The sequence below is a fragment of the Ochotona princeps genome, chromosome 17, assembly GCF_030435755.1.
Source record: "Ochotona princeps isolate mOchPri1 chromosome 17, mOchPri1.hap1, whole genome shotgun sequence".
In the NCBI taxonomy this organism is placed as follows: Eukaryota; Metazoa; Chordata; class Mammalia; order Lagomorpha; family Ochotonidae; genus Ochotona; species Ochotona princeps.
Window position 1 is genome coordinate 4,306,854 of NC_080848.1, and position 60,948 is coordinate 4,367,801.

The 60,948-nt window shown below is 56.8% G+C and overlaps 3 protein-coding genes across 5 annotated transcripts; 1 reads left to right on the forward strand and 2 right to left on the reverse strand.

The window, feature by feature from the left end:
* The first annotated feature begins 357 nt into the window (after positions 1 to 357).
* CD300LB (CD300 molecule like family member b) lies at positions 358 to 5,861 on the forward strand. Its single transcript, XM_058676480.1, is given in 5 exon segments — positions 358 to 630; positions 3,863 to 4,033; positions 4,036 to 4,191; positions 4,749 to 4,836; positions 5,455 to 5,861. Coding segments are annotated over 5 exon segments (759 nt in total). The 5' UTR covers positions 358 to 590; the 3' UTR covers positions 5,759 to 5,861.
* Positions 5,862 to 17,444: 11,583 nt separating this feature from the next.
* On the reverse strand, positions 17,445 to 27,928 carry LOC101527410 (CMRF35-like molecule 8). The gene is made up of 8 exons (XM_058675745.1): positions 27,809 to 27,928; positions 25,751 to 25,976; positions 23,627 to 23,983; positions 22,965 to 23,115; positions 21,610 to 21,704; positions 18,937 to 18,974; positions 18,506 to 18,604; positions 17,445 to 17,728 (listed from the first exon to the last, which is right to left on the reverse strand). Exons 1-8 carry the CDS (start codon positions 27,926 to 27,928, stop codon positions 17,579 to 17,581), a joined length of 1,236 nt encoding a protein of 411 aa, XP_058531728.1. The 3' UTR covers positions 17,445 to 17,578.
* An 11,771-nt stretch (positions 27,929 to 39,699) lies between these two features.
* Positions 39,700 to 58,990, reverse strand: GPRC5C (G protein-coupled receptor class C group 5 member C). 3 transcript variants are annotated; one of them, XM_058676266.1, is made up of 4 exons: positions 58,879 to 58,990; positions 45,908 to 46,993; positions 42,179 to 42,273; positions 39,700 to 40,528 (listed from the first exon to the last, which is right to left on the reverse strand). In XM_058676266.1, exons 2-4 carry the CDS (start codon positions 46,959 to 46,961, stop codon positions 40,346 to 40,348), a joined length of 1,332 nt encoding a protein of 443 aa, XP_058532249.1. In that variant the 5' UTR covers positions 46,962 to 46,993; positions 58,879 to 58,990; the 3' UTR covers positions 39,700 to 40,345. The 3 variants fall into 3 exon arrangements, with proteins under 3 accessions (XP_058532249.1, XP_058532248.1, XP_058532250.1); XM_058676265.1 differs by lacking the exon at positions 58,879 to 58,990 and adding an exon at positions 53,129 to 53,721; XM_058676267.1 differs by lacking the exon at positions 58,879 to 58,990 and adding an exon at positions 52,744 to 52,998.
* Between the last annotated feature and the right edge of the window lie 1,958 nt (positions 58,991 to 60,948).

Genomic DNA, 60,948 nt, shown 5'->3' on the forward strand with positions numbered 1-60,948 from the left:
GCTCTTCTCACTTAAATCTCAAAACAGTTGTTACAAGCAGATGGAAACAGTGAGATTCCAAAGTTAGGTTAAGCTGTCCCCCTCACATAGCTTATAAGGAAGACTTGTGGGGGTAGTGGCCATTTAGTGGTGAATCTGACCAAGTGGACACATGATCCCTTGCACTTTCTGAACTTGACAATGGCACCTGATAAAATACATGTCCGGGTATGCCAAGCACCTGACAGCCAAGTGCAGGACTCTTTGCTTCTGAGAGCCAGCCACTGATGGAGTTGGAGTCCTCAGGGTTGTACCTCTTATGACTGAAGGCCTCCTAGCCTGTCTGCAGAAATCCCCTCCCCCTTGCATAGTCCCCTCTGCAGAGGATGCTCCTGACTAGCAATCCAAGCTTACAAAGACATGACGCCCCTTTTGCTGAATAATTAGAAGAGGAAACACTCACTTTCTAAGAGGAAGTGAGTGAGAAGCTCCAGGGCAGGTCAGCCTGCAGAAGGTGTGAGCCTGGGTGCAGGTCCTGCTCTCAGGGTCAGCTGGGATCTGTGCTGGCTGCTGTTGATAGGTCAGGGGGCCAGGAGAGAGGAGCGAGGACCATGCAGCTGCTTCCAGCTCTGCTCCTCTTCGGCCTCCCCGGTGAGTACCACGGGGACGTGGTAGCTGTGGGCATTCGGGGGAAAGAAGTTATGGGAGAAGGTTTACTGTGTGCTGCAGAGGCTGGTCAGGAGGCAGAGGTGTCTGTCTTAGCCAGGTCTAGGCAAATAACCGATGACTTTGAAGACTGATTCAGCAAAGGCACACTGGGGTCCTGCACTGCCCCACGCATGCATGCACCAGGCCCTGGGGACATGAGAGACCTCAGCTATCTGGCTGCCATTGCCAAAGACACCTGGATGCTTTGTGGTGAAGGGTACACACATGGGTAACAAGGGCAGTAGCACATGCAGGGTGCTGTGATCCCACAGGCCAATGCAGCTGTGGCTGAGGGGAGCCAAGGGAAGCCTCCTGCAGGTGTTCACCGAGGGGCCTTGTGGTAAAGGGGACAGCGCCCCCAACAGAGCAGAGAGAACATTCCAGGGAGAGGGTACTGCCTTGCGAAGCTCCCTAAGGTGTCCCCACTCTGAGTTTGGAAATGCAGAAGGCAAAATTGCACAGGGTTTCAGAGCTGGCCTTTGCTTTCAAAGGGGACATTGAGGGCCTGGAAGATCTCCAGGAGAAATCTTTGTGGACGGACAGAGGCATCATGCAACACTCTAGAAGTTTGCACAATGTGTGCACTGGTTTGTGGGTCTCTCTGGGTTGGCTCCTGGCTGAATGACACAGCAGACGGGTCCACAGAGACAGGAACAGGGGTATCTCAGGCCCAAGTTCTAATCCTCTCTGGGTCACCTGGTCCCAGCCACGCCCTGTTATCCTAGCACCTGAGTTTCGATGGAATTTCTGGATTCCTGGGTCTGATGTCATAGTTTCTGATCCTGGGTTAGGATTCACATGAGCTCTGAGGCTGTGGACATTCCACAAAGAGCCCAGGGAGGGGACAGGAGGAGATGGACAGTGTAGTGAAGCTGCATTCCATGCTGTCTGTGTGAACCAGGGGCCCTTGGCCTTGGGGAACTGGATGTTGGCATTCACAGAGGAACCAATGGGTTGCTGAGTTCACGTGCAACCTGAGGCCAAAGTCAAATGCCCCAGGCAACCTTCTTTCAGCCCAATAGTAACATATGTTGGGCATCTTTCCTCTCTATCTGCAGATTTGTCTTTTTCTTTAGAATGATGTCATGGCTGGATCAGAATTTGTTAGCCTAATCCCGTGTCCATGGCATTTGAGTTTGTTGTCAATGTTTACTGTTCCGTCAGCATCGCAGCTAGCATCCTTACGTTTGTTTGTTGTGGGTGTGGAGATTACAGCCAAACCTAGAACTGATCAAGTCCAAGATCACGACTGAGCAAGTCACGCAGGCTGGGGCTGGAGCAGGGGGCAGGAGGGGCCTGACTCTGGGTCTCTGTTCTTAACAATGAGCATCCTAGCCAGGGCCATGGAAGAGGCAGCTGATAGCCATGAACTCCCAGTGTGGCATCTGGGCTCAGGGCTCAGGGCCAGGGCAGCAACTGGGGAAGCAGGGCTGGCTGGGAAATTGGAAGGAAGACTTTGCAAGAGACCGGAAGCCTTAATGGTCTTGAGCAGGTGGCCAGCACTAGGATAGGCATTGGAAGTGGGTCACCAGGGGAAGGGTGTGAACAAGCCTGGGAGGGCTCTGTCAGGTCACAGGGCACACATGGGTGCTTTTCTGGGAAAAACCGCTGGTTCCCTGCTGCTTGGAAGTGGTTGTAGGGGGAACAGAAAGCCCCAAGAGACGCCTCCGTTGACCTTCTCTTGACCTCAGCCTTGGACCCAGGTCACAGGGCTCTGTGGGCTGGAGGGGGTCTACAGGGCTCTGTGGAGGCCCAGGCAGGGTCTGTTTCCTGGTGTCTTCTGCTTGCCTGGGCTTGGGGACCCTTCCTTCATCTTGGAAACCAACAGTGTGGCACATCCTCAAATCCAAACCAGATCTGGAGTGGGGAGCAAGGAGGGCCAGGGTCTGACAGAGGAAGGGGGCGTAGTTGAGTGAAGCAATAGACATCAAATGAGAGCGTTTGGAGTCGCTGGGGTGGCCAGGATGGAGGTGTTCAGGGTGCAGAAGTGTCCCTGGAGAGCTGGTTGGCAGCGGTCGGGAGATAGAGAGCGGCGTTGAGGAGGGGATGCCGAGGAGTGAGCTCTCCATGTGCCCCTGCTGTTACCCAGGCAGCGGCCGAGGTCCCGACCCCTTGGGCTGCTGTGACACACATAGAAGCCACAAAGAGAGCATGATCATCTTGGAGTCCGTGAGACCATGCGTGCCTCCAGCTGCCCAGCTCCCACCCAGCCCTGCCCAACCAAGTCCCCACAGAGACAGCAAACACTGAAGCAAGGCCAGGCTGGGAGAACTGGGCACTGGAGTTCAAGGCCATTGAATTGGGAGTAGGGACATCCAGTGTGCGCTTGTAAGTGTAGGGCTAGAACCTGAGCTACAAAGAAACACTTGGTAGCAACCGAAGCCACTGGTTGTGGAGGAAATGGGCCAGGGTGAAGGCTGGAGAGGGAGCCTCATGGGGCCCCCGGGGAGTGCAGCTCAGAAGAGCTGGTTTTGATACCTCTTCCCAGCTCTGTCCAGTGACAACCCACCAACAACGTGATGTCCACCACGGTGGGAGGACTCGTGCTACAGAAAGTGGCACCTGTATAGCCAATGCTGCTAACTATTTACCCACACAGCACTGCTTACACCAGACTTAGAGAGAAGGCAGGGGGTGGTGCTGTGGTATAGTAGGCTAAGCTTCTGCCTACAGCACCAGCATCCCATATGGGTGCAGATTCGAGTCCTGGATGCTTTGCTTCCCATCCAGCTCTCTGCTAATGGTCTGGGAACGCAGCTTTGGATGGCTCAAGTTCTTGAGCCCCTGTACCCACATGGGACACCTGGAAGAAGCTCCTAGAGCCTGGCTTCATGTCAGCTCATCTCCAGCCACTACGGCCATTAGGGAGTGAATCAGCAAATTGAAGACTCTCTTCCCAACCCCACCTTTCACTATGACTCTACTTTTCAAATAAAATAAAATGAATCTTTTTTTAAAAGGAGAGCAGTCAAAGGGAGAGAAGTTGAGACCTTGGGGCCAGGATAGTCCAAGAAGAGGATGAGATGAGAATGGCATTTGAGAACAGGGAAGAGGGTGACACAAAGGAGTGCCACGTGCTCGGAGCAGGCCAGCGTGGAAGAGGCAGGGTGGGGGGCAAGGGGTCGGGTTTCACAGTACCTGCCTCCCAGCCATATCCAGGGGTTGTGTTTTCCAGGGTACTGCTTCATTCAGGGTCCCAGGACGGCGACAGGTGGAAAGCAGGAGTCAACATTCGTGCGGTGTCACTACAGCTCTGGGTTGGAGACTTACAACAAGTGGTGGTGCCGAGGAAGGATCTGGACCGTTTGCCGTGTGCTTGTCCAAACCAGTGGGACAGAGCAAGAAGTGACCGTGACCGCGTGTCCATCAGGGACAACCAAAAAGACCGTGTGTTCACAGTGACCCTGAAGGGACTTAGGCGAGAGGACGCAGGTACTTACTGGTGTGGGATTGAGACACCTGGAGTCGACCACGGAGCACGAGTGAAAGTGAACGTTGACCCAGGTGAGAATTCTGTCCTCAGTTGCAGGGCCAGGACCCCCATGGGCTGAAGCGCAATGGCCGAGAGCACAGCAGACAGAGGGAAGGGTGCACAGATGCACAGGGAGGGACATGAGGAACTGAGGAGAGAAACAGCAGCCATCGCCACTGCCACCCTGGGGTCTCTCTGAGATGTCCGACCCGACCAGGGCTGGGCTGGCAGGGTGGGAGCAGGTCAGTGCTAGTCACCCATGGCCCAGCCTGCTCTCCTGGAGCTGGGCAGCCCTGCAGCCTCACCCATCTCAGTGGAGCCCCAGGTGGGCCCCAGACACCTGCAGAGGGTACAAGACAGGATGCTGGGAAGTGGCTGATCCTCTGGATTTCATGCTGGGGACCTGCCCTGGGGCCTGACTTGCATGACCATGGGCACCTGCGGCAGCCCCAAAGGTCCCCGGCGCTGAGTCCTAGCACAGAGGGATCTCTTGGTGAGTGTGGGCATGGCAGGGTTGGTGGTGCGAGCTGGGCATGAACCCTCAGCCTGTGCCCATGATCTGTGGCCGACTTTAGCCTCTGCTCAGCAGGAAGCAGCCACACAGCGATATCCAGCAACTCCCCTGCCAGGCCAAACGTCACCAGCAACATGGGGATGTCCTCAGGCTCCCAACGCCGGTGAGTCCCAAGGGTCCTTCCTCCTCCTGTCTCTTATGGGATTCCTGCTGTGGGGAAGCCAAGCTTGAGCACCCCTCCTGCCTGCAGCCTGACACTAAATGTCAGTGCTTGTTTCCCCCATAGCCAAGGCCCCTGGCTCACCTTCAGCCTTGCTGCTGCCCCCGGTACTCCTTGCCCACCATTCCCCACATTGCAGCCCTCCCCAGGGGGCCTTCTCCAACCCTTCCTGCACTCACTTCATTGGTCAATCAGTATAGCTGACTATGTGGGTGTAAGAGATGAGGGTTGTAGAGCAGGGCCAGTGGTCGCTAGCATGGAGCTGGCATCCCTGGGAGCAGCAGCTTCTTGGGTGGGCTCCAAGTGCTTCTTGGGCTGGAGGCTGCTTGGGGCTAAGGGGAGCCCCAGAGGGCAACCAGGACAAGGCCAGCAGTGGAAACTGCTCAAGGAGCCCTTGTGATTGAATCCAGGAATGGCTTCATGAAGCTCTACAGAGAGGAGTTGCAGGGCCCAAGGTCTTGAACTTTGCTGAACTGGTTGGTGGCGTGGTAATGTCAGGGGGTAGGAAGTGGCAGGGCCCAGAGGGTCCCGGGGCTCTGACAGCCGTGTCCCCTCTTACAGGACCCACTACGTGCTCCTGGTGTTTGTGAAGGTGCCCATCCTTCTTGTCTTGGTCAGTGTGGTCCTCTGGCTGAGGGGCACCCGCAGGTCCCAGAGGAGCAGTGGATTTTGGTTGCCCATGGGAATGCGTCCTTTCCACGGTCCGCTGATGACGTGGGCCCTTAGTGGGATACACAGCAAGGGCCTGCCCAGCTTGAGCCCCTATTCCAGCCAGTCATCCCAAGTCCTGGGGGGTGGGATGACCCAGGCCAGCTGTGGAGACCCAGCGTTGGCCTTTCCCATAGTGCAAGCACCTGCACTGTGATCCCCCTATCACCACCAAGGGCGGGGCTCAGGGCCAGGAGCTGCTGGAGGGGTGCCCAAGCGGCAACCAGCAGGGCAAGGGGGCTGCCACACATACGGACAGAAGGATGGTCAGACAACTGGACAGCTGGACAGCCCACGAGCTGTGTTCTCCCTGCTGGACTGATGCTGCAGAGCTGGGCTGGAAGCTCTGGGAGGCAGAGAAGGATACCTGCCCAGTGTGCTTCCCGTCATTCCTGAGGCCAGGCCAGCACCATCTACCGGTGCGCCTGCTGTTCGACTTGGGCTTGATGCTCGTGTCCAGCCAAGTGTGAAGCTCTCCTGCTAGAAGTGAGTCCCTGGTTTGGGGACACAAGCCAGGCCCAGGTGTCTGCTCTCCCCAGGGGAGTCCACTGTGAGCCCACAGACCACCAACCCTCCCAGGCCACCAGCAGGGACCTGGATTAACGATGAAAGATGCCCTAAGTGCTTGGACCCTTGCATCCATGAAGGAAGTGCAGAAAAAGCTCCTGGCTCCTGGCATTGCACAAGCCCATCTCATCACTGTGGCCATCTGAAGAGTAAACTAACAGAAAGAAGATCTCTCTCTCCTCCCTGTAACCCTGCCTTTCAAAAAGGCACAAACAAATAAACAAATGAAATATTTGCAACAAATGTTCTGTTCCCCGTGGAGGTTTTGTGGCTGGGCTGTCATTCTGGCGACTTCCCTAGAAGAGGCATCCGTTGACTTACCAGTCCGGCCCCCACTCTTGCTACATTTCTGGGGAACAGTCCCAAGGGGCTCTAATGTGCACAGAGGAGCACAGCTTGCCTGACACACCCCCTCTCTGGGACAGAAAGATGAAGAAGCTGTATGTGAACGCCTAGAGCCGGGCAGCTGGGTGCTTGTAAAGGGTGGTAGACCAGAAGGACTTGCTATGTACTAACCACAGCGTTGATGTCAGGCAACCCAAAGTGAGTCAATGTTGAGAAGTGACGAGAGCAAGTGCGATGCTATTTGAAGAGGAGAGCTAGACTTCCTCCCAGAGCAGGGGACTCCCCTTATGATGGGGAAATGGCCGTGTTCTTGTGAGAGCAGATGCAGGGCAGAGGGAAGCCGGTTAGGGGCAGGAGCCAGCAATAGCCCAGGACAGAGAAAGAGGACAGTGAGAGGGGACCCGTCACCAGGGCCTGGGACATGAGCTCTTCACATGAACTTATAATCTATGATTGTAATATAGCCAATATAACACAAACAGCAGATTTATAGAATGTTCTTGAATTTGCCCTCTGCCTATCCTACAGCCCTGGCTCCTCCCATTTTGCATCATACCTCTCTGAGTTTGATGCCCCCCTGGAAAGCAGAGTCACGTGGGGTTTGTCCTTCTGAGACAGGTCTATTTTGCCCAGCAGGAGGCTCATCCATCCTGCAGCTTACGGTAATTACCTTTCTGGCTCAAGGCCAGGCAGAATCGCAGTTTGCACCAAGGCCTTTGCATCCATGCATTCATCCACCAGGGGGCGCGTGGCTGGCTTCTGGGGGTTACACTGACTGGGGAATGGGGTGGACCAGCACGTCGCCCCCACAGATGCCCCGACGTGGGACTGCGGAGCCAGGGAATCCTTCTCAGCCTTTGATAGCTGTGCCATTTTGCATCCCTCAGAGCAATTTCTCCAGAGCCTCCATAGCATGGGCTGTTTTCAGCTTTGCCAGCTGCCCCAGCTTGTGTGAGGTGAAGCCTTATTGGGATTTTAGTTTGCGTCTCCCTGACCATTAAGGACATTGAGCAGCCTTTCCTGTATTAATTGTTTCTTCTCAAGTCCTTCTCCCATTTTCAGACCCCCGCCTCCCCCCACCCCGTGACCTAGCCCTTCCTGGTGAGAACCATGGGCACCCAGGCTGCGGGGAAAAGCCTAGACGTCTGCCCTAACCCCCGTTAGGGTGAACCACGAGTCAGATGCCCCCAAACTTCTCCTTTTTAAAAAAGATTTATTTATTTTTATTGGAAAGGCAGATATACAGAGAAAAGGAGATACAGAGAGAAAGATCTTCCATCTGTTAATTCACTCCCGAAGCAGCCGCAACGGCTAGAGCTGAGCCGATCCGAAGCCAGGAACCAGGAGCTTCTTCCAGGTCTCCCACGCAGGTGCAGGGTCCCAGAGCTTTGGGCTGTCCTCGATTGCTCTCCCAGGCCACAAGCAGAGAGGTGGATGGGGAGTGGATTAGAACAGGTGCCCATATGGGATCCCGACGCATATAAGGTGAGGACTTTAGCCACTAGGATACTGCGCTGGGCCCACTTAAAATAGTTATTACTAACTTGAAAGGCAGAGTTATGGGGGGCGGGGAGAATCTGTACTTCCCCAAAGGCCTCAAAACAAGGGCTGGGGCAGACCAAAGCCAGGAGCCAGGGGCTTCATCTGGGTCTCCTACATGGGTAAGTTCAGGACCCAAGCTCTTGGACCATCTTCTGCTGCTTTCCCAGGTGCATTTACAGGGAGCTGAAAGGGGAGGGGAGCACCTGGGGTTCAAGCCGACTTCCATATGGGATGCTAGCGGCTTTACGTGCTATGCCACAGTACCAACTCCCGCCTCTCGCCCTGGCACTTTTCAAGAGCAAAGTCACAAAGCCCTACTCCGGACTAGCGACTTCCTTTTCCCCGAAGCTGGTCCTGAGGCTGCTTTAGGCCACTGGGCCCAGCCCCAGAGCTCCCAGGTTCCCCCAGAGGAGCAGGGAGTGGTGAGGTCTGAGGACCCAGGGGAGGGGCACAGGTGGGCAGGGAGGTCCTGGGCTCTGCGGTTTCCCAAAACTCTGGGAGAGCCCTGAGCAGCAGCTACTGCCCCCTAGTGGCCATGTCCTGCAGCCATCTGCTGGGAGCCAGGAGAACCCTTGGGTTAAAGTGCAGGGGCAGCTGGTCCCAGCTGGAGTCCACGTCGACCCATCCTGTGCGGTGTAGACCTTACTGACTTGCTGTCCCTTCATACGTATAAGAACAGACCTTCCCCAGCAAGCCCAGGGGTCTGGCTCTGCGACTGATTTGAATAAGTAACAGGAAGGAAGGTGGACTTCATGTTTGGATATCCAGCAAGCCCCTGCCCCTCGTCCCGGTTCCTGGTGGAGTGAAGCTTGGTACAAGGTAGGCGTGGGGATGGAAAAGCTTGTTCATCAAGTGGAGAGAACTGACCAAGTCTTCGGAGAAAGGATTTTCCACCCATCCTTCCCTTTATAAGCCAAAATAACCCGCAGATGGGTCGAAGACTTTAACAGAACACGAGCAGCAGGTGTTTAGACCAGTCATTGGGAAGCCCACGTCCCACATCAGAGAGCTTGGGCGGGGTGCCCGCTCCAGCTCCTGACCCTAGTGCCAACCCTAGGAGGCATCCGTGTTGGCTTGAGCAGCTGGATTCCTGCCACCCCGTGGGAGACGTGGATTGAGTTCCCACCTGGCCCCCAGGCTAGTCCTGGCTTTTGTGGACATGTGTGGAAGCTGTCGGCCTGCTTCAGACTGTCTGCTTCTCGAACAAACCAAAAATGAACAGAAAATGAAGTGAATCTGACTTCACAAAGTTACAAAACCTCTGGATGAAGGCAGTCAGAGGCCAGTGTCAAGGTGCGGTGAGTTAAACCACCACTTGAGATGTCCATACTTCACATCAGAGCGCTAGTTCAAGTCCCAGCTTCTCTGCCTCTGCTCCAGCTCCCTGCTAAGGCATCCTGGCAGGCAGCAGATGCTGACTTGGGTAGCTCAGCCACCCACATGGGGGACCTGGACAGACATCAGGACTCCTGGCTTCAGCCTGGTTCAGCTGTGACAACTTCAAGCTCTTAGCAGGGGGACTGGTACACAGAAGTTTTCTGTCTCTGTCTTTTTCTCTGTTGCTCTGTCTTTCCAGTTGATGAAAATCAATAAATATTTTTCTAAAATTAAAGTAAGGATCAATAATAACAGTTTCAAACATCATTTTTAAAAGCTTTTAAAGTTCTGGGAAAGAAAAAAACCACCACAGAGGAAATGTTGCAGGCATTTGACTAAAAGCTGATTTTGCTGGTTGACAAAGAACTTAGAGGGAAATTTGATACGAAAATGATGAATAATTCAGCTGCTACAAGAGCAAGAGTAGTTCAGCAGAAAGAAATCAAAATCGCAACTAAAGGAATGCAGATTCTTAACATAATACTATTTTTTCCCTTAGGTTGAAAAAAAAAGATCCAAAAATATCTATGCCTGGCAGGAGTACAGTTGTTGATGGCGTGTGTGATTGCTGAGAAGTGGGCCGGACCCCGTGGAAGGGAAAGCTGCTGACCGAAGTTCCAAATGCCTGTGCCTGTTAACTAATAGCCCTGTGGGAAATCTTCATGCAGAAACACTCCCAGCTTCACACCAAGATACAGGTACAAACGGCTGGTGTGTAACAGCACAAGGAGAGAGAGGAAAGAAGAAAGGAAGGAAAAAAAAGAGGGAGGAATGAAGGAAGGTGGGTCGAAGAATAGAGTGAAGGCGCACAGAGGGAAGGAACATTATCGGGTTAGGATGTCACAGGTGCTTCCGGGATGCTCTGCACAGTGCTGGAAACTTAGGTTTGGCCACGCCCATTCACCACGCCCCTTTCTGGTCACAGCCTGGGTGTCAGGCTTTTGCTGTGTGTCCAACCACACCAGATGGCCCAGATTGGCACAATGGGAGTCAGAGGGTCCAATTCAAAGGGACTAGAGTGAAGCATAAAGGAGAGGACCAGAACAAAGGCCTCGCAGACAGTGAGGTCCAGTGTCCCAGAGACAAGGGGTGGGGCAGGATAGTGGGATGGGCCACAAGGGAGAGCAGCAGGTGCTCTTAGCCAAGAGTCTGCCTCTAGGCTGGGCCATTGTTCATTTCAAATGGGGAAACTGAGGCTTTGGTGGCCCAGAATGATGGCAGGAGCATGGGTGAGGTTTGAGACCTGACCCAAGAATTCAGGGATATGACTTCTCACCCCGACCCACGGCAGCTCCAGGCTGGGGAGAAAGCAAGTTCTCCTTTGGCACAGGTGTGCCCTGGGGGCAGGTTGGGGGAGGGGGGGATGCTACAGAGCTGAGCAGTCTTCTGTCCCTCCCCTGATTTCCAGCTGGAGCTCAGGGGCCCAGTGAGGTCTATTCCAGAGGTGGCCATGGGGTGGAGACATACAGTTGTACAGTGGTCAAGTTTTGGTTCCAAACCTGCAGCTGCTGTTTGCCCAGACAGTAAAGGTGTGGAGTGCAGGGTTTGTGAGAACAAAGCATTCATTTTTCTAGACGCAGGCCAGCTTCGCCTGGGTCCCGTCTCTGAAAACCTCAGCAGCCCCCCAAGCCACCAATGCACTGATGTGTGACTTAACTCTGCGAAGATTTCCCCCGTGTTACTCAGTGCCGGACAGGTATTGTGCTTGGAAGGAAAACAAAGACCAAGCACTATGAGGGAGGCCTTTTCCTGATGCCCCCTAGAAGGAGACACCCCACAGTGACACCTCAGCATGACTAGCTCATCAACAGAGACCACGGCAGGGGCTGGCGCTGTACTGCAGCAGGTTAAGCTGCTGCCTATGGTGCCGGCATCCATAGGAGCATCTCAGCTGCTTCACTGCCCATCTGGGTGCCTACCAACGCACCTGGAAAGGCAGCAGAAGATGGCCCGAGAGCATGCGTCCCTTCATCTGTGCTGGCTTAGGCTGAAGGACACACATGGTTCAGCTCCACACCCTACATGATCTGTTGTTGTCTGGCAGACCTTGGGCAGTCAAGCCACCTTGGTTCTCTCAGCCTGGCTCGAGCACATGTCTCAACACCCCCATAGGACAGCGCCTATGGCATCCAGCTTGGGGTCTTAATCCGGTGGTCTGGTCCCCCAAGAAACCTCACCTGTGATGACCTCAGACTTGACTCTTGTATGTTCCAACCAGTGTAGGGTCAGGTTCAGTCTACCATCTGCAACAGCCAATGCACATACTGGTGGATGCAGCTGCCTGATCAGTTCCACCGAAGTGTGGAACTGCTGGGTGCTGCAGCCCAGCCCAGCCCAACCACCACAGACCTGGTCCACATGCATGCCAGCGCATGCTGCAGCCTAGCTGGAGAGACCCGCAGTAACTCCACCAGGCCTGCCCCAAGCTCCAGTTTTCACACGTGCTGGCATATGCTGTAGCCCCGCCTGGCCCAGCCCACATGCTATATGGCTCCTGTGCACACCCATGAGTGTTGTGGCTTAGCTCAGCCTGACCCACCCCCAGACCTGGCCTTCACATATACTGATAGGTATTGCTGCCCTGTCCAGCCTGGCTTGCGCCCAGCCCTAGCTCTCATGCTCACCAGCAGTAGGTAAGCCTAGCAGGGGGGTGTGCACAGTTCCATTATAGGCATGCTCTCAGTCTTGGATCTTGCCCCTGCCTCTTATACTCATGGGCAGGCACTATGAACTAGCCCAGCCAGGCATGCCTCCCAGCCAGTTTTTGCATGTACCAGCAGGCAGCAGTATTATTTAGCCCAATCCAGGTCTCCTACTTGGCCAAGTACTTTGGCCTGACCTAGGCATGCCCTTGGGGCCTCCTACACCAAGCCATTTTGCCTCAGCTCCCTTACCTATCTGTGATTACAGTGCCTGGCCCATGGAAGGCCCCAAAAGTTGCCTACAGCTGGGGAACAAGTTTCTCTTATGTCTGATTTAATATTGTACTCTTCTGCTGAGTATGGCTCAAGGAGCTACAGGCAATGCCCTGTTCACCTCCACTTAGCCCAGAGCTATAACTGACTATGGCATCCAGCCTGGGTAAGTGTGGGAAGCCATGCAGTTGGGTCGGATGGCACGGGTGTGTGATGAGCACTGCTCCTCAGTTAGCAAGGCTACAGGGGGTTTCTGGCTGCGTGGCAAGGCCCGGCAGAATGTCTCTGGTCACCTCATTGCTGCCTCACCCCATTGTGTGGACACTCAATCACCTCTGTGATGTTTCACAGAATTCTCCTGAGGGTGTTGTTGCTTTTCTGCAAATGTGAGATGATTCCTGTAACTGGTGTAACACCTCAAACTGATGAGTCATGTTATGACAAAAACATCTTTAGTGACATAAGGCAATGACACAGTTAAAAGCATACAATGGTACAATTGAGCCCACAGTGTCCCCAAACATCCTATTATGTGCCCACCTCTGTCCTGGAGCTTGCCCTAATATAAGTGAAGCTTTCCTTAAGAGATGGCTTTATATTATCTTGGAACAGATGGCAATCATGGAGGTGCAAAGAGTTTGCACACCATGCGCCTCAAACTGTTACAACACAACACATGAAATGACACATTTTGGTTTCTCACCGCGAAGAGCAGAAAGTATATGAGGCATCTTCTAAAGGAAGACAAATATGAACCCCCCAAAAATGGCTTAAAATTTCTACCTTATATTGACACTTACAGTTAGGGAAAGAAAACAGTTTATAAAAACTTCTACCTTATATTGGCACTCATATTTAGGGAAAGAAAACAGTTTATAAAGATAAAAGGAAGTTTCTCATAAAGGCCCTCTGTAGATTGGCTGAGTTGCCTCGATCCCTTTCACTGCCCTTTAACAAAAGAACAAAAAACAATTGAATCAGCACTAGGTGAAGGTGATGGTAATTAATGCATGATTGATTATAAGATTTAATAAAGAACCTATGATATGCCTTTATAAATTCCTTTCATTTATGAGCTTTCCTTTTAATTCTGTACTCTTGATATTTTAAGTAATATTAGTTCATGTTGAGTGAAAATTGATTTTGGATGTAAGTAAACCACTTGTCACTATGTAACTGCATGTGCTGCCAACTGTGGAGTTCCTGGCTTCAGCCAGGTGACTGCAGGCTTGAATGAGTAATAGCTTGCTGGAAATATTTTCTCTGATGTAAAATAACAATAATGGTTTTTAGGATTGATTTTATAATCATTCTTTTATAATGAAGTAAAAATGAAACAATTGGATGTTGTGCAAAAGCCTGTGATATTTGTGTATAAATAAAGAAGGCAACTTTTCTGAGTTGTCCATTATGAGCATCATGCCGTAGTGGTCCACACCTCCTCTGCCTCTTTGTGTCTTCTCGCCGATCCACGCATCCTTCCAAGCTCTCGAGTCAGCCGGACATCGGCACAAGAACACTATCCCCTAATGACACGTTGCCCAGGACGTGCCCCTGTTGTTACACAACCTGGGATTGTTTCTGTTATGGCTCCAATGTCTGCTCCAAAGTGGTGGGCCTAGGAGGTGGGACCTGCAGGAGGTGATGAGACCATGTGGTCACCAGTTAGTTCTCATGGGAGCAGCTTTCCTGTAAACATGTTCCCCTCTCAGATACTCTCCTGCCAAGTGATGCTTCTGCTGCATTTTATAAGGAACAAAAAGACTCTCACCAGATACCCCCATCCCATCTTCGGCCTGAATTAATCAGATTTTCAAGGCTTTAAACTGAGAGGAAGGACTTAGGGAGGAAGGCTTTGGAGTGTCCCAGTCCAAGATCAGGCTGTCTGCTTAAGCCTGGCAATGGCGGAATGTATGCAGAGAAGTGACCGCACAGAGACACGGAGACCCAGTCTCTCCCTGCCCTCCTCACAATGCATTGTGGTTTGCTCAGGGCCTCCACCCCAGCACCCTCCAATCCAAGAGACCGAGGGACTGCAACCTAGGGTACTCTGGTCGTGGTGACCCTGGGGGTCATCCATTGCATCCAGAAGGCAGAGGAAGGCAAGGGCTTTTGAAGGCAGAAAGAGGAAGGTGACATCAGTGGCTTTGAAACAATTCCCCAGGGCTATAAAGGCCAGCACAGGATGGTGTCAGGCAGGGCAGGGCAGGGCAGGAGCCCTCATGCAAGTGGGCATGTGTAGGTTGAAGGCTCAACAGTCTCCGGTGATTTTGAGAGATACTCATGAGGAATCCGCTGCCACTTGTGACTGCTGTGGCTCCCACATCCCCACCAAAACCCACGCTGGAGTTCAATCAGCTCTCCAGGCACTACCAGGTGGAACCAGGTGAGGGTATAGGCAGTGATGAGGGCTCAGGATCTCCACCCTCTGAATGGGAGGAGCCAGTCACAGAGTAGTGGATCCGTGGGCTCAGGGGTCAGTGGTACAGGGGTCTTGTGGGCCAGGAGTCAATGGTGCAGGGGTTCTGTGGGCCAGGGTCCCAAGGGGGCAGGAGTCAATGGGGCAGGGCATCTCGTGGCTCAGGGGTCAGTGGTACGGAGGTCCCATGGGCCAGGTGTCAATAGAGCAGGGGTCCCATGGGTCCCATGGGCCAGGGGTCAATGGGGTGGGGGTCCTGTGGGCCAGGGATCAGTGGAACAGGGATCCTGTGGGTGCTCTCTGGCAGGTGCCCCTCTTGCCATGTGACACCCAGAAGAGTCCCCTCCAGCTGGAAGGACCTCAGCAAGTGTGGTCTCCTCATCTTGAGCTGGCCAGACATCAGGTCTTCCAGCCTAATGAGCTTTGTTGCCCAGTCCTGGGAATTCTATGAAGCCACCGGCAACTGAGACCACGGCCTCCCACCTCGGTCTTCTTAGGGTTGGACACCAGTGGCTCCATTTAGGTTCTGATGTCTTTCAATTTCTCACTCTCCTCACAGGCTTCCTGTAATCTAACCGCACGCACACTCACACCCTGCCCAAGGATGGATGGGAATCCTCTGAGATGGCATTGCATCTGAACACCCAGACAAAGTGTTTGTACGAGAGGATGCTGGATCAACAGTCCCTCATTGCATCTTCCCCTTCTCCCCGCTTCACTCCCAAGTCCAGGGTCAGAAGAAACGGGCCCCGCTGCCCTGTCTTTTTTTTTTTTTTTAATGTATTTTGTGTATTTGGGAGGCACAGAGACACACTGACAAGGCTCCTAGCTGCTGTTTCTCTTCCCAGTGCCCGCAACAGCTGTGAAGTCGGGTCAGGCCTGACAGGAGCTTGGGACTTCACTGGGTCTCCTAAGTGGACGGCAGGAACTCAATGACCTGAGTGGCCTCTTGGCGCACATCAACAGGAAGCTGGAATTGAGAGTGGAGCCAGGACTCAAACCCAGATGCCCTGATCGGGGATGTGGTCATTCCACATGGCATCTAAACCACTGTACCCACACCCACCCTGGGCCTTACTCGTGCCCCGACAGTGCCATCAGCCCTGATGGCCACTCTGGTGCTTTTTTTTGGAAGGTGCTATTGTCCTCCACCTTGGCTGCCCTTGGGCTGGCCTATCCCAGGAGGGCAAAAAAGCAGATAGAGGAAGCAGAAACGGCCACAGCCTGGGGAGGGGAGGAGGAGAGGAGGGAAGGAGTGTTTCATTGTGTAATAGAAACAGGACTTTCCCAGAATGAGTCAGTCCACACCCAGAAGTGGGGACCCCTCCCTCCTCCCTGCCACCCTGTCTCTGAGACTTCTTCCTCCCCAGAGAAAGGGTCCCACCTGCTTGCCTGGGGTCAAAATGAATAGCCAGGTGGTACTTGCTGCTGTGCTCCTAAGTCCCCTTAGCCAGATGCCCCACCCACCCGCTGCCTCGGGCTGAGCTGAAAGCATGGGGCCGCTGTGAACTGCACCCCAGCCCCTGTGGCCAGGATCAGCCCTTCCCAGCATCCTGCACCCCGATGGGCCTCGCGGTGGGCAGTGTGTGTCTGTGGTTCCCCTTTTGCATCTCAAAGCATCACTATAGGGAAGAAGAAAAGATGAGACACCACACGCCGGGCACACACACACACGAATCATGAAAAATCTAAAGACGCCACCCACTCGCCCTTCAAGATCCTTCCGGAAGCCTAGGGCCACATCCCATAGAAAACCACCCTGGAGACCCATCTGCTTAGGACATCAACATGCAGACACTCCACTCAAGGGAAAGGCTGGCCAAGCTTCCATAAACAGAAAGTCAAAACGACATCATGGCCCAGAGAGTGGGGAACGTGGACTGAGAGCCCCCTCACACCCAGTAGCCGATTGTTATCACATCTGAACCCTATGCAGCAGAATTACTCGGCTGTGCTGTCTGTCCACGGGGAAGCAGCTGTGTCAGAATCTCCTGTCTGATGACAGCATGGGCGGGATGTCCCCAGTCCCAGTACCACCCCTCCCTGCCCAAGCATCCCCACGCCAGCGGCTTCCTTTCATCTGCGATTGCTGTCTTTATTTGTATTGCTTGTTTAAAAAAAATATTTCAAAAAGCAGAGTTACATAGAAAGAGTCCTTCACCTGCTGGTTCATGCCCCAGATGGCCACAATGGCCTATGCTGGGCCAGGCTGAAGTCATGAGCTTCTTCCAAGTCTCCCACATGGGTGCAGGGGCCTAAGCCCTTGGGCCATCTTCCATTGCTCTCCCAGGAGCATTAGCAGGGAGCTGGATTGGAAGTGGAGCAGCCAGGCATCAAACCAGTGCCCATATGGGATGCTGGCGTTGCAGGTAGTGGTTTTACCCACTATACCACAACACCAGCCCCTGTTTGTATCTCTTACACTGAGATAAAACTAATAATGGGCCTCGCTTCTCTTGTGTGTGAGCTGGGGAAGAGGAGGTTCTTTGGTGTCCCCATGTCCCCCTGCATGTGGGCGATTCTCTTCCATTCTTGCCCAGACTTCTCAGTTCCGGTAACCCCTGCCAGGTCTCCCGAGCTTCCCCACGGGAGTTGTTGCCTCCTGGAGCCATGGGGGCAGGGAGATGCACGCCCCTCCCCCCACATACAGAACCAGGGGGACAAAGAGAAAAAAAAAAACGGAGGAGGAGGGGGTTTCCTGCTGCTCCCAGTGTCCCAGCCCAGCTGGTGGGACAGGAGGGTCAGCGTGGGGGAGCCCAGTTGCCCACCAGTCACCATCGAGGGGAGCATGCTGTGGGAGGCGGGGAGCAGCTCAGGGGCAGCCCCTGGGCCTCTGAATCATGGTATAAACGGGTTCCTCCTTGGCGTGCATCTGGGCAGGGGTGCCGCCGGCGGGGCGATCCTGTGGCTGTGTGTCATACGTCAGCAGGGAGTAGTGTACCTCTTCTTGCTTTGGGGGGGCCTGCAACAATAGGAGGAGATGGGGCGGGGGCAGCATGCAGCTCAGCAGGGAGACTTGAGGGAGCCTCAGGGGCTTTGAAGTGGGGGCTGCCTGTCTGCCAGGGGCACAGCATGCTGTGGTCCCTGGGATGCTCAAGGCAGACCCAGCTCCATCCATTCCACAGGGTAGGCCAGGCTCCCCCAGGTCACCTCGGCACCCCTGAACAGTGAGCCCCTTTCTCAGACCCCAGACAGAGCTGGGCCAGCACAACCCTGTGTGCTGCAGACACAAAACTGGCCTATAGCAAGGGGACTTGAAGTCACGACACCAAGTCATAAAAGCCAGCTGCTCCAGGGCCCGGGTGCTGGGCGGCCACAAGAACGTGTCATGTGAAGAAAGCATCAGGCTAGCTGGTCACAGGGGACTCCAGACACACGGCCAGGAGCCACCAGCAAGGGCCCCGACTGTGCCAGCTCCACAGAGAACCTGGCAGAGCAAGCCAAAATGAGGGGCTTGTCCTGCAGACAGCTGGCAGCGGTGGGGCAGGGCATGGCTCTCCAGGAACCCAGAAAGGTGCAGGATGGGGTCCTCCATCCCCCTGGGTGGACAGAGCCGGTGGATATGTCCCATGGAGCCAAGCCCCTGTTCCCCAGCAGGTGATTCAGCATGTCTGGGAAGGGACTCAGTGGGCACAGGGGCCAGGGTAGGGACAGGAGGGGATGGGCTCTGGCAAAATCCACACCCCTTCTCCCTCTCTGCCTGCTCCCGCCCCCATGGGGCACCCTGCGTGGTGCTTACCACGGTGCTGTATTCCACTTCCTGCTGCCTGGTGGGAGCTGGCCCTTCCCGTGGGCCCCGCGGCTGCAGTTGCAAGTTCGCATAGTGAGCCTCTGCCGCCTGGGGTGGGCAGGACGTGTAGCGCTTGGTAGGAAGCCGCGAGCAACCCCACCACGCCCTGCTTCTCTGCTCACCCCTCCTGCCAGCCTTCCCTCCCCACTATGGGTGCCTCAGCCTCCCAGCCCTGCCTCCTCTGTGGTCACCCCATGTTCGGCTCTGGGCAGATCCACTCAGAGGACCCCTCTACCTTGCGCGCCCCTGGCAGGGAGGCAAAGATCTCTGGGCCATGCACCCCAGAACCTCCACCAGCAGAAGGGTCTGACCGGCCCCCAGCAGCCTCCGTGCCCCTCTCTGCCACCCCAGCACCCTCCTCCTCCGTGGCCTTTTGTTACCTGCCCGGTGCGCTGGGCTGGCTCTGGATGCTGTCCACCTAGAGGACACGAGGAAAGGAAGGAGGCTGAGCCCCGGACAGGGACAAGCTTTTCCCTGGACACCTCAGGCAGCCCTGGGCACCTGCCCCCACAGGTGTGAGTTGTGGCAGCCACTCTGGGATTTGCTGAGTGAGTGAATGGAGAACGGCCCGAGCGAGGTATCCAAATAGTCATGGAAACATGACTGGGTGGTTTGGGGGTTAAGGTAGAGGGGCAGCTGGACCCCCAAGAGGGCCCGTCCTTACAGAGATCTGGAACTGCACCAAGCCACAAGCAGTCACTGGGGTGTCTGCAGTACCACCCTGAGCCACGGCTCCATCCCTCAGACACCTGCTGCCCCGGAGGCCTCTGGGAAGGAGGCTCAAGGACTCAGAGAATCCCAGCTCAGACTCAGCCAAACTTTGGCTTCCAGCACCTGCCGCGCTGGCTGGGGGAGAGCGGAGGGGGGGTGTCCTGCCTTTGCGTCCAGCTCTGTACACCTGATTCCTGCCTTTCATTTAAAAAAAAAAAGATTACTTATTTGAAAGGCAGAGTTACAGAGAGAGAAAGAATCTTGCTCCACTGATTCACAACCCAGGGTTGGGCCAAGCAGAAGCCAGAAGCTTCATCTGGGTCTCCCGTAGGGGTACAGGGGCCCAAGCACTTGGCCCATCCTCTTTTTGCCAGGTGCGTTTAGCGAAGAGCTAGACCAGAAGTGAAGCAGCCGGCACCCATATGGGAGGCCAGCATTGCAGGTGGCAGCTCAACCCACTGTGCCACAACATCGGCGCCACCCCAACCCTTTCATCCAGGCGCCAGTGGGTGGCAGTGGGTGAGGTGAGCACAGGTGGATGTCCTTGGTCTAGGTCTGAGTCAGGCAGCCCAGGGCCTCAGCACTGGATGCTGCTGGGAGAGACCCTGCCTTCCCTTTAGAGAGCCCTGGAGTTAAAGGCAGACACAGAGCATGCATGGCCAATGTGCTGAGACCTCAGCTGATGTAGAACGGGAGCCGGGCGCTCTGCTCCTGACTGCCGATTGTGATGTCAACATTCCAGCTGCTCTGCTTCCCATCCAGCTCCCCGCTAGCACACCTGGAAGGGCAGCAGGAGATGGGCCCACGTGCTTGGTTGGGTCCCTGCTGCCCATGTGGGAGACCAGGGTGGAGCTCTTGGCACCAGCCTGGCCCAGCCCCAGCCAGTGAGGTCATTTGGGGAGTGAACATGGAGAATGTCACTCTGCCACTCTGCCTTTAGAACAAATCCTTTAAAACTACATAAAAGATCAGGAAAAATGGTTCAAGGGCAAAGACCCCAGTTTAAAAGAGGACTTGGGGTGTGCAGCCAACTTTTGAAGGACTCCTGGGCACACACGTAGCAGGCACAGGAGAGACCGGAATGCAGTACACATGCGGCAGGCTGGGGTTTTGAGGTGGTGGGAGTGTGAGTTTTGGCCACAAGAAGTTTATTCCCTTCTTTGTTTGCTCATGTGTTCCTCATCCTTCCCGCACTGATGGCAGAGCCCTGCTTCTGGGTGAAAGGGCAACCCAGGCGACTGCTGGGAGCCACAGCTGGGAGGCCCCCGGGCTGGGAAAACCTGGCTGTGGCAAGCGCTTGGAAGGAGGGAACCAGAGAAATGACAGAGGAGGAGGAGGAGAAAGTGCAGGCTGGGCTTCCCCCTCCAGCACCCGCAAAGCCTGGGCCATGCAGGGGGTGACCCTGAGCCCCGCAGGAGAGGAAGTGCCTTTCAGACTGGGAGGCAGTGGCACCCCCTACCCTACAGGACCTGCAGCAGCCCATCCTGCAGCAACCCAAGCCCCTCAACCCTGCCTCAGTTTCCCTCGGCCCTGAAAGACTCCAGCCGCTGCAGACACAGTCCTCACAGCCTCTGCTCACAAAGCAGGAGGCAGGTAAGGCCATTGCCTGCATCATTGGTGGCCTCACATGAGCGCAGGTTCAAGTCCCGGCTGTTCCATTTCCGGTCCGGCTCCGTGCTGATGTACTTGGGAAAGTAGCAGAGGATGAGCCAAGTGCTTGGGCCTCTGCCACCTGCCCAGGAGGCTGGATGAAGCTCCTGTCTCCTGGCTTCAGCCTGGTCCAGCCCTGGCCATCATGGCCATTTAGGGAGTAAACCAATAAATGGGAGACCGAGTCTCTCTCTCTCTCTAATACAAAGAACATGGAGGAACCCTAGGGCTCATCCTCCGTCTGCCTGGGCCAGAGGCGGCTCCTGTGGGATCACTGCAGCTCCCGCTGCCACGCTGCACCTGCCTCCTTTCCCATGTTCAATTTGCCCATCAGCTGATCGCTGAGCACCGTCCTCCTGACCCCTGGACATGGTGCTGTGTGCACTGTGTAAGCTCTCTGCTTCTTGGAGCTCAGAGGAGGGCGGCTAAAGCCTTGAGTTTCCTGGGTGCCTGCTGCCTGTGGCTGGAGATGTTACATAATAATAACAATAATACGTTCATGGGGAGGTGCCAGGGTTGGAGTGAAAGCAGAAGTGGACATGGCTTCCCTGGAGAATCACAGCCCCCCCCCCCACCAGCTGGCAGCAGAAAAGGCTCCCCCTTCTAGGCAGACTTCCAGGGGCCTGCCAGCCAAGGCCCCAGCATGTGTGATCTGAGATGTCCGTAGGTCAGGGGCAGTGGAGGGAGCTCACCTTTGGCCTGTCTCTGAAGCATCCTCCTGGCCAGCAGGGAGGTTCCCACCAAGAGCAGCAGCAGGAGGGCTAACAGGGAGAGCAGCAGCGGGAGCCTGGAGGAAAGGTGCGAGACTGGGTGGGCGGCCCGGGACAGCCTGCCTCCCCTGGCTTCTCAAGTCAGCAGCAGGAGGCGCAGTCCTCTAGCCGGGCACCTGCGTCCAGCATCCAACACCTGGCTTCAACTGCCTGCCCTGATTCCTGCCTCCTGCTAATTCACAACCTTGGATGGCTCAACTACGGCCCTTTATATGCAACGTTTGGATAGAGTTTCTGGCTCCAGCCCCAACCTTTGCAGACACAGGAGTCAAGAAGTGAACTAGTAGGGCCCGGTGGCATGGCCTAGTGGCTAAAGTCCTCGCCTTGAAAGCCCCGGGATCCCATATGGACGCCTGTTCTAATCCCAGCAGCTCCACTTCCCATCCAGCTCCCTGCTTGTGGCCTGGGAAAGCAGTCAAGGACGGCTCAATGCATTGGGACCCTGTACCCGCGTGGGAGACCCGGAAGAGGTTCCAGGTTCCCGGCTTCGGATCGGCGCATACCGGCCCGTTGTGGCTCACTTGGGGAGTGAATCATCGGACAGAAGATCTTCCTCTCTGTCTCTCCTCTCTGTATATCTGACTTTGTAACAAAATAAATAAATATTAAAAAAAAAAGAATGAATAAACTCAGGGGGTCATCGGCGCTCCCATATCTAGGGGTGCAGTGGCCTGGGGATCCCCAACGTATAGCTGGCACCCGCACAAGGGTGTAGCACAGAGTCCTTAACCCATGGGGTCCTGCCAACCCTGGGTGGTCAATGACACCTGCCCAGTGGTGTCCCAGAGGGTGTCAGGGTGGGCAGAGGGTCTTTAAATGTCACCATACTCTTGGTGGGGTTGGTGATGCCAGGAAACGCAAAGAACCACTACTTAGAAAAGCTCGACCCCTTGGGGGTTCCCTAAACCTGAGCCCAGCCTTGGCGCTTGCAGCTATTCAACAGGACAAATCACTGAAGAGCTCTGTGCCTCGGTTTTCCCATCTGTAAAATGAGCACAATGATGGTACAGGCAACAGTGAGAAACCAAAGAGAAAATCAAGAGCTCACGTTCAGCACAGATGAGGCTAAGAGAATATCGCCTATGCTCATGACCTCTGCCTCCCCTTCTACTCCCACCCTCTGAGGGTGTCCAGTGTGGCCTCAGCAGGCCAGATGTGGACAGACACACTTCAATCTCCCACCTAAGTCTTAAACAGCAGGGATGTGGGTTCTCACCCCAGCTGGACGCCCAGGCTGAAGCGGGCCAAGGACAAGGTCAGGGGCCAGGATGCCTTACCCGATGCCGTGGCCCCTGTGGGGGCCCTCCTGGTTGCTGGCACTGTCTGCAGCTGACACAGTGGGTGCCACAGTCGGCACTGTCGTTGTGCTGATCGTGGTCCTGGCGGCAGTGGTATCTGCACGTGTCAGTGACGTCATCATTGTCGGTGCTGGTGGCAAAATCCCAAATCAGACACTGGGATCTCATCTGTGACGCTCCCACGGCTTGGTTTGATTGTACACAGAAGGCCCTCCAGGGAAGGGGGCCCAGGACCCCAGGGCCTGCGGGGCTTTCCTGACCAGAACACGGAGACCACCCCAGCACCCCTGCTTCCACACCGCCCGTGGGGAGGGGGCCCTCCAAGGAGTCCTCTGTCACCCCCACCAAGCCTGGTCTCACCCATCCAACCACAGCCACGTGCTAACAGCTGACTTGTCACCTGCACCTGGCACATGTCCCTCCCCCACCCTGCACCCCACCCCCACTGCTCGGCCCTGGGTTTCCGGCTGATTCACGCACACCTTCCGTGTGACTTGGGTCGCTGAGGCTGCAGCTGCTCCTGCAGGCCTCCCTGCCTCCCTTCCTCTCCCTGCACCTCCCTCCTACACGAACACACACAGTTGGCTCCAAGTCCAGGTCTCTCCAGGTGTGCCCACTGCAATGGTAGCCCTGGCATTCACCTGGGGACACGCGCACCTTAACCAAGAAGGTGGCATCCCATTTCAATGTTCTATCGATCCCACACTGGTATGTGCCCGCGTCCTGCAGGCGGAGCTCCTCCAGGGTCACTGTGAAGCTGAGGTTTGCAGGATGGTCCCTGATGGACACGCGGCCTCTCCTCACTTCTTCCCCTGACGCTTTCGTCTTCACGATCTCCATGCTTGGCAAACATGATTGAAGGCACCAGAATTTTTTGTGATTTTTATATTTCTCCTCATACTGACACCGAATACTCAAGGAGCCCCCGAAGGTGCCTTCCACGACCTTGGGGCAGCTCAGGGACAAACAGCCTGGAAGACACAAGCCAGGGACAGGTCCTCACCAGGTGGATCTGGGTCAGGTGTTTAGGGTCACCTTCTCCAAAGGGCCCCCTACTCCTTCCCTCACATCAACTCTGTCCACCTGCTCAGAATTCCAGCACCTTCCCCTCCACTCAGCCACCCCAGGATTTTCATCACAACGGCCCCTCCCCTTAGCCCGCCAACTTCCCCCAGGGGCCTCCACACTTGCAGCAAAGCCGCCTGCTCCCGGGTAGGCCATCCCAGCCTGACTGGCCCGCTGGGCCTGACCACAGGCACACAAGCCAGGACCTCAATGGGCTGGCAGAGCATCCGACCCTAGTGCCAGGCACACTTGTTTCTATCCCTGTTGCCCCCCAGGAAGTCGGCTGTAAAGTAAAGCAAGGACTTACACCCAGGCATTCCATTTAGGACTTAGATATTTTAACAATGCCTCCCTCCTGGATCTTTTTAAAATCAATAACGGATCACAGCACAGTGGGCTAAGCTGCCACCTGCGAAGCCAGCATCTCATGAGTGCTGGTTTGAGTCTCAGCTGTTCTACTTCCAATCCAGCTTCCTGCTGACACACCTGGGGAAGCAGTGGAGGATGGCCAGAGTGTTTGGGCTCCTGCACCCACAGGGGCGACCCACAAGTAGGGCCAGGCTCGGGTCTCCTGCACCCACATGGGCGACCCACATGGAGGGCCAGGCTAGGGGCTCCAGCCTGGCCCAGCCTCAGCTGCTGTGGCCATCTGGGGAATGAACCAGGGCATGGGAGACCTCCTTCTCTTTCTGTGTCTCTGTAACTCTTTCAAGTAAAAAAATAAAAGTAAGATCAGTGGCAGGTTTTTCAGGGAGTTCCTTCCTGCCTCCTCATCCCCCCAAAATGTACAAACCTGGGACAGTTTTACAAGTTCAAGGAAGGAACAATTCCAATCGTGCTTAAGGTTTTGCAGAGAAAATCATATCAGAGGCCCCTACCACGGTGAAGCCGTGACACGAGATTCCGGGCCATCCCCAGGACAGGGGAGGAGAACCTGTCCCAAAGGAATCCCAGGGGAACCAACAGACACTGGCCGGGGGAAGACACCCCCATGTTCATGAACCCGCAGAAAGTGAGCGCTTTACGTCGAGCTGCAGCCGCAAGAGAAGGAACGTGTGATTTACAAGAAATGCAGCCAAAAAGATTTCCACTGTCCCAGGACTCAACCTGCCCAGACGGCAGGACCTGCCAGGGGCCCGCATAGAGGGTGGGCGAGCTGTGACCAGAAGACCCCCGGGAACCTCTCCCAGACCAAGCCCTCTCCCTTTGCTCACCTCCCTCCCCACTCCTCTGCCCTCTCTCTGCTCTGTCCCATCTAGCCTCCCTGAATACCCACCTCCTCCCTGGGGTTGCCACCTGCCCAGCCCACAGCAGGGCCACCTTGGCTTAGTCTGCACACCCTAACACCTGCTCCTCCCTGTCTCCACCTTTTATCCACACCCCCAAACTGCAGAGCCTTCCAGCAGCCCGTGTACTCCCTGTGGCCATCCTCCCCTCTCGGGACATCTGCCTCTTTCTTGATCCCTCCTGACACCAACACACTGCAACTCCTCGAGTGCACCCCCCCTCCCCCGGGTACCCTCTGTGGCCCAGCCAGAGGCAGAGGAGGGAGAGACCCTCACCCTTTCCCCTCTTGGGGCTTGGGTCCTTCTGTCCATCCATCTCACACGATGGGCAGAAGGTGACCCACTCTACATTCTGTGCAGGGTCCCATGTGACACCCTTCATACTCCTCCCAGGGGAGGTGGAGAGCCTCTCACCTGGCAGCCAGAGCAGCAGCAGCAGCGCTGAGGTCAGCCCCACGGCAGGGCCCCGAGAGGTCATCCCTCCAGCATAGGTGTCACTGTGGCCACAGAGCCAGGCCCCCGCTGGACCCGAGGTGGCAGGCCCACTCAGCGAGGTGCACAGTACCGTGGGCCCCCACTTCTGCTTTTTCTCTGTGCTGGCTGTTTCCTTGTTTGACTTCTCTTGGTTCTTGAATCGCAGCTGGTCAGAAAATGGAGAAGTTGGAAGTGTCAAGGGGCTGACAACCCGCTGAGACCCCCAGGGACTCTGAACATCCTCTTCCGCCCTGGCCGGCAGGGCATGGCCGTTCCAGTCACAGGGTCTCCCTTCCGACAGATTCTCTGATTTCCTCTCACATCCCCCAGGACTGCGGGGCCCTGCTTCCTGCTGGCAGCTTTGTGGTCCCCTTGTGGTCAGGACAAGGGACCTTGTAGGGCGGGGCCAGCTGAACCCACCATGAAGTCACCATGCCAGGAGCCCAAGTTGGCACAATGGTCCCATAGCGCCTGGATGGCTCTTACTCTAACACGGGTCCTCCATGTGACCTCAGGCTTTGTCTCCATTGGACCCCACTCAGGGCTGAGTGAAGAGCAGGGACTCAGCCAGCCAGCCTGGAGGGAGCCCGCTCTGCTCTGGCCACTGGCAGTTCAGAGACCCCTGGAGATCTGCACCCCTCAGCTTGCATGGAATGGCCATACAAATGCAGCTAACACTGACCCTGTCATGGACGCCTCCTCTGGGGGCCGGCAGGGATTTCTCTCCTGGTGTCCATCCCATGGAGCTGCTTGCTCATGGCCTGGCAAGGGACCCCCAGGAGCGCCCTTCCTTCGTTCTGGCCACAGGTGCACCAGCTGCCAGGCGAGCCAAGACTTGCTGGCTCTACCAGAAGTGGTGAGGACAGAGCCCCGAGGGCATCGGACAGATGTCCCTGTGAGGTCCTTGTGGGACTCCGCTGAACCGTAAGTGACCTAGAGCAAACCGCCACTCACCCACGCGAGGGACTTGGATGATAATGATCATGCTGTGTCTGGCGTCCTCAGGCCCGTCTCTTCCCACCCCTGCTGGCAACAAGAGCAAGAGGAAATGACATTCAACACGGAGATGCATCATCGTCCAGGGCATGTGATCCCCTGTCGCAACAGCAAGAGGCACCTGGCCCACCTGGACCAACGGGCCAGGGGACTCGATTCCCACTGTTCCCTTCCCCCGACCCCAACCTGTCCACTGGCCCCGAGGAAGATGAGCAAGTGAGGTTGGGCAAGGCGGAAGGGCAGCTCTTGGCTGCGGGGTGACAAGCCTCACCCTAGGGTGAGTCCCCTGCTTAGGATGTACCGTGTGGCTTCCACATCACCTCTGCCTCTGCTCACAGCTCTTCCCAGTGAGCAGGGACCTGCTCAGAGACCAGAGGGGCACTTGTTGGTCCTGCCAATGGAGGTCCACCCACCTTAAGGTTCCCGGAAGAGATCTGGGGCGTGGGACCCCTCAGCAGGGTCCCCTTCCCCGGGACCTCCTGTGGGTATGGGAGGGAGTTCCTGGTTTCCCTGAGTGGGAAGGACAGTGGGAAGCTCGGGGAGAGGCCTTGACCTTGTGGGTTTGGCCCCAGGGTGGCCCCACAGGCGGGCACCGGGGACCAGAAGCAAGAGGCGGCCTGTGCAATGATGTTCCATGCCATGGGATGCACAGCACAATGGGACCGACCCCCCTGGAGTGAGCCCCGCCCGTGCCTGCCTCCCACTGGGGCTGAACATACCTAGCCAGGGCTTAACACCTGCCAGGTTCCGAAGGTACACAGATGTGAACCGGAGTCAGAAGCCGGCTGGTTGGGGGACAGGGCAGGGGAGTGGCAATTAGAGGGGCCGAGGTCCCTTGCCCAGGGTCTGAGTGAGAGTGGCTCCTGGCCATCTGGCCTCTGGACCTCCCGGCTGCTTGACTAACCCTTACCCTAACCCTCTGTGTCTCTGACTCCTCCCCTGGGCACACTCCATCTTGTGCTTCCTGAGGGTGCCCCGCCCAGGATGCCCCGTACACGTCACCTGCCCACCAGTGACCTCTGACAGGTTACCATACTTGGGGGCCTTTGTGCGCCTCCTTCTGGTGCTGAGAAGGTAGGGAAACTTCATGTAAGTCACAATGGAGTCGGGACCTGGCGGCATGGCCTAACGGCTAAAGTCCTCGCCCTGAACGCCCCGGGATCCCATATGGGCGCCGGTTCTAATCCCAGCAGCTCCACTTCCCATCCAGCTCCCTGCTTGTGGCCTGGGAAAGCAGTCAAGGACGGCCCAAAGCCTTGGGACCCTGCACCCACGTGTGGGAGACCTGGAGGAGGTTCCAGGTTCCTGGCTTCGGATCGGCGCAGTACCGGCCATTGCGCTCACTTGGGGAGTGAATCATCGGATGGAGGATCTTCGTCTCTGTCTCTCCTCCTCTATGTATATCCGCCTTTCCAATAAAAATAAATAAATCTTTAAAAAAAAGTCACTATGGAGTCCCTGTCCCTGCCCCAGCCCAGGCTCCCACACACAGTCACACAGGGCTCAGGACCTGCGCCCTGCACCCCGGCATGTTCCAGGGGGACTCAGGCACTCTGCTCAGCTGGACGAGGGAGCCACTCCAGCTGTGTGACCCTCATACCCCGCCCACGTATGTGGTGAGTCGGCCACCATGACCCGCCCTGCACATGGTGACACCCAGGGGGTGGCCCCCAACACAGAGGGTGGAAGAACTAAGGAAGGCAGTGGGAGGTGTCCCAGCCACAGACCCAGGAACTGGCACTTTCCAGAGCCGTCTATCAAACGCTGACCCTGTCCCACCAGCCCCTGGCCCTGTGCTCATTTCAGGGCTGTGGAACCAGCAGTAGCCAGGCCACCTGGTGGCAGGATTGGGCTCTGGGGGCATGTGTGAGCCTGAACTTGGATACTCAAGTGTCCGACGCTGCCCTGAGGGAGGGATCCTGGAAGGTGGGAGCTTCTTCCTACCCAACCCTCAGACTTCTACACCCTCCGGCTCCCCTCTCTCCAGCCCACAGATGGTTCCAGAAGCTAGAGAATGAGTGTTTCTGAGAGTGGACAAGGCCAACCAGAGGCAGCAGTCCTGGGAACGGGCTAGGGCTAGCTGTGGGCACAAAGGGCTCCGGCCCAGGGGAGCGCTGTCCAGGCTACTTGCAGAGAAAAGGAGAGGCTGGGACGATTGTCACGGCCAGGCAGAGTGCCCCCCACTTCCCTGATTCCCTGAGGCCCAGCCCACCTGGCCACTTCCCTTCCCTCCGCGCTTTGCAATCATAGACGACTCTGTGGTCTGTAGCATGATGACAAGGAAACTGTCCACAGCAGACAGAACCTCAGGCCACGATGTTCAGCACCAGCCCAGCTGAGCCTGCGACTCCGGGCAAGTACCCTCCTTCTGCCACACTGGGGGAAGGGTGCAGGGAGAGCCGGCCAGCAGCTGTCCGCCACTGGAGGGAAAGCCCTGCAGAGGAACTGGTGGCCTCCATCTCGCCAAGCAGCTGAGGAGCCGGGTGTGTGTGGAAGGCAAGACCTGCTACTCACACTTGGCCAGGAATCCCACGTGTCCAGCCTGTGCCTGCCCAGTGCCCTTGCCACCCCCTATCCAACCCCAGCTCCCACCTGGCTCCATGTGGCTCCAGCTCAGCCTGTCCCAGCTCATGGGTTCTCCACCTGGTGGGCCTCTGGGGTTTCCACGAGGACCCTTCAGACTCAAAGCGCTCGGAGTGGACAGGGCAGAGCTGGGTGGACCAGATGGCCAGACCTAACCTCAGCGCAGAGAGGTTGTATCCTGGCGTTTGGAAAGATCCATTGTTCTGGTGCCACTTCCAGGTGTGGCTGGAGCGAAGGAGTACAGGTCAGACAGGCGGACCCAGCCACTCTGTCCCCCTGTAGCAAAGTTGCTCCACTCAGAGTCCAAGGCCAGCCATGAGCTGCCCCTATTGCCACCTGCTGGTGGCTGCTGGAATAGCCGGTCAGGAATGGGCCAGCCAGGGCGTGCCGAGGCCTCTGTGTCACCTGGGACATAGTGGACAGGGAACAGCGGGGGGGGCTCCAGTCCCTCCCGGAGAGGATTCCAAATGTCAGAGAGATCAGTGGCACTCATGGTGGAGAAGGAGGAGGGAAAGGAGAGGGCACGAGGGGACAGTGCCCAGCCGTCGTCTACCCACGCCCACCAAGAAGGTCTGAGGTTTCTGCTCTGGGATCTCACTGACCGCCTAAAGGGCAGCCAGTGAGACCCAGAGGGGCTGTGCACACCAGGAGAGAGCAGGTGGCGGTCCAAGCAGTTGTCTCCTTGCCACAAACATGGGAGACCATTGAGTTCCTGGCTCCTGGCTTCAGCCTGGCGCAGCCCTGGGTATGGTGGGCATTTGAGAATAGATCTCTCTCTTTTGCAAATAAAATCTTTAAAAATGAATAAAACTCGAGCCTGGTGCGGTAGCCTAGTGGCTAAAGTCCTTGCCTTACACATGCTGGGTTTCCAAATGGGTGCCAGTTCTAATCCTGGCGGTCCTGCTTGCCACGCCACTCCCTGCTTGTGGCCTGGGAAAGCATTCAAGGACGGCCCAAAGCCTACACCCACGTGGGAGACCTGGAAGAAGCTCCTGGCTCCTGGCTTTGGATCAGCTCAACTCGGACAGTTGCAGCCATTTGGGGAGTGAACCAGCAGATGGAAGAACTTCCTGGGTATAATGGCCAGAACTGAGCTGATTTGAGTCCAGGAACTGGGGGCGTCTTCTGTGTCTCACATGTGATGCAGGATCCCGAGGGCTTGGGCCATCCTCTGCTGCTTTCTCAAGCCTCGAGTAGGGGACTGGATGGGAGTAGAGCGGCTGGGACTTGAACCAGCACCTATGTGGGATACTGGTGTTACAGACTGAGGCTTAGCTTACTGTGTCATGAAGCCAGCCCCCAAAATAAATACACTGGTAAAAAACTGCCTTTAAAAATCTTAACAATCGCTTCTCGGCCTTTTGGCTAAGATCAAGTGTAAAAATCTAAACAATCTGGGCCCGGCGGCGTGGGCTAGCGGCTAAAGTCCTCGCCTTGAACGCCCCGGGATCCCATATGGGCGCCGGTTCTAATCCCGGCAGCTCCTCTTCCCATCCAGCTCCCTGCTTGTGGCCTGGGAAAGCAGTTGAGGACGGCCCAATGCTTTGGGACCCTGCACCCGCGTGGGAGACCCGGAAGAGTTTCCTGGTTCCCGGCTTCGGATCGGCGCAGTACCGGCCGTTGCGGCTCACCTGGGGAGTGAATCATCACATGGAAGATCTTCCTCTCTGTCTCTCCTTCTCTCTGTATATCTGACTTTGTAATAAAAATAAATAAATCTTTAAAAAAAAATCTTAACAATCGGGCCTGGTAGCGTGGCCTAGTGGCTAAAATCCTCACCTTGAACGCACCAGGATCCCATGTGGGCGCCAGTTCTAATCCCGGCAGCTCCACTTCCCACCCAGCTCCCTGCTTGTGGCCTGGGAAAGCAGTAGAGGATAGCCCAATGCTTTGGGATCCTGCACCCATGCGGGAGACCTGGAGGAAGTTCCTGGCTCCTGGCTTCAGATCGGCGCAGCACCGGCCATTGCGCTCACTTGGGGAGTGAATCATCAGACGGAAGATCTTCCTCTCTATCTCTCTTCCTCTCTGTATATCTGACTTTGTAATAAAAATAAAATAAATCTTTTTTTAAAATCTTAATCATACAGGGAGCTTTTTTTTTTTTTTTTTTTTTTTTTTAGAGACCCACGCCTGAACCTTCTGCCCAGCTGCCCCGTCCTTTTTCATGCAGTTGTTGGGCAGAGCCCAGAGACCACGCAGGACTGGGGACTCGACATTAGGCCCACGAAGTCACCCCTGAAAATGGACGAATGAGTGAAGGAGTGTGGATGAGAGGAGAGCCTGGGCTGGGAGTGCCAGCCGGTGCTAAGCTGGGGGACCTTGGCTGGGTCGCCAACCTCCCTGGGCCTTAGCGTATCCACCTGCAGTATCCACAGTGTATCCACAGTGCTTCATTCCAGGGAGTGTGGGGGGTAGTGTCCCAGCAATCTTCACCCCACAGTTCACCCCACGGGGTCCAGGGGACCTGCTCCCACCTCTGCCCAGTGTAGCTGCCTCCTTGCTCCCAAAACATGGATGTCCCAGGCCCCCTTTCACACCTGCCTCTCATCACCACATCTGTTAAAGGCCCACACCCCTCCCTGCCAGACCTTGCTCAGGGTGCCTATCCCCCCCACCCCCGCCCTAGACTGCGCACTTGGGGGAGGGGTGCGGGGAATCAGGACCACTCTTCCAGCTGATATCTGAGATGCGGCATGCTCCTCCGTGTCCACCAGGGGGCGCGCAAAGCCCAGGCACCACTTACCATCCACGGTGCACCTATTTAAGGCTGCCTCCAGAAGACAGGAAGGTTAAAATACGAGGACACCTCCTTTCTAGGAGTTCATGGCTCAGTAGGTAACATGTAACGAAAGACAGGGAAACAGAGGGCTCCTTCAAAGCAGGAATTACTCTGAAAGCCCAGACAAGTGAGGTGGTGGCCAGCCCCACCCGCTAGTGGCCCAGGCTTCTGGACCCCAGTCCTCACTCTGACCTGCACGTCTTCCAGCTCCACCAAGGGGAGGACAGCAGGCCCGTGGACATTCCAGGCCATGCAGCCGGTCCCTAAACATCTATACACACACGGGACTTGGGGGCCACAGCCTCGGGTCATGTGGCTCTTCCCTCTTCTGCCCCTCACAAAAGGTGAGCAGGTGAAAGCTGTTGCCCCTCAGCAGCGGCTGCTTCCATGCAGGAGCTGGGGGAACACCTGGCACTTCTCTGGTGCTCAGTAGTGGCAGATGCGATGGTCCATTGTAGCAATAGGGTAGGGTAGGGTAGGGTAGGGTACGGTAGGGTAAGGTAGGCCCAGCCGCCTACGTGATAATTCTCAGTTCCCAAGATTCAAGACCCCAGTCTGGTTATCTCACAGGTGGCGCCAGGAGTGGTTATCTTAACTACCTGACCAGAGAGGAGATGGTGGAGCCCTCTGGACGCCCCTGGGAGATCGCTAAGGGCTCAGTTGCCTGGAGTCTTTCCCCCTGGGAGAGCAGCAGGGAGTAGGGGTGGAGGAGGGAGGAGGCCAGGGCAATGGCCACAATCCCCCCCCACACACACACCCAGGAGGCTGCTGCAAGGGCGTGGCACACCTGTGGTGCTTGGCAAGGCTGCAGCACCGCCACCCACCCCTGCCCGCAGCCAGGGTTTACGGCTGGCTCAGAACTCTGGATTGGGGGAGAGAGAAGGCCTGGTCCCTGGAGCCCAGGGAAGGGGGAGGGCCCCCCCCCAAGGTAAGACTGCAAGCTTTCAACCTCAGAAGGGCAGTTCTCCCAGGGGTCCTGACCCTGACTTGCCCCGCCCAGCTGGCCCCAGGGCAGTCATGTATTCCTTCCACTTTCCCATTCTTATGTCCAGAAGTGACCAGAACACTTGATCCCTGACCTACCAGCAGGACAGCTAAGGTACAATGGCCCTCTTTAAAAATAAATTTATTTATTTGTTTATTTAAAGGGCAGAGTTATAGGGAAAGACGAAGATCTTCTGTCTGCTGGTTCATTCCCCAGGTGGCCACAATGGCCAGGGCTGGGTCAGGCTGAAGCCAGGAGCCAGGAGCTTCATCCAGGTCTCCCACATGTGTGCAAGGGCCCAAGCACTTGAGCTGTCTTCCACTGCTTTCCCAGGCATGTCAACAGGCAGTTGGATCAGAAGTGGAGCAGTGAGGACTCAAACCTGTGCCCACTGGAGATGCCACTGCTGAAAGCAATAGATTAACCCCTTATACCAAAGCATTGGTCCCTTAAAAAAAAGTCATTTCTCCTTTTTTCTTTAAGTGTTTATTTTTATTTGAAAGGCAGATTTAGAGGAAACGAAAGAGAGAGAGAGAGAGAGGGAATATCTTCCATCTGCTGGTTCAGTTCTCAAGTGGCCACAACAGCCAGAGCTGAGCTGATTTGAAGCCAGGAGCCAGGAGCTTCTCCCAGGTCTTCCATATGGGTGCAGGGGCCCAAGGCTTTGGGCCATCCTCTTGATTTTCCAGGCCACAAGCAGGGAGCAGCCAAGAGGTGAGGTGCCCATATGTGACGCCAGTGACTTTAGGCGAAGGATTAGCCTGTTGAGCCACGGTGCTGGCGCCAGCATCGGTCCTTTTGAAAGCCACTGTCCCACACACCTTGCACGCCACAAGCTAGGCTCGAGGACATGTCCTAGTGGACATCACAGCTGCCATGGAGTGAGGTCCTGCGCCTCCGGCAGCTGCACTGGCAGGCCTCGCCCTGGCACCCGCCCCCCCCCCCTCGGCTGCCTCAGGCTGGCACCTGCATCCCAGGCCGCGCCCAACAGCCTCACCCACGCCTCCTGCCCAGCCCCAGGTGCTGAAGGCGTGGGGGAAGAACCAGCATCTGTCCATTTGTCTCCAGCTCTCAAATGAGTCACTTTCTTTTTTTTTTTTAAGATTTATTTTATTTTTATTACAAAGTCAGATATACTGAGAGGAGGAGAGATAGAGAGGAAGTGGAGCTGCCGGGATTAGAACCAGCAGCCATATGGGATCAAGGCGAGGACCTTAGCCACTAGGCCACACTGCCGAGCCCTCAAATGAGTCACTTTCAAAAACACCGCCCCCCTTGGGCCCGGCGGCATGGCCTAGCGGCTAAAGTCCTCGCCTTGAACGCCCCGGGATCCCATATGGGCGCCGGTTCTAATCCAGGCAGCTCCACTTCCCATCCAGCTCCCTGCTTGTGGCCTGGGAAAGCAGTTGAGGACGGCCCAATGCATTGGGATCCTGCACCCGTGTGGGAGACCCGGAGGAGGTTCCTGGTTCCTGGCTTCGGATCGGCGCGCACCGGCCCGTTGCAGCTCACTTGGGGACTGAATCATCGGACGGAGGATCTTCCTCTCTGTCTCTCCTCCTCTCTGTATATCTGGCTTTGTAATAAAATAAATAAATCTTAAAAAAAAAAACACCGCCCCTCTGCATTCTACCGGGCAAATTGGGTGCAGGGGTCACTGCTGGCTGTACCCCTTGCCCACCGTCTCTGCGTCATGCCCCTGGCTCTGATAGGTCTGGCGTAGGGACTGAACAAGGTCCTCCGTGAACTGGGTCACTCCGGGTCCTTCTGCAGCCCACTGCTGTGTATGTGTGTGTGGCTGCGTGCATGTGTGCCTGTATGTACATGTGTGACTTGTGTACATGTATGATGGTGTGTGGTGTATGACTGAAGGTGGCTGTGCGTGTGCCTGTGTGGCAGTGTGTACATATAACTGTGTGGCTAAGAGACATCCTAATTTTTGCCTCCTTATGGGAGATGACAGACTGGGTCCCAGGCACAAGTGCCCCACAGCTGGGCCCTGCTGCCCAGGACATGCCCTCACAGCCCCTGGACTCAGGGTGGCCTTGGCCAGCCCCTCCCCATGACCCCAAGGCTGCGTGAGGAGCCTTCTGTGGTGGCCTGCCCAGGACCTGCTTGGCACCCACTCCAGCAGCCGGGAGGTGTTTGCATGGAGTGAGGAGTTGGCAGGTCACTTGTGGTGGCCAAGGTTACAGTCTCCAGACTGGACCTGTGTCCTGGTCCCATGCCCCCCCACCTCCCACCCCCAGAAAGTTGAGAATGGCCTTGTTGGCACAGGGTATTTGTCACTTTCTGGGAAGGCTGGGCAGTGCTGCTGGCCTCCGGTGGTGGCCGGCCAGGAATGCTGCCCATGGCCCCACACTGTGTGCACAGACACCCTGTGCACCCCACATGGATCTCCCCTCTTGGAAACAGGGACCTGCTGCTTCAGCCCCCTGCTTTGCTCTGGGCTGAAAGCGACAGCCGGGAAGGGGGCAGGCCCCGGCTCCAGGGTGGGACAGCCAAGAGCTAACCACTGCAGTCTGGGAAGCGACGTGGCCAGGGCCCCTGTTGCAGCGGGAGCCCAGACAGCGGGCGCTGGGTCAGGTTGCAGGAGGCGGCGCCTGGGAAGGCAGCCCTGGATTGGCTGGGGTGTGACGTCCGCTGGATGCTGTGCCCCCACTCCAGGTGCGCTGGGGGCCGTGGGCGTGTCCTCAGGGGGATTCCGCAGCCCTGAGGATCTGGTGTAAAACTTTTGAGTACTCTCTGACTGCTGCAGGGGACCCCCAACTCAGCGGCGTCTGTGTGGGTGGAAGTGTAGGGGTCCATTTTACCAATAAACAAACTGAAGGAGGACTCAGGGAGCAGCCCTAAGAGCCAGCACTTGAACCTGCGGATGCCTGCTCCGGGTCCTGTCCCCACTCCTTGCCCTGGCCCGGGGACAGCTGGGTCTCCCTCCCGGTGGCCTCCTTTCACCGAGGCACCTGCCACTTCCGGGTCCCTGCCCGTTAGCAGCAGGCTCTTTTGAAGGAGGATGAGGTCAGAGCCACACCCGGAGCCCCAGGAGACTGAGGGCAGGCTGAGCACTACCGGGCTGGCGCAATGCTAAATAATTCACGCAGGCGGCCCTGAGCAGGGGCTGCAGCTTCCGCCAGTGGCGGGGTGGAGACAGCAGACTGGAAGTAAAGCCCAGCCCCCTACACGTACCCCTGACCTTGGCGGGTCCCCCTGGGGCTGGACAAAGTGCTGGGCTTGGTGAAAGTGGATCAGAGGGCTGCATCACTGCTGGGGGCAGATGGCGTCCTGCTGCCTGTCCCCCACAATCACCTGTGAGCTGGGCTGCACAGGTGCACCTGCACCAGGAGCTGCACTGCTTTGTGGGAGGCGTGACCCATCCTCCTCTGGCCTCAGGCTGACTCGTGAGCTATTTGACACAGGCCCGCTTTCCCACAGAATGTGGGAACACGGGTCCCCTGGTTTCTGGGCTAGCTGAGAACTCAGCATTGGTTAGAGGGTTGGCTTCCCTCCTGCTCTGAGAATCAGTCAGCAACAAGAAGAAAACAGCAGGCAGCATGAGGTGGAACTCCTGGGCTGCGCTACGATGGCGGGCGCAGCAGGGACCCAGCATCAGCCTGGTGACGACAAAGCTACAGCAGGTGCTGGCTCCTCCTCACCTCTTCCACTCGAGGTTTGGGTGGGATGCAGCTCAGTCCCCTCCGAGAAGGCCCTGTCTCCTCCTTGCAGCTCAGGACTGGAAAGCAAGGCCTTGCCCACTGCTGAGTCCAGGCAGGTCCACCCTCCCCAGCCTCCTGACAGACCTCCCACCCCCACCCCTGGAACTTGGCAGTAAACACGCCCACGTTCACCTGCTGCCTGGCACTGCCAGGGGCTCCTGTGACACGCTTGCCTAGGGAAGCAAGATAACACCTTTATTCACTACAAGGGATCCTGGGACCACTGACCCAGGTCAAGAGCAGGTGGAGATACACTGAGCTCCTCCCCTCGCCCTGTCCATTTGCACTTAGCCAGGAGCCAGGAACTCCATCTGGGTCTCCCCCGGGTGGGTGGCAGGAACCTGAGTGCTGACTCTCGGGCACAATAGCAGGGAGCTGGACTGGAAGTCTGGGAGTGGTCAGGACTCGAACCAGGCACTCTGATGCACTCTGGGGTGCAGGTGTCCCAAGCCAGGACTTAATACGTCCGAAGTCACTAGCAGCTGGGGGCGGCAGGGTGGTGCTGGAGAACTGTCGGACCACCTACAGGGAAGGCCCCCCCTTGTGCTCACCCCGAACCCTGGGCACCTGGAGGTGATGCAGGGCTGAGGCCTGGGCTCTAGAGAACATGTGACAAGAGCAAGCCAGCCCTGCCTGGACCCCAAGTGCAGGACACAGGACGCTACCAGAAGTCCCCGCCCTCGACTCTGTCCTGGGTGCTGGCATCATGTAAATCCTGAGAAGGCCCCCCTCTTGCCAGGGTGGCTGTGAGGACCCCTGGGGTCCGTCCTGGGGCTGAGGACTCCAAGGGTCTGCTGGTGACGCAAGCAGTACTGTCTCACCCACCTGCTCTCCACGGTGAGACACGTTCACCAGTCCTGGAGCCCTAAAGGGCTGCCCAGCTCCAGGCCCCAGTCACAGCCAAGACCCAGACCTGGATTCATCCGGTCCAGGACCCTCCGCTGGTCCCTAAGAACACAGCCTGACGGCTGCTGGTGTCTCCCAAGGGTGCTTGTAAGTCCTCACTGGAGACATCCAGGCAGCCACACCCAGTAACTTGTGGCGTTCAGATCATCCAGGGGCGTTTACACCTGCACCTGCTGCACAGCCACCTTCTGAACTCCCTCAGAGAGAAAACCTGTGGTTCATAAGTCATGCTGGGTTCCGACTCTTCGGGGCTCCCTGTGAGGTAGTTCTGGATGAAGGCCACATCCCCCGCTGGGGCCAGTGTGGTGGTCCCATCCCAGGCGGCCCCAGCTGGGAACAGACAGCAGACAGGCCAGGTCCAGGCTTGGTGGTGGGACCCAGTTAGCCAAAAGTTGGGCAAGGCTTGGCCAGGGTCATGGTGGGAAGGGCACACAGTCAGGACCCCCAGGCCACGAAGAGACACACAAGTGTCCAGGCTGCGGTTGGCCTCGGCTAAACGGGCTTCCCTAGTCCAGGATGAGGTGGTCCTGGGGAGAAGGAGGTGGCCACCTGTCACCGTGACTAGCCTCTGAAGACTCCCAGAGAAGATCCACCCAGGCCCAGAGCAAGATAGCCCAGGGCCGGCACCCAGGTGACCAGGCCAGGAAGGTCCCGTGTCGAGACGGCCATCTGTGGCTGCTGTTCACAGTACAAGGACCACCTGGAGAGCCACGCTGTGGGGGCAGGGGGATAGTGATGGGGGACTGAGAGGGGACAGGGAGGCATGTGGGAGTCTGTAGTCATTGTGGGTCAGGAAGGACGGGGCTGCTCCCTCCCCACCCAGTGCTCTGTGTCAGGTAAGTGACCTCTGGTCCCTCCTGGCTCCAAGGCCAAGGGCAGGAAAGATGCTGGGCCGGGACGATGCGGCATCCGGGGAAGAGGGCGTTACCATCTCGTTGGATTTTGCGGGGACTGAGCCTAAAGTAACCAGAAAAAAAAAAAAAAAAGAGTCAAAGGAATCACTCTGCCTGGGTGATTTTATTTAGCAAAAATAAAAAATAAAAAACGGGGCTTTCAGTCCCCAGGGGCCTGCTGCAGTCTGGACAGAGGGCGAAGTTTGCCAGACGTCTCATTTTCCTTCCGGCATCCTTTCTCTCCTTTCAACTAGAACATTCTTTTTCCCTACAACCAATGTCAGAAAATAGCTTCTGACTGCTGTAGAGGCAACTTTCCCAGGCCTGGGATGGGCAGGTCCCCAGGACAGGCTTGGGCCGCCTGGAGCCTGTGCCCTCCTTGTCCACGCTACTGGGAGGACTTAGGACACTGGGGCCTGCGGACCACCCCCCCTCCCCGGGGCAGGCCAAGGAGGGTCTTAGGCGGGCACCGGGGAAGTGCCTGCACAAAGCTCTTGTTGCCAGTCAAGTACTGAGCACGTGGACGTGTCAACAACTGCCCAGGAAGGACAGTAGCCACCAGGATCTCCACCGGGGTCAGCCAGCCCCGGCCCTCTCTGCTCACCCCTACATCAGGGAAACCCACGAGGTTCTTCACTCCCCTTCCTCTGTGAGGAGTGGTTCTTGTTTTCCCCAGAGCTGCCTGCTCCGGGGGCTGCCTCCCTGCTATGCTCCTGTTGCACCCCGTGCAGGACACCCCAGGGGAAAGCTGCCTGCACCGGCCCCACCCAGACATAGGCCTGCATCCCAGGCACGAGAGGAGCCCACAAGTTCTTCCTGACCACACTCGACATAGGCACGGGTCCGCTCCAGCCCCCTTGCTCAGACGGCGGCATCCGCCACTGAATTCCATGGATGGAAAACTCAACAGCAACTTTCCACAAGAGCTGGGTTTGGGAAGAGAACAGTTACCCGGAGGCCAACATGTCAGCCTTGTAGTACAAGGGGTTAAGCCACTGCCTGCAACAACAGTACCCCACACGGGTGCCTGTTCGAGTCCCATCTGCTCCGTTTCCAATCCTGCTCCCTGTTGAGGCATGCTTGGGACCCTGCACCCACAGGGGAGACCCTGAAGAAGCTCCTGGTTTCAGTCTGGCCCAGGCCTGGCCATTGCTGCCTTCGAGAGAATGCACCAGTGGACGGAAAATCTGTCCCTCTCTCCTCTGTGTGTGTTTAACTCTGCCTTTCAAATACATAAATAAATCTTCAATAAGAGTCACCCAGAGGTTGCCGTGGACACAGACTGGGTCCCAGCCGCTGAACTTCCGGTTCAGGAACCACGATGGCACAGCACAGGTTAATAAAGCAGACACGTTTATTAGGGCATCTTGGTCCTCACAGAGGAGCAAGCCCAGGCCCGGAGCACCCGGCGGCCACCACCCCACAAACACTATTTGGCCGGAGCAGGAGCACCATGGGGGGGTCCTGGCACAAAGCTGGGGCTGGCTCCCCGACTCCACAAATACTGAGGTGTGGGTGGGCATGCCCAGGACAGCACACCCCCATCCGGGGACATTGGCAGAGGGAACCTCACGCTCGGAGACCAAGGCTGCCTTGAGCTAGGGCACAGGCTCTACAAGGCTGCCTCGCCGGGGCCAGGGCCCTCCCCAGAGCCAGCTGGCTCCTCCAAGCACCTCCTCAGTCCCACACATAGGGGTTTCTAAAGACCTGAGAATTTTTGCCATCTTTGGGCGCCGTGGCCGCTTGGTGACTCTGGGCGGCCGCATACATGTCCTCGGCCCGCAGGGTGGAGTTGGCACTGCCCATCACCTGGCTGTTGGCAGTGGCCCGCGGGAGGATGACGTCGTATGCTCCCTCAGCCTGCAAAGAAGAACAGGCGGTGTCACAGAGAGGGGTCCGGGAGCCAGGTGTCACCAGGCGGGACGCATGCAGGCTTGGCTTCCTGCAGGGCCTGCCTGCCAGGCTCCCAAATCTTGTTCCCTCTGCCTCCTCCAGTTAGATCTGGGCTGGAAGACTGCCTCCTCTGAAAAGACCGGAGCTGGCCTGGTGCCCCCAGCCTCCCCCGCCCCTGGGGTCGCCTCAGCAGGCTCCTTCAGCCCCTCCCACCTCCAGATCCCCCACCCAGTACTGGGCCACCAACCCCTGCTTGCCACAGCTCCCAGCCTGTCTGCCTGAGTCTCCTACAATGCCCAGCACCCCATTGCCGGATCCTGACATACCGACACTTCTCCGGCCACAGTGCTGGACTGGCTGGTCTGATCTGAAACCTGAACTTTCCCCCCCACGGCCCCCTTCTAGCTGGAGACTGTAGCAGGGACTGTGACGAGAGGCTCCCGAGGCACCAGCTCTGGCCATGGAGGGAAAGTGAACTCCCAGGCCCACCTACTTGCCTTACCCCCACAGAAAGGGGCCGGCTCAAACCTTGGCTTGCTGGCACCAGACTCACCTGATCTGTCAGGCCCCTTACCCCTGGGAGCTGGGTAGGGCAAGGGAGCAGTAAATGTTAGCCCAGTGGGCGGGAAGTGGGAGCCCTGATTCACACAGAGGGCAGATCTGCCTGGGGCAGTCACTCCACTCCCAGGGCCACAAGGTGACATCAGCTGAGATCCCGAGAATGCCAACCCCTCTCACCTGCCACCCCACGCAGCCTACTATGCTTGAAGCCAGTTTCCAGATAACCTAATGCTGGGGGCTTGGGCACTGCATTCTAAGAATCAGAAGGAAAAAAACCCCGAAAACCAGCCCAGCTAGGCAGATGGCCCTCAGCGCACAAGCCAGGGAAGGGGAGGGTGGCTTCCTCCTTCGCCCTGCTGGTCCCCTGCAGAGCTTCTTAGAGGTTCCTTCACAGTCCCGCCCCAGTCACAGGCTCCAGCAGCAACAGGAACTGGGGCCAGCCTGCCCAAGCTGGTGTGTTGGAGGGGAGGGGGCGGGGGAGTGGTGAGAACCCCGCCCGCTGACTTCCCTGCTTCCTGTTCCCAGCATCCTGCCCGGGCAGGTCAGTGAGCTCGCCCCCTCAGTGCTGGCAGCCCAGGGAGGGAGACTAGCCCAGAGCCTTCCTGTTCCCACTGCTTTCCTGGCTAATCAAGCATCTGGCTTCCAGACCCCAGGGGAGGTGCAAGGTCAGGACCCACTGCCTGTATGCACGGGGTGAGGAGGGGAGCCGGAGACCTCTCTTGGGACAGACAGCCCTGCTACAGCTGGCCTTTGGCCCCTTGAAGAGCACCTGGCCGTGACCCTCCTGTCACTTCCCAAGCTCCAAGCTACCAGTGAGGGCTGGCTCTGCGTTCTCTACAGCAGCCTGCCTGGCGTGTGTGTGCTGCCAGTCAGTGACATAGGCCGGGTCCCCAGGCCAGAGTCCAAGGCAGTGGCTACCTAGACCTCGGAAAAGGGCCTAAGAACTGGACCCTGGGCTTGGCCCAGGCCAGCCAGCTCCATCTCAACCCTCAGCTGCCCTAACCCTCCCCGATGCACCTGCTGGACTGCCCCCTGCGGCCCGGGGACCCCACTCACCGGGCCCTTGTGCATCAGGGTCATCTCAGTGGGCTGGTACACGCTGGTCAACAGTTGCCCATTGTAGCCACTGTACGGAGACACTGGTCTCTTGGCTGTAATGGCAAACAGGAACACTCAGGGGGTGCCTGGGCTCCCCTCCACACACCCACTCTAGGTTCTCCTGGAGGGCAGGGAAGAGAGGTGGCGCTGGGCTGCGGGCACCGGGGCCCTTTCCCATTGCTTGACTTCCTTGCCAAGTGGAACTCCCCCCACCCCTCCCCCGCCCCGAGCCACCTCTCCCTGCCAGGCCACCCCCATCCTCTAGAATAGCTCTGGAAAAAATGCTATGTCAGCACCTTCACATCCCCATCCGCCCTCCAGGACCAGAGGCCAAGAGGGGCACACGGGCCTTCCTCCCCGGCCTCCTGGGATGGCCAGCCTCCAGCTCCGGCCCCTGCCACTGCGGGCCAGGTGCCAGGGTAAACAAGCTGAGCCCCTCCCTCCCCCACCCACAGCCTAAGACTCCTCACATCTTAGTAGGGCTACGCTGAGTGGAGTTTCTGCACTGCCCCCCTCAACCCCCAGAACCTGCTGGGGAGACTAAATGCCTAACTGGCCCGTGGCCCCCAGGGCAAGTTTCCAGAACTGTCTACAACAGCAGCAATACTTCCGGACATGCTGCTCCCCCGGGGCCCACAGGCAGGCACCCTGCAGCCCCTGGCTCCTCTAGGGCATAGGGACCACAACCCTCTGAGTGCTGGCTTCATTCCATCGATTTTTTCATTTAAAAAATAAATAAACTCACACCCCAAAAGTGTCTGCTGTGAGAGGACAAAGGCAGGGAGGTGTTTGGCCTGGATGGACAGGCACGAGGGAAGAGCAGAGGCAGGGCAGTGACTCCCAGCGTGTGTCCCCGAGGCTCCCGGTTCCTCTCTGTCCTGTGGCTTCATCAGCTGCCACTCCCCATGCAGACTCAGTGGCACCTGCCAGAGCGGGCCAGTGTTCAGGATGCCCAAGTGGACAGGTCAAGTTCAAGGGCCCAGCAGAACCAGGCTCTCACAGCTGTGGAGCGGCAGGGATTTCTCTCACTCAGGAGCCTTCACCACCTTAGCCTCTGCCTCCCCAGCAGCGGCCACTGCCTGAACGGTTCCATCCGGGTCTCACTATATGAGTAGCAGAGCCCCCTGCCCTCATGCCATCCTTTACTGCTTTCCCAGAAGGCTTAGAGGTAGCAGGATCGCAAGTGAAGCAGCAGGGACTGTGACCCCACTACAGAGGCAGGGTCCAGGGCGTTCAGCAACTGCTTCTGGTCCTCACCGTTGACCTCCAGGCTGCTCAGACACTGCACAGCGGAAAAGCAGCATTCGCTGGGAAGGCCTTTGTTTAAAGAATATGAAGATAATCATGAATGCACACATAATAGAAAATCAAGTTCAAGGCTGGCACTGTGGCATAGCAACGTTAAGCCACCACCTGCAGCATCAGCATTCCATAAGGATGCAGGCTGGATTCTCAGAAGCTCCCCTTCTGATTCAGCTCCCTGCTAACGTGCCTGGGAAAATAGCAGAGGATGGCCCAAGTGCCTGGGCTCTTGAACCCATGCAGGAAACCCAGAAGAAGCGTCTGGCTGCAGGCTTGGGACTGGCCCAACTCTAGCCATCCTGACCACTGGAGAGTGACCCAATGGATGGAACTGTTCCTCTCATCCTCTCTCTGTAACTCTGTCTTTTGAACACATAAATGCATCCTTAGAGAAAGAAAAGTGAGCTCTAGCAAGACATTAACAGTAAAATAACAGCAACACAGGGCCCAGCGCAATAGCATAGTGGTTAAGGTCCTTGCCTTGCATGCCCGGGATCCCATATGGGTGGCAGTTCTAATCCCGGCTGCCCCACTTCCCATCCAGCTCCCTGCTTGTGGCCTGGGAAAGCAGTCAAGGACGGCCCAAACCTTTGAACCCTGCACCCACGTGGGAGACCCAGAAGAAACTCAAGGCTCCTAGCTTCGGATTGGCTCAGCTCCAGCCATTGCGGCCACTTGGGGAGTGAATTATTGGACAGAAGACCTTCCTCTGTTTCTCCTCCTCTCTATATATCTGACTTTCCAATAAAAATAAATAAATCTTAAAAAAAAAAAAAAAAAAAAAAAAACAGCAACACAGACAGCTGACACTTGGCCAGGACCGAGCAGTGCACACCCACATGTGGAACCCATGCAAGAAGGGTCACAGGCGAGGAAGCCAAGGCTTGCAGAGGCACCAGTGAGCAGTGGTCCCTGTGGGGAAGGATCAGGATGGTACAAGGCAGACTTGGGGCGGCAGCGAAGGGAAATCTGGTTTAATCTGGAATGTTTGAAAATTTACACTGAGAAGCCCGGCGTGATGGTTCAACTGGCTAATCCTTCTCCCTGCAAATGCTGGGATCCTTGATAGGCGCCGGTTTGTGTCCCGGCTGCTCCACTTCCCATCGCATCTGGGAAAGCAGCAGAAGATAGTCCAAGTGCTTGGGCCCCTGCACTCACAGGGAGGCCAGGACGCTCCAGGCTCCTGGCTTCGGTCTGGCCAGGGCTGTTGGAGCCATTTGGAAAGAACCAGTGGATGAATGAGCTTTCTTTCTCTCCCTCCCTCCTTCTGTCATTATAATTCTGCCTTTCAGATAGTAAATAATGTTTTTCTTTTAAAGATTTATTTATTTTTATTGGAAAGGCAGATGTACAGAGAGGAGGAGAGACAGAGAGGAAGATCTTCCATCCAATGATTCACACCCCAAGTGTCCACAACGGACGGAGCTGCGCCGATCCAAAACCAGGAGCCAGGAGCTCTTCCGGGTCTCCCACACAGGTACAGGGTCCTAAGGCTTTGGGCCATCCTCGACTGCTTTCCGAGGCCACAGGCAGGGAGCTGGATGGGAAGCGGGGCTGCCGGGATTAGAACTGGCGCCCGTATGGGTGAGATCCTGGTGCGTTCAAGGCGAGGACTTTAGCTGCTAGGCCACAATGCAGGGGCCACAATGTTTAGAAAATGAGGTCTAGGGGTGGGCGTGTGGTGCACCTGCTGCTTAGGACACTCAAATCCAAATACCTGCGGCAGAGTCCCACCTCCGATTCTGATCCACTTCCTGCTAATGTGCCTGACAGGCAGCAGGTATCAACTGAAGCACTTGGGGTTGTGCCCTTCTGGAAGGAGTTCCTTGCTCCTGGCTTCAGCCTGACCCAGACTAGCTGTTGCTGGCATTTAAGACGTGAACCAGCAGCTGCCCTTCAAGTAAATAAACAATGATTGTTTTTAAAAGTGAATTCCCGGGGGGAGGGGGCAAGCGAGCTGTCACAGTAGGCTAATCCTCTGCCCTGTGATACCAGCATCTATATGGGTACTGGTTCATATCTCAGGTGCTCCACTTCCATCTTGCTACCTATGGCCTGGAAAAGCAGTGGATGGTCCAAAGCCTTGGGCCCCTGCACCCACGTGGAATACCCCTGGCTTCAGGTCAGCCTAGCTCTGGCTATTTGGGGAGTAAAATAGCGAATGGAATAGCTTCTCTCTTTGTCTCTCCTTCTCTGTAGACTCTATCTTTCCAATAAAAATAAATACTTATAAAAACATTTTAAGTGGTATCTGGGGACTTTAAAGCAGCAATCTAGGTAACCTAAAAAATCTTCCCTTTTGTTGAGCAGGTAGGTTCCCCAGCCTGCAGCCAAATCACACGGGATGCAGGGCAGGAGGGCACAGGTGGGGGCTGGGAGACACACCTGCTGCAGGCTCATCCATGGAAAACGCTTTGTTCTCCACAAACATGCTCTGGCCGGTCTGCTCCTTGAGGATGGTCTCATAGCCCACGCCCCGGGTGGGATACATGTCCCCTTGGTAGCTCTGCTCGGGGCTGGCCTTTGTCACCTGGGAGACCTCGGGGATGACATAGAAGAGAACGAAGGCCCAGGCATTGGCAGCGAGGGCAATGGCCAGCGTGGGATCGTCCCAAGTGGGGCTGTTGTGCTGTTCGTTGCCATAGGTGTACATGACGATCCACACCACCCAGATGGCAATGGAAGTGACCGTGGTGAGCAGTACGAAGACCCCGTGCTTATGCCAGCGTTTGAAGCGGCCACACATGGCGGGCCAGGCACCCACAAAGGCCCCCAGCAGCAGCAACATGACGTAGATGAGCGCCATGACAAAGTCCATGTTGGCGATGGCGCAGGGCGAGGCCACGGCCCAGCTGGCACTGCTGTTGCCTGCAGCTCCGCCACTGCTCTCGCCGGCCCCGCGCACCAGGGTGATGACGAGCCACTCTGTGTTGATGATGACTTCCACGAGGGTCAGCAGCAGGGCCACGAGGAAGATGACCCAGCCCCTAGGCCCGTGGTTCTTCCGGGCCAAGAAGTTCAGGGCAAAAACGTGGGCCACCAGGCAGGAGAAGCAGATGGCAAACAGGACTCCAAAGAGGAAGCGGCGGGAGGCGCAAGTGGAAAAGTCCGGCTTGACCACACAGGCGAACACGAGGCAGAAGAGCCCCAGGGTGCCCAGCAGAAAAAAGACCTGGGTGCCCAGCAGGCTGCGCTTGCGGCTGTCCTGCACGAAGGGCAGGCTGGCCACGAGGATGATGGTAAGCACAAATGTGGTGATGACCCCCGCCCCGGCCACCGCCTCCAAGACGATGCCCCAGGCGCCCGAGCGGTCACACAGGTTGTAGTAAAGGGGGTCAAGGTCCGGGCTACAGCCTGGTGGGGCGCTCTGGGCCCGGGCTCCCGGCAGGAGGAAGAGGCACAGGCCCAGGCACGCCAGCATGGCCCTGTGTGTCGCCATCCTGGCTCCCAGGCCAGGCTCCAGCTGGGACCCTGGAGACAGAAGAAGGGATAAAGTCAGTGCACCAAGGCCAGACTCCAGCACACATAGGATTGCCTCTGCCCCGCCCCAGCACCTCCAGACCTTAGCGGAGGGGCTGGAGGACCTATGCTTCTGAATCCTTCTGAACACACAGCCAGATGCAATGAAGCCTGTTTGTCATCTCTGTTTCTTACCATGGAAAAGGGAACCACTCCCTTCCACCCCTGAAATCTGGGTTCAAATAGTCCCTAAGTTCTAGCTGCCACAGATGGAGCAGAGAGACGTGTGAACAAGTAAAAAAACCAAGATTATCCATTCAGCACTCGCTCTCTGCCCAGGGACTCCCAGAGTCCAGTGGATGAAGGTGCCAGGTCCCTAAACTCCGTCCCTGTGATGCCCAAACCCACAGCCAGGCACTCACTCATGCAACAAGCATTTGACGAGCACCCCGGGCTGTGTACATTCTTACACGAAGAGACAGCGGCTGACTATGCACACCTGCTCGCCCTCCAGCTCCCCTCGGCCCTTCATCCCCTTTAGTGCCAACTCTCTGCTTCTGAAGCTGGAGTTCTTTGTGGCTCCGATGCTCCAGGCAAGGGGAAAAATAAACTCATTCTTCAGCTAGGGAGTTGATGACTTCATGCAACAATTCTCCGGTGAGGCATGAACATTTTAAAAAGCCAAGAGCCAAGAACCAGGCAACGCAAAACCCCAAGGAATGCACCTGTAATAGAAGACTTCTAGAAAGCAAGTGAGAAGATCTTAACACCCGGAAGGTAACATATTGTTTCCCCACTGCTCCTGGAAGTTGTGCCAACGCACACCAACCCCGACTCGCAATGTCTGTCCGATTCTCCCAGTCTGGCAAGGAGGATGAGAAGGAACAGGCAGAGGGAAGTGACAAAGCAAATCTGAGTTCTCCAATCAAAATTTGGCTTTATAGACAGAAATGTTAAGTGCCTTAAAAAGCAAGGTATCAAGTGCAAATGAATGAATTGCAAGCACCCCAATATAAGTCACCACGTATGTTCAAGTGACCAGTTGTAACCCTGCCTCTCCCAGCCAGACTAGGAACTGTGGGAGACAAGCAGTCAAGCTTTCCCTGGCTGGCACAGGGCGCTCGTGGCTGACAGGAGAATGGCACCATCTGGCTCCTTCCCCTCCCCTGCCTCTTTTTTTGAGGTGAGGAAGGGGTAAGAAGTGGGAGGAGCTTATTAGTCCAGTTTACTTCTAGACTGTCCCTGCTATTCCAGGCGACTTAACCTCTCAGCGAACAGAAGTTGCCTCACAAGCCCCGGCGCGGTGGCTTAGCAGCCTAGCGGCTAAAGTCCTCATCTTAAATGCACCGGGATCCCATAAGGGCGCTGGGTCAAATCCCGGCAGCTCCACTTCCCATCCAGTTGCCTGCTTGTGGCCTGGGAAGGCAGTCGAGGACAGCCCAAACCTTTGGGACCCTGCACCTGCATGGGAGACCTGGAGGAAGTTCCTGGCTCCTGGCTTCGGATCGGCGCAGCACCCATCGTCACTTGGGGAGTGAATCATTAGATGGAAGATCTTCCTCTGTCTCTCCTCTCTGTATATCTGACTTTGCAATAAAAATAAATAAATCTTAAAAAAAAAAAAAAAGAAGTTGTCTCACCATCCTCATAGGTGAAAGTAAGCTCATCTGTCAGGGGAAACGAAATTCCTAAAATCAGTCAAAAATGACGTGATACGTAAGATCTAGGTGCATATTTTCATGCCTCCTACTCTGCTACTTCTTCATCTTTCAATAACCCTTGGTTTTTCTCAAACACAACATATATGAACTCTGAAAAAAAAAACTGATCGACTGACTGATTTGAAAGGTGAAACATCAAGAGGCATAGGCAGAGAGAGGGGAGACAGAGTCCCTCACCCTCTGCTTCACTCTCCAAATGGCTGCCACAGGCAGCTCTGGGCCAGACTGAAGCCAGGAGCCTGAAGCTTCTCCCAGGCCTCCCATGTGAGTGCAGAGGTCCTAGCACTTGGGCCCTCTGCTGCTTTCCCAAGCACAAAAGCAGGGAGTTGGATCAGAAGAGGAGCAGCTAGGATTTGAACTAGTGCACATTGGGGCTGCTGGCACTGCAGGTGGCAGTGGCTGGATCTACTACGCCACAGCATCATCCTCCCCACCACCACCACCAAAAACTACCATTACCCCTTGAAACTGACCTTCTAGTGTAAATTTATTACCCTCTTCTTGTATAGCAGGCCCAGGGGCAGCCCGTGTCCCTTTACTTCAAATGCAAAAGCTTCAAGGACACCAAATGAAACAAGATTTGTAGAGAACTGGGTGAAACTGTATCAACGAGGCACCAAGTAGGTCCACACCTGCCGGAGAGGTGGAGGAGCCCGACTGCACCATCCTGGGGGGCGGTTACAGAAAGCAGCAAGCTATGGGACCTCCAATGCACAACTGGGTGTATTCGACCCAAAAGGAAATAGCCAGAAACTGGGGTGAAGCTGGGAATGGGGGTGTGTGAACTCTGAAAAGCCTCCAGGGTGTGTCACCCACCTCCCTGGACGAGGTCCCAGTGGAATCGGGACAGTTACACCAAGTCAGCAAATATTTACTGTGTGCCTAGGAGGGATAAGGTCCTGTGTAACACACAGGAACCAACACAGTTGTGACTCGATGGAATTTCAAATCTAGTAAAAGAGATAAGGGCTCCGGCACAGAGTTTACCTGTAGCAGGTGCCACGGCACCCAGAAGAGGAACCGAGCCTCCTGCCCAGGTGTCCTTCCGGGTACACTGAAGTCAGTATGCAAATGAAAGCACCTGTCTTAGACAATGGCTGTAAGTTAGGAACACACAGCAGCTAAGCCCTGAAAAATGCCAGGTAGGGGGTTTGAGCAGGTGGAAAGGGAAGGGCAGGCAGAAGCTGAGCCTGGGTTTGGAGAAGGAAAACGCCCAGCTCATCCAGCGGCCAGGAACCAGGAGTCTGCAAAGGCATGCTGGGGGCGGGGGGGCTGGGACAAAGATGTGCAGGGAGGGACTGCTCCCAGCACTAGGGGCTCATGCTTAGAGTTTTGCCTGGCAAAAAAAAAAAAAAAAAAAAAAAAAAAAAAGAAAGAAAGAAAAGGCCCAAGGCAATCAGCTGGTTGGAGATTCCTTCATTCTAGCCTCAAGACCAAGGATGGTAAAGTTGTAGTTTGGGTCCGAGTTTCCAAAACTCATGTCCAATGACTATGGGTGAAGACACTAAAGCTGAAATGGCAACTTTCTAACCCACTAGCAGGCCTGTCTTGACAAACACCCAGCCAGGCCCCACTGCTGCGTGCTGGGACTCCTTGAGCTCCCTCCTTCCTCTTGCCCTGGAACTCTGGGGACCTGCCTGCACTCCTCTGGCTCCAGCACCTTGCAGGGTCAGGAGAGCCTCAGGGATCACTCAGTGCCCCCCTTCCTCCTGACGTTGCTGTGGTTCATTCAATCTCCTTCCAGACCTTACCTGCAGTTTCACGTGGGCTGCCAAGGGCTGCCAGCTCACTCGCATCAGGTGCCAGGCTGCTGCCCAGCTGCCCTGACACCAGCCTCCCAGGAAGTAACCCTTTCCCAGCCTGGAATGTCTCACTTCTCTCTGGCCCACATTTCTGTCCCCACCCCCCAAACAAAAGGAAAAAAGATACAGAGACTCTGGTAGGGAAAGTGGGTCAGCTGGGCCTGGCCTCTTGGCCTCTGGCTAGGATTAGGGTTCTTGGAGGGGGCCCGGTGGAGTGGCCTAGCGGCTAAAGTCCTCGCCTTGAACGCCCCAGGATCCTATATGGGCCCCGGTTCTAATCCAGGCAGCTCCTCTTCCCATCCAGCTCCCTGCTTGTGGCCTGGGAAAGCAGTCGAGGACGGCCCAATGCATTGGGACCCTGCACCCGTGTGGGAGACCTGGAAGAGGTTCCTGGTTCCAGGCATCGGATCAGCGCGCATCGGCCCGTTGCGGCTCACTTGGGGAGTGAATCATTGGACGGAAGATCTTCCTCTCTGTCTCTCCTCCTCTCTCTGTATGTCTGACTTTGTAATAAAAAATAAATCTTAGGAAAAAAAAAAGGGTTCTTGGAGGCCTGGGGAGCCTTAAGGAGGAGACTCAAATCTGAGAGTATAGGCAGATGGGACCAATAATAAAATTAAATGGGCCGCGCCCTGCCTGGGGTCTCTCATTTCCTGCCTCCTGTGGCTCCCCGACACCCTGAAATGTAACCTCTTGAACCCTGGATTTCTGCATGCTGTGTCCATGTCTCCCCTTACGGGCTGCCTGCTGGGACTGGGTGGCAGGTGACCAGTCATCAGGCACCTGACCATCCTCCACAGGAACAGATTCAATCTGGTCTCTCCACGGCCACTTCAGGGTCTGCGCTGGGCTTCAGGGTTCTCCAAAGAGTCCTCCAGGGAATCAGCCCCACAAATATTTTTAATCACCTACGAAATCAGTCTTTTCCCTGGCTCTGGCCTGAGTCAGCCCAGACCAGTTCCTCCCAGCTGCGGCTTCTTCTCCAGGGGGAATCAGGTGGTCCTTCTCCCGGAGCCCAGAACAATAACACCCTCACCCCATCTCCACACAAAGGCCTGAGCAGGACTCATAGGAAGGGGGGGGGGGCGGGTTCTCCAGGAAAGAGAGCGCCCAGGCCCCCACACTAGAGTATAGAGAGTGGTGAGTCTAAGACCCCAACAGCAGGTGCCTTCCTGGAACACAGGTGCCTTTAAACCACCCCTCAGGGAGCATCCCCCCTCCCCAACCCACCTCTCAACCCCCGGCCCCACCCCTAGAAAGATGGACGACTGCCCATCTTCAGCCCCTCTGGTCGGGTCCCAAAGTCTTACCCTCTGTCCGAAGGCGCTCTGGGGCTTAACGCATCCACTAAGAAGTGGCAGGCGTGGCGGCGGAGGCGGATACCTGGGCCTGGATGAAGCCACCTGGGTGGCTAAATTGGGAGGGGGCTTCTGGGATCTCAGCCCAGAACCCACACCAGGAGTGGCCACTGGGGCCTCTACGCACAGCGCACTCTCCGTCTGGTATGCCCCTCCGGAATGCGCCCCCGCTCCGGGACGCACCACCACCCCCAGCCACCGCGAAGGCACCGGGCGGAGCAGGCCGGGGACTCCGGCAGCAAAATCCCACGCGTTCCTGTTTGAGACCCGGGCCTTTCAGATCGGGATGGTGGAGTTTCTGAGGCTTCCGGAGGGTACCGCAGCAGGCCGCGGGGAAAGCGGGGAGGTGGGGGAGGTGGAACTCTCCGGAGCAGGAAAAGCCAGGAGGGTGGGGGGCGGGGGTGGGCTCCAAGGCCCTGCGGGCAGAAGCTGAGGCTCAGAGAGCCCGGAATTCCAAACTTGCCGCAGGGAAGATTCCAGGCCCTCCCCTTCTGCTCCCTGCTTAGGCTACTGCGGTCTACACTGGCGTTCCCCCCACCCCCGGGCGCCCGAACAGCAGACGCAGAGGGAACCACAATTACTTTCTCCCGTTCACTCCTCCCAGCGCAGGGCAGCGGGGAGGCAACGTCGGGGAGGTAGGGGCGCCTCTCGGGCCACTTCGGGTGGGTTGGGGTCCTTCCCCGCCCTCCGCCGAGCCGCAGCTGCGGTCTTTCCCTAAGCCCGGGTCCCCGACCGGCTTGGGTTTGGAAACTTTGGGTACCCTGCAGAGTTGGCGCGGCGGCCCCCGTCCCCCGCCCTCGGCCCTGGCCCTCTCCCCACCCGTCGATCCGACTCTTCCGGACGCCGAGGGGAAGGCGGAGCGGGGAGGCAACAGCCTTTACCTGGGACAAGCCGCCGGCCCGGCTCCAACACGGCGTTTGGAGCCAACTCCAGCCCCAGGCGGGGCTCGGGCGGCGGTGGGAGGGACTCGGCGCGCGGGGCGCGGGGCCAGGCCCAGCCCCGGCTGGGATGGCAGGGCCCGGGCGGGGGCGTGGGGCCTGCCTCTCCCCGGAGCCCCGGCTGCGCTAGCCGCGCTCGATCGCTCGCTCTCCAGCCCGCCTCACCCGGCGCACCGCGCCTTTTCCCTCGGCGAGGGAGGGCCGGGCGCCTGCATCACCGTGACATCACCTCCATTCCAGGGCGCTTATCGGGCGCCCGCGGCGCTCCAGGTAGGTGCGATCCGTTGACCCGGGAACTAAGCCCGCTCGGCCCGCCCCCTCGACTCACCCCTAGGCTCGGCCGGAGTGCACTCTGCAGCCGCGGAGGACGACCGGAGTTTCTGGCCAAGCGAGCGAGTGGAATGGTTTGTTGCTGTGCACTGCCACGCCCCCACACACGGGCGCGCGCTCACTCGCGCGCACTCACTTTCTGCACCGGTCTGGCTCTCGGAAGAGCGGGTTGGGGTACATTTCCCAGCACAGACCAGACCCCAACAGGCACTCTAGCCACCCTGGCGCGTCTCTCCGTGGCAGGCACCCGGACACCTTCGGGGTGGGCTGTCCCTGTGAGACACCCGCCGGGGCACAGCGCTCGCTGCTCTGAGCTGGAGCAAGGCACACGCTTGGACACAAAGTCCGTCTTTGTCACGCCTTCCGCGCCCCCTCCCCTCCCCTGGGTGCACACGTGGACACAGCGCACACCAAGTCCACCTCTTGCACGTACGCGTGGCTTCGCAGCCAAGACTGGAGTACCCTCGGGCTGCGGGAGGACCTAGCTCGGGGGTCCGATGATGGCTCGCCTGCCCTAGACTCGGCCCCCAACTCAGATCGCGCTCCCTTCCCAGCGTCCCGTACTGTGTTCCGACTTGTCCCAATTAGCCCTCACTCTCTTGTTCCCCGAAGTCCAGGGTTTAGCGCGGGCCCCCCGCCGTCTCTGCGCCCCAGACACATTGGCCCTCACTCTGCCTAGCCCTGCCCCTCCCGGGACCACTGAACATTTCCAGGAGTTTCGGTGCCCTCGTGCCCGCCCCCCCAACTCAGCGCAGTGGTGGGTCAGTGGCGGCGCCGCACACTCGCTGCACCGGCCCTAGGAATTTGCAGAAACCGGGACGCTAATCCCTGCTGAGAGCTCTCCGGCCGGGTAAACAAGCGGAGATTTTCCGGCCGTCTTCCCCTAGAGCCTGAGCTGAGGCTACGCTGTCCCCCGGGGCCCCAAGCGGGGGACAAGTTAAACTTGCGCTGGAGGCCCGGAGGGACCAAGGCGCTCCAGGGAAGTAGAGGTTGTTGGGCCTGGCGGGCACCCTGGGGAGGGCGGGGTGCCAGGTCTCCTGTGACCGAGTTGCCTGGGGGATCGCCAGCAGCGCGTGCGCGCCCGCGGCGGCCAGAGTCAGCCGGGGGCTGTGCAGGAGGCGGGTTGTGTTTGTTCAACCTGGGGCGGCGACTGGGGGCGGGGAAGCAACTGGTCACTGGCTAGTGGGCAGCCAGGTGGGGGCGGGCAGGGGAAAAGGAGGGCACCACCCGGACTGTTTGTTTTCCAGCCTCCATCTATGGGCAACGAGGAGAGTGCAGACTGAATCACCCGCCCAGGCCCGCCAGATAAATCTCAAACCAGTTCCTCCCCTCGCCAACTGGGGGGGGGGCGGTGAAGGGAGATATTTGCCTGGAGGTGGGGCAGGCTAGCCAGGGAGCTCTAGCCTTCTAGAAGTCCGCATCCTTTCCTGGGCCCTGCCCTGGCCAGCTGGGGTAGGGGATGTCGTGGAACTGCAATTGTGTCCCCTGCCTGCTGAGCTGTGCCTCAATCCTCAGCTCTCTTCCCCAAGTCCACCCCATCCCCATCCCACCCCCATGGGAGTAGGATGCCTTGGATGGTGCATGCAGCTGGTGCCCACGCTGGAGAGGAACTGGTCTGGCCTAAGTGAGACCAAGAGTTCACTCCTTCTGGCTACTGTTCATTAACTAGGTGCTGGCTTAGGAGGCGTGGCTCCCTTAGGGAATCAGAAAAGCCAGAAGGTGTCTGTGTTCCCCCTACCAGCTCCTTTTGTCCACACCCTACCATGGTCTTCCTGCCCAGACAGGGAAAGCCTGGAAGGCCTGGTGTCCAGCGCCTGGCCACCTGCGGGGAGCCCTCTGCCCAGAAGAGCTGGCACCACCACTGAGGCCAAGCCTTGCCCTCTGATCCCAGTGGGCAGAAGCAGTGGAAGTTCAGGGCAGTTTGGGGAGAACTGTTTACTCTCCCCATTCTCCAAGCTCTCTTTGGAACGGATGAACTTCAAAGGACACACCAAGTCCCTGGGGCAGAAGACCTTGGTCTTTGGGTGTCTGTCCTCCCATTGGCCAGAACCTGACTGGGCGGGGGAGGGGGAAGGTGAGTGGAAGGGCTTAGCCCCGCCCCCTGCCTCTCTGAGCCCAGTCAGCCCCCCCAGAGGACTGGGCTGCTGGGCTCTGCTGGACACAGCCACCTGTGGTGCCAAAAGGGGAAGTCCTGTGTTGTGCCTTCCCACAGAGCCACGAAGGCTCCCAAAGGCATCTCACCCTGACTTAACAACCCAGTGGGCATACAGCCCCAAAAGCTGATGCTTGGAAAAGGGGTTCCCCCCCGGGGGGTGGCCCACTGTCCAGAGATTCTTTAGATCTTTAGATCTTTCAGAGATTCTTTAGATCCTGTTTGAAGATCATGAGGAATCATGGGCGCCAGGCATCACCTACGCAGGTCCCTTTATCTTAGATTTCCTGGCTCTCCCGCCCCTTTCCGTCCAACCAAATATTTTTGCTTATTTTTTTAAATTCTTATTTGTTCATAAAGCAGAGTTTCAGAGAGAAAGATCATTCCATCTGCTGGTTCATCCTGCAAGTAACCTGTCCTAGCTGGGGTTGGACCAGACCAAAACCAGGAGCTGGGAAGTCCCACCTGAGTGCTGCTTTGCAGGTGCGCATTAGCAGGAAGCTGGCATCCTAAGCAGAGCCAGGATGCCAGGCTGTGCTGTGCCGAGCCCGCCGCCCCCGACCACACCTTGTGGAAAGCCTGCACTGCTGGGATTGCAGTTCCAGCTCCTACCTCTCGCTCTCCTTCCCCTCCCCTTTCCAGCAGGAGCCACTGTGAGTTGTGTCCTGATCCACAGCTTTTGTTAGAGTAACATTTACCCTAATGCACCCTAATTAGCCTTCTAGATAGCTGTGCCTGCAATTAGTGTATGCCCTGCTGGGGAGCAGGGCCACGCCTCACTCATCATGCTGTACCGGGTATCTGGCACACAGCCTGACACGTGCTGCATGTTTTCGGTGGATGCTTGTGGCATAGCCACTCTTTGGAGGTGCCCCTTTCCCGCTGTGTGCGCACACACACACCAGCAACAGCAGTTTTTGTAAACAGTGCCACACCTGCCCCCCCATCTCACCCTTGCAGGGGACAAAAATCCCCAGTGCCTGCTTGGAGGTGTCCACCTTCGCTGGGCTAGCAAGACACAGAACCCTGGGGAGGGGGTTCTGGCAACCAAGGCGGAGCACAGGAGCCACCCAGGGAATCTTGTTCGCTGGAGGGCCTCACCAGTGTGCCCTGGCAGCTTCAACTTGCAGGTCTCTTGTTGGAGTCACTTCCTCCATGGCGTGGGAGACCTGTTCTGTCTACTTCAGGAGTCAGCACACCTGGTCTTGCAGTGGGGCCAGAGACAGCCCCATGCTGAGCTGAGGGTGAGGCTCCTTTCTTGCTGGGGGCTGGGCAGCTGCATACACAATTTGTATTTGGCTCCCTGCTGGACACACACCCTCACCCCCGCTGCCGCCCCTGACTCAACCATTGACTGCTTGACCATTGCACAGCCAGGACCTGTCAGGTCTTTTGGGAAGACTGAGCTACTACACACGCACGCGGAGGGGCCCCTTAAGAAGCCGGAAGCCAGGGAGCAGAGCAGGCCAGTGAAATGCTCATTTGCCACAACCGGCTGCCCAAGGCTGATCCCGCTGGAAATGTACCCGGAAGCATGCGCTGGGCAGAGCCTGCAGGAATGTCACCTGATGCTGAACCCTGGCATGCCAGCTGCTTCTCCCCTGTCCCTGACTCCCTTGCCAGCTCCCTGGGAAGGATTTGCTGAGCTATGCCCAGATCTGGATGCCCTCTGTCATTGGACCAAGTCAAAGGCTGAGGATCAGGCCCCAAAGCCAAGGTCCAGGGAGGTGGCCGCACACCCTCCCTCCCCCACCTCTACCCCTACACAAAGAGAAGAAACGTGAGGAACTGTGGTTGGTCCAGGAGCAGCATTGCTGGGCTAGTGGGCCTTGTGCCTCTCCAGGAGTGCACTGGCACCCCCAAAGTAAGTGCTCCCACCTGCAGGCTTCCCTCCTGCAAACCCTTGTTCCTTGTGGGGTGTTCACTGACCTCACTTTACCACTCTGTTCCTAACACCTTTCCTGGCTCCTGTTGCTTTAAATAAAAGCCTAGAGGCCTGCACAATGGCTCAATTGGCTAATCTTCTACCTCCAAGTAGAGCATTCTATATGGGCACCGGTTTCTGTCCCAGCTGTTCCACTTCCCATCCAGCTCTCTGCTTGTGGCTGGCAAAGCAGTAGAGGATGGCTCAAGACCTTGGGACCCTGCACCCAGAGACCCTGAAGAAGCTCCAGGTTCTAGATGAACTGGGCTCTGGCCATTGTAGCCATTTGGAGAGTAAACCAGTGGGTGAAAGCTCTTTCTCTTCTCTGTAAATCTTCCTTTCCGATAAAACTAAGTAAAGCTTTAAAAACTAAATTAAAACCCTGGATGCCGTTACCTGGCATTCAAGGCCTTAGCGACCTGTACCCAACCCTGAGCTCCAGTCCCTCCTTTTCCGCACACAAGGTGGCCAGAGAGTCCTTCTCTGAGGCTGGTTCCCACTTGCCTTGCTGTGATTTTGTTCACGCTGCACCTGCTTCTAGAATGTTCCCCTTTAAACCCTGGCGACCCCTGTCACCCCCACCTTACAGGATCCTCCCACCTCCGGTCCTGCACCCTGCCTTCAGGCTGGCTTTTGCTAACCTTACGCCGTTCACGTTGTGGATTATGTTTTATGCTTCTGTATCTTCTCTCCCCGGTCCCGTGGGAGGCCATCCCCCACCCCCTTGCAGCCGCCAGCATCACGTTTTTACATCCCCCAAATGGGTATTAAATAACACCAGACTAATAGGTCCCAAGCTAAGAGAGGCTACCAACCTGTCTGAGGGGAATTGGGGTTCAGTGACTGAGTTAGGCTTTGCTGCCGACAGGAACCAAGGGATCCAACTCCCAGAGCACCAGGTGGAAAGGCAGAGAGATGCAAGCTAGCTTGATAAAACACAGGGCCTGCCTGTACTCCCTTCCCTTGGCCCAGCCCCCACCATCCCATGTGTGTTATTGCATATTTGTGCTGACAACCTTATGAGCCTCCACAAGGCAGAGATTATGAACTCCATTTCATGGATTTGAAAACTGAGGCTCAGAGAGGCTGTATGGCCAGCTGTGGACTCCACTGGACCCACATTGCCTGGTGCTGGCTGAGCTGTGCTCCCTGAAATACCCTGCTTACCCCAGGAACCCCTCTTCCCCCTGGGCCCTACAGGTGGGCTGTTCACGTATATGCCTTATACCCCAGAGTGCAAACTCTTTGAGAGAAGCATCCTTGAGCCCTCTGTGCATCATTCTGGAATAATACAGGATGGGAGTTAATAGAGGATCTACACAGGCCTCAATAGGACACTGGACACAAGCCAGATGTGTCAGGCCAGCAGCTGGCTTGGCCACCCCACCCCCGTACAATTCTACCACCCCCAAGAGGCTGTGTAGGCCAGTGCCCAGCCTGTTTGTCCCTCTTCCTCCCCTTCTCCCGGGTCCCTGTGCTGCTGGTGACCACCAAGTCCCCATGATCACATTCGCTCGGCACACCCTGCAGGGCCAGCCAGCACCAACACAGTACCCTCTGCAGAGCCTCCAGCCACTGCTCCTTGTCCCCTCGCTGGACATTGAGGCCACTCCTGTCTCAGCTCAGGCGGGACCCCGGGCCACACAGGAGGGACAGACATGGCTACACTCACCAGCGATGCCACTTGCAGCAGGGCAGGCCCAGCCAGCTGGCTCCTGGGCGTGTCTGTCCCAGCTGTTCCCAGGACTGCTTGGGGCTTGACTGTCTCCGCTGCTGCTGCCTCTGCCGCCACCCCCGGAAGCCCAGCTGCGGTGGGGCCTGAGGCTGCCGGGAAGAGAGCGGCGCTATTCTGGGAGTGTGATGGGGCTCCAGGAGCCGGCAGCAGCTGCAGCTTCAGCCCCTTTGGTTTGCACGCGGTTCTCCTCCCCTCTGATGAGAAGGCAGAGCCCAGAACCGCCGAGGGCATGTTTGAGGGTCTTAATAGCAGTTGTGGTTGGGCTAAAGTGGGGCGTGGGCAGAGCGTGGCCCATGAGCCAGTACTGCCTGCAGTGGCCCTGGTTCTCACTGTCACTCACACGGCCTGTAGTCGTTTCTTTTCTGCAGTTTGACTTGGAGCCCAGTCTGCTGTGTTCCCCAAGCCACAGGCACCCTCCACAGGCCCTCTTGGCGAGATGTAACTGGGGCAGGGGAGGGGGTCCTGGCTCCTTCCATGGACGATTCTGCCATGCAAGCAAGGAAGGAATGCAGCTTGTGGAGCAGCGGGTTCAGCCACAGCCTGTGATGCCAGCATCCCATATAGACACTGGTTCGAGTCTCAGCTGCTCCACTGTCTTTCCTGCTCCCTACTAATGCACCTTGGCAAGCAGTTATAAGAGACCCAGATGAAGCACCTGACTATCAGCTTTGGCCTTGCAGTAATTTTTTTTTACCTAAGTATGAAGGTTAAGTCTGAACATCAAAGACTGGAGTTGCAATCAAAACCAATGAACACTAAAGCTAAATAAGTGATTAATCTGGTGTGGGCTGGTATCAGAGAACGCCAAAGCTGAAACGGCTCAGTTTGTTGTCCTCTCATGGAGGTCAGGGTGGGCAAAGTGCTGCCTACTACTGATGGACAGAAAGCTTGTGTCTGGCATTCTGACCTCGTTGTGCCTTGGGGCCAGAGAGTTTTAGAACTGAAAGGGGCAGCAGAGGAGTCCTGACTTTGCCTCTATGCAAATGGGACAGTAATGGGGTGGGAGCTGTGATTCAGCAGGCTACACTGCTACTTCGGACATCCTGGTTGCTCCACTTCCAATCCAGCTTCCTGCCACTGCACCCTAGGAAGCAGCAGATGATGGGCCCAGGACACAGGTCCCTGTCTCCCTCATAAGAAACCCGGATGGAGTCCCTGGCTCCAGGCGCTTGAGCAGCCCCAGCTTTTGTGGGCATTTGGGGAACGAACCAATGAATGCAAATCTCTCTCTCTCTCTCTCTCTCTCTCTCTCTCTCTCTCTCTCTCTCTCTTTGTTAAATAAATAAAGATAGATAAATAAACTATATACAATGGGGTCATAGATAGAGATAGAGAGACAAAGATCTTTCATCCATGGGTTCACTCCCCAAATGGCTGCAACGGCCAGAGCTGAAGCCAAGAGCCAGGAGCTTTTTCTGGATCTCCTGGGGATGCCGGGTCCCAAGGCTTTGGGCCATCATCTGCTGCTTTCCCAAGCCATAAAGGGAGCTGGATTGGAAGTGGAGCAGCTGAGACTCAAACCAGTGTTCATATGGGATGCTGGTGTCACAGATGGCAGCCTAAATCACTACATTGTAACACTGGTCTCCCACTGAATAATTTGGTGTCTGGTCCTGTCCCATCACGTGCAAGCTCCTCTTCCTGAAAGATGAGCAGGTCAGCTTGTCTTGAAGCAGCCTGAGGGCCTTGGGTGCTGGTATGGAGCAGTTTAGGTCATGGTGACTGTTTAGGAACACCCTGTGGCTTTCGTTGATGTTTTTCCAGCCTGCCACCTGTGCACCTGTGGACTCTTTGCATCCGATTTCCATAGCTGCCCTTTCTCAGCTGATTTCACTTGCCAGGGCTTTCTCTTTGTTTCTGTTCTTTGCCCCTGCAGGCCTTCTGAGGCACAGACTCAGAAGGGTGAGGAGGGCCTGGGCACTTTAGGGGAGCTCCTGCCCACCCCCACTGCCAGCCTTGGCTTTCCCCAAGGTCATTTGGATCAGCTTAAACATGTAGCGGCCTAAA

What these genes read in the sequence shown, in the direction of transcription:
- LOC101527410 (XM_058675745.1), bottom strand. Translation starts at nt 27,928, where the DNA reads ATGCCGCCAGGTCCCGACTCCATTGTGACTTACATGAAGTTTCCCTAC. An exon ending in GCTTCAGAGACAGGCCAAAG is followed by an intron (nt 18,975 to 21,609) that starts GTGAGCTCCCTC and finishes CGTGTCCTCTAG; the next exon opens with GTGGACAGCATCCAGAGCCA. An exon ending in CAGCCCAGCGCACCGGGCAG is followed by an intron (nt 18,605 to 18,936) that starts GTAACAAAAGGC and finishes TGCCCACCCCAG; the next exon opens with GCGGCAGAGGCTCACTATGC.
- GPRC5C (XM_058676266.1), bottom strand. Translation starts at nt 46,961, where the DNA reads ATGGCGACACACAGGGCCATGCTGGCGTGCCTGGGCCTGTGCCTCTTC. An exon ending in CATGGATGAGCCTGCAGCAG is followed by an intron (nt 42,274 to 45,907) that starts GTGTGTCTCCCA and finishes TTGCCATTACAG; the next exon opens with CCAAGAGACCAGTGTCTCCG. An exon ending in CCCTGATGCACAAGGGCCCG is followed by an intron (nt 40,529 to 42,178) that starts GTGAGTGGGGTC and finishes TCTTCTTTGCAG; the next exon opens with GCTGAGGGAGCATACGACGT.